The sequence below is a fragment of the Numenius arquata genome, chromosome 6 (assembly GCF_964106895.1).
Source record: "Numenius arquata chromosome 6, bNumArq3.hap1.1, whole genome shotgun sequence".
Classification (NCBI taxonomy): Eukaryota; Metazoa; Chordata; class Aves; order Charadriiformes; family Scolopacidae; genus Numenius; species Numenius arquata.
This window is the reverse complement of record NC_133581.1, coordinates 61,128,460-61,200,548: the sequence shown is the minus strand read 5'-3', so window position 1 is coordinate 61,200,548 and position 72,089 is coordinate 61,128,460.

Here is a 72,089-nt window from a genome sequence, read left to right as displayed (position 1 = left end):
CCACAGTAAGGAAGCTGTCTGACCACACTGCCTCCTTTTGTTCGTTCGCCTCCTTAAACTCCTCCCTGTAAGCTTCCTCTGACCCTGACTTCAGTGAGCCCGGAGTCTACCTTAAAGGAATGAACACTAGCAGAAAAGTCCAGAGGATTTGAACTACTCAGCATGCAAAATTGGCTTCTTAAGAAATAGTTCTCACCTGCGAGCTCTGATGAATGATTACGGCATTTAAGAACAAGTTAGGAGAGACAAAGAATATTTTTAGCATGAATGTACAAGGAGTGAGATACATGCCATTGATAAGCAAGACAGGAAGGCTGTACCAGAGCTGCGGCACTGCAGATGGAGTCTCTGCTTCACCAAGCTTCTTTTGTTCTTTTTCCCCCCACTGCCACTGATTCAATGGCGTTATCTATCCAATGCAGGCAATTCATATTAGAAGCATATGTTTTCATTCACTGCATTTTCCATATGCACACGTACAGTTTGTGATCAAAAGCAGTACAGCTCAAGTTAGCACTCAAAACCCTTAGAAAAGTAAATTAGCACTGGCTTTTGAGGCTGGAGCTGGTTAGCAACATGTTCCTATATTTACTTTGGCAAGTAGCAAATATCTTCTCCCTACTCCAGGAAAACAAGCAATCACCTCCTTCCCATGTTCAAGGCCGTTCTTGTGAGGGAAATAATGCAAAGGCAGCAATAAGCATGTGACTATCTAGATACTACATGATATTGCAGCCTGTAATACTAAACAGGTTGGATGATGCTTGCAGAACCCCTCCCAACCTTCTGCCAAGTTTACTAGTTAAGCTGACAGGCCTCTTCTTCACGTAGTCTGGGATTGCTGTGGTACTTAAAAAATACATGCAATAACGGTGTGTTCCTTCTCCTAATGGACAAGCCCAAGAAAAAAACAATATTTTTCTTTTCTTTCTAGGAACTACGTCTATTCCTTAACCCAATACAGAATTGTTTGCACTCGGTCCAGGACAAGCTAGTTTTGTATTGATTTGCTGGTGGACTTGGGAGCAAGCCCAATGTTGATAAAGGGAAGAACACAATAAAATTTCAGATTTAGGCTGGGCAAAAACAACTGAAGGTTTAGTCACTAATGTGAGCTTTCCACTTCTTAAATTTTCTACATGAGACTAGAAATGCCTCTAGAAGCCACGACTTCTCCACAACAAGTTTCTTTGCATTTCTCCATTTTTGACAACCCAGAAGTCTGAGTCATCTTTAAGGTCTGATTTTTTATTTAAAACTGAATAAAATCTTCAAAATCTTCTAATGAGTTTCCACTTTCATTTTTACATAATTCTACTTGCAATTTAGTATTATTTGCTACCAGTCTCCCCTGACAGATCTTAGCAGTGTTTAAGGCTTATTAAAGAAAGTTTGGTTATTATGCTAAACAAGGAAGTCAACAAAGGCTGAAGTATAAATCAGTGCTAAGGTGACAGTCAACTTGCACTGAACGCAGGCACTCATTAGGAATGATCAGTCATTCCTTTTTAATCTTTTACCATAGGAAAAAGAAATTTACTCTTACAGCATTGAATAAATTTTGAGAAAGTTCTCACATACTCCTCTTGGTGATATAACGACACGCTCATCCTTCACTGCTCTGGAAAAAAATGACCCTTGAAACAGGCAACCTCCTTCCTTGTCATGTATCCAAGCATCAGTAACAGAAAGGTCCCTCTCAGTAGAACACCTTGGTCATGTCAGCCTTGATCCAACAGCAGACTGTATTGCTCTCCTTGAAGCGCCCCCCAAACCATCAGTATAAATTTAATGCATCTTCAGTCACAGATTTAAGTAGTTGAAGGCTTCAGAAGCTGTTAAAACCTGTTTACAGATCTACATTTGACAGTACACCCATGCAGAGCCAAGTTGATTTTTAACAATTTCCTGACTGATGTAGAGCCAATGAAATAAGCCTGATTAGTAGCCTCTCTCACCACAAAGAAACACAAGGTTGGGAATGGCTCTGTGATTTTTCATTGCAATCAGCATTTTGTCTATAAAGAGCATAATGAGTGAAGTAGAGGTTGACCTTTTTGATTGGCATTAAGTTCTCAGCTGGGCTTTCAGCTATCATTTTTAATGGCGATTGTGATACTGATATCAGCCCACTCCTGGTTCTGACCCAAGGCACCTCTTTCAAATAGATCACTGAGAGGCTGAGATGTAGCAACATTTGGTCACAGAAGTGGATTCACAGAAACAACCTATAGTCTGAAGAACTTCATATCCCATTTCCAAACTAGTAGGCCCACTGGGGCATGATATATTTCACACATAGCAGATATGTGATATGGCAGAAAGCAAAAAAGCTCAGAAAGTGACAAATCTTAGTAAAAACACAGAAGAGTCATTTCAGATAAACTTGACTGTTTTATCAAAGCTGGAAATGGGAAAGAAACTATCCATGACAAATTTAATGAGCCTGCATTTCAGTCCTTACAACCTGGCTCAATCAGACAACTTTACAGATTAATTTATCTTTTCACCTTGGTGATTCTATGCAAATTATGGCTGGACACACGAGTGAAAAGGAATTTTGTGATCCCATTTCTAATGGAACACATTACCTGAATATATCACAATGAGTTCTCTTTAGCACTTGAAGGTGTGGGTAAACCACAGAGAATTGCTCACCTAACCCAGTGTAGCAGCAAGGAAGGGAAGAAAACTGCTCCTTACAATCAGGTTTCAAGGAAACATTAAGATACACCAATAGATTCATTAAGTGCAACAGCATGGATTGGTATATGACAACATTAAGCCTGCTTGTTCCATGTTTGTGAAACCATCAGTCTTTTTCATACATCCTAAACTAATAGATGTAAAAGATAAGCCAATATAAAACCAATGGGACAAACTTCATGTTCCTTAACCTCTGGCAAAGCTCCCATCAAATGAGAAATGTGTCCAAGGTTCTGGCTTTATAGGTCTCAGTACATTAAATTAAATATTTGGCCCTGGGACAGCTGGAGTCTATATTTTTGCATTAAAAGGCTAGTTTGATGAATTTTTCTCCCTTTTAGAAAGGCTAGGAGCTTTGAACTTGAATAAGCTTCAAGTTGGCTAAATATTAGGATCCAAATTTAGAGAAAGCCAGTACAGTAGAAGGAAGGCAATAGTATATTTTTCTTCGGCAAACTCATCTCCCCAATGTCATTCAGGTTTGCTTTTGTTTTCACACTTTTGAAGGATAGCCTTGAAAGCTCTCTCAAGTGTCTCTGAGGGAAAATGACACATTTGTCTGAAATTCCTTAGCTCAAACTTGAAGAGCTGACTGTTTGGGGCTATTGGAATCATTCTGCATTTCACTGCATGAGCTGATTATTGCTACAAATACCAGCACACACTGAAAGAAGACAGCAGAAAGAACGGCTGAGTAGAACACAATGGGAAGCAGCAGGATGCACAGAGGTGATGCAGGACTTGGTGTGTCAGCAATTGAAAAACAGAGACAACATATTATTTGAAAATAGATAAAGAAAAGGATATGTGTCAGAATTCAGGCTTCATCTTTCTCCTGTTTTCATAGCTGCTTCTCATTATCTGAGTTACCATGACTTCAATACGAAGTGATGGTAGAGTAGTCAAAATCAAGTTGAAAAATAGCAGGTGTTTCCTCAGAGCAAGGGGTACAAAGTATGAAAGAAAAACCAATAATGCTAATGCTTACAGCTATGTCCAAGCAACCCTCACAGTAATTACTGGGCTTTATCCACATAACACTCTGAAGTCTAAAGAAACATGCCTATTTTGTAAGTGGATTATTGAGCAAATTATGCAGGGAACTGCAAACTAGGTGCTGTGAGGTAAAGAGCCATCTCAAACAAATCCAATCAGCCGATGCTCAGCAAGAGTAGCAAACTTTTGCACTACCTGGCTAATTCTAAATTGGCAAATAAGAACTGTGACAGGGAATGAATAATCACCTGAACAGTTGGAGCAACTTGAAGCACAGCTCAGGAGCTAGGACAGGCCAGGAAAAGTTTCCGATTAAACGCTGGGGGTAAGGCCTTGCCCTTCTCACATGCTGGCAGTGGCGTGGCCCTGCAGCAGTTCTGTGGAGGGTCTCAGGCCTCCATACACATGCGTAACCACATCTCAACACACACAGACACATTTTCAGACAGGGTGACACTACGGAGCCTTTCACAATGGCACTGTGCACCTAAATCACACAAAAACTCAGAACTGACCATCACAACGTCCAGTCCGTCCCTCACGGTTATCTCTCCGTGCAGTCAGGCAGCTCGTTGCACTCTCAGACCCCTCAGAATTGAAGGGACAACCTGGAGGGAGCAGCAGAGCTGCTGCCAACAGCCACATCATTTAGGACCATACTGGGTATGTGGCGTCTGGCACAATGCGTGGTGGTGACATTCAAAACTCACATAGCCTGATACGCGCTGGTGGGAAGAGGATGGACCTCTGGCCCCATACACGAAAAGCAGGGTTTTTTGGACTAGTAGCATGGATGCTGTCAGTTTTGTCAACCTACACGTGTCCTGGGGAGACCACCACGGACCTCCTCTGTAGGCTTTCGCATCTTAAGAAACATAGCCAGTTTGGCCATGGGGACACAATCTGATTAATTGCCTCAAAGACTACTTATAAAAATAAAAAAAAAATTAGAAATATTTTTCATTTTTCAACTGAAATTGCAATAAACATTCAATCTTTAAGTAAAAAGTTTTGACATTACTGATTTTTTTTTTAATTTTGTTTCTTCAGTATGAAATTTCAAACTCTGGAACATGTTGATGAATCGGTATTTGCCAGACTAAATGCATCTGGTTGTGTACAACTGAGGTCAGTTTAACACAGACATAGCTCAAGATAGCCATCACATTTCCCCTTCCCAGGCTGTCACATAACAAATGTTTATTCAGGAAAAAAAAAACACTTCCTTGGCCTATGGCCCTCATCACTGAGTCAGAAGTAACAGATATTATGTTATTGCCTGGTGAGCCGATGAAAATTAGAGCAAGTGTTGTCACTGCACCCTAAATCTGAAAAAAAAGACAGTGAAGGCAGCAAACGCCCTTTCAACCAAGGACAAGTGAGACATTGCAATGTATATGGACAAAATAATGGATAACTGTACCATAATATGTTTTTTCCCTTGGATTCATTCAGTCAGGTTTTGTTTATTTTCTTTTTGTTGCTGACTGGAACAATAAAGAAGGTGGAACATATAATAGAAGCCTGAGGGGTACAGTAATAAACCCACAGTTATTAATGATCTGTCCTGGTTCTAGCAATGAGACCCTGACAGCTGTCAGGTTTCAGACACATCAGACGCCTATTGTGAAATGTAGTGAAAATATCTGAGGCCTCTTATGATTCTCAGTGCTGCATGTATCTGGCCTTGGGAAGTCTGACAAGCCATTTGGAATTATGCATCACGCATTAATATGACAGGAGTTTTATAGACAGGGAAAGATCATCTCATCATGGTATTTGTACCCTTCCCAGACATGCAGCCCTCAGCTTTACGGTGATCGTGAGTTTGCACACTCTTCCAGTGGGGACCTGGGGCTGTCTCCAGGATGCAAATTTAGGGTATTTATGAACCATTCAGTCAAAATATAAGAACATTATCTACCCATCTGGTTGGAATGCAGCATGAGAGCACAAGGAGTACGTAAATAAGTATCAAAGGACCTTATTCTGCAAGACTTTCCAAGTCTGTGGAAAGTAGCAAGTACCATAAATTTCCATTTACTTCAGAATTGCGTAAGTACCAGGCTCCTGTCTCAGGCAGGATATACCAGGTTGAACATGGTAAAAGTAAACTGGTTCTTAAGTACTACAGGAAACAATGGGGTAGACCTTGAAGCAACCACATGGATTCTTTCAAATTGTTAGAAAAGAAGCAGAACTGTGCTTCTGAATGAGGTTAACAGTAGGATCATTTCTCCTTGGAATATATTTTGGGCACATTTGGTATTGGCAAGGAGATCTGGCAATTCAAACCCCAGCCAAGCCACCACATTAATCAAGGGCCAAATTCTAAATTTCATTCTTAATATCCTGCCTCAGTGAGGGTTGAGAGAAACGGAGAGAGCAGAATTTGATGTACTGTAACTATGTAAGGAATACCTGTCCTATACCACTAGAATTGAGAGAAGCAGAATTTTTGCATACTATGGCAGAGTCAGTCAACAGTTCCCTCTCATCACTGATCTCTCCATGTTTTCATCACACCAGGCATTGCAGACTGTGCTCCCCGCTGCCAATAACCTTCGGAATTTTTCTGTTTGTCAGTTTACGTCCGATGCTGCCACAGACATTGTACAAAGGAAGCTGCTGGGAACAGATTCTTGTAACTACAGACACGCTGTTCTCTTCTAGGTCCCGTAACACAGAAAGGCAAGTCCTTCCACCATGCTAACGCGACACTGAACAGATACAGACAACAAAATCAGCAAGGACAGACCTGAAAATGAGTATCCAGTCTGGGGAAGTACTCTCCCTGAAGGACTTGCTACAAAACTGATTGTTCCACTGCTGGAACAAGCTATTAGTAGGGCAGGTTTCCTGGCACAGTCACATATTTGCTTCAGCTCATAATGAAGGCCACTTTTAATGACTGTTGCAGGCACTGCGTGCCCATATGAGCTGCCAGAAAAACGAAGATAGTTTCAGTCACAAAGTACTCAAAACACTCCTTTCTGTTGCGAATCTGTCCATGATGAAATCCATGATGAAAGACCAAACCACAAGTTTTGTCAAAAGCTCAGTACAATATTGATATTTTTAAATAATCCATTATTAAAATATCCATTTTTAAATAATTCATTGAAACAGGTATTTTTTTTTTCTCTCTGCTGTGTTTTCAACTGAAGCATTGCAGCAATAGGTTGATAACTTAAGACTTGAAGGTGACAGTGAAAAATCCAAATGCTATTTTGTCCTGTGTACATTACCTTGTATAATATAATTCTGGTCAGTGTCTCCAGCTTATCATAGGCCCTAACTTAATGCCAGCAACAAAGGTAATAAATGAATAGGAAACCCTAAGGAAAAGTGGAAGTTCTGTTTCAGCTGATCAAATGGAGCAATCTGCACAAATTAAAAAGACTGTTTCTATAGGTACAAAACAAACTAGATATTATTAAAAGCTGAAAATAATAATCAAGTGACGGTATGTAGCCTAAGGAAAGAAATTTTAAATGTATACGATTTTAACTTCATGGCTAACTTAGGCTATAGCAAATAATTTCTGTTCATGTGGGAAATACCAGAGTATGTGATAGGATTATTAATGTGTTTGTTTACAATATATATGTGATAGGCAAATTATGCATGCTTCTTTGTATGAAAAAGAATAACACAGATCTTTGTTTAAAACAAATTATGTAAGTTGCAAGATACTTTAGCAAATGTATTTACCAATGGGCCTTTAAATATAAATGGATTAACGAACACGCTTTAAAGATAAACTGAATTACAATAAAGATGTATTTTGAGGATCTTCTCAGAAAGCATTGGGAAATGGGAGTTCCAGATGTCACAGTCAGAGTGCTCCCACTGGATACATGGAAGACTAGATTCTTTGGTAGTAAAACCACAGCTAAGACTTTAGCATATAGAGCACATAATGAAACTTGTGTTCTTCTCAGACCTGTAAACAGGAAGAATGTAACCCAGTGTCAAAATATCAAGGTAAAATCTTGTCTCCAGAATTTCAATTGACTTGTAGTAGAATAAGATTTCGCCTCTCTGAGTGTCCTGCAGTCACAATGGTCAAAGACCCTTACCTCAGTGAAGCAGAGAGAGACTGGAAGAGCTTTTTTTTTTTAAAATTAAACAAGAATATAATGAAGATTGTATGGCAAATATTACAACACAAAATAAAGGTCCACCTACTAGTACCAAATCAAATATGTCTTAGTGATACGTTAAAAAACAAAGTCTAGCGTAGGAAGTGTTTTTCTCAGCCTGGGAACATCCTTGAAGAGCAGGAGAGAGGATGAGTGAGAAGTGAGGTGGGTAAGAATGTGCAAGAAAAACAGACAGATGGGACTCGGAGAGAAGAGCCTGAATATCTCCTGGAACAATGGCCCAGAACAGATTAACCCTCATCTCCTGATTTTAGAACACACCTGTAGGATACTGCTGTCACCAGAATCTGGACTAGGCCATGGAAGCTTGGTCCCTTCCACTTCGGGAGGGAAGCAGGTTAAATGGCATTGATATCTACTTGTTCTACACACAGTACAATTGCAAACAACACACCCTTGCAATCCCAGTAACTGTGGACCTGTTCCCTTTGCATCTACTTGGAAGTATCATATTCATGGCAAACTCAAGCTGACCTTCTCTGCTCATTTAATCACTTCACTTAGAGAGAAATACCTTGAAATGCATAAGAATAAGACCGTGTCCTTTCTACCACCACAGGATCCCTCACAGCTAGTGCATCATATTCTTGCCTTAAGGATAAGAAAGATAACTTCAAGTTATTCAGGCAAAAGCAAGACAAAACTAGATTTCTCTGTGCTGGGTAAGTACCTTTGCCATGGAGCTACTGGATAAGCCTTCTCCTCAAATGTCCTGTGCAGAGTCCAGTACTTGAGCTTAGACATGCTCCCAGTTCAGCAATGCAGTGAGACAGGAGAAGAACCTCCAATCTGAAGAACCCCAAAGAAGGAACAGGTATAAAGAAAACTGTAAGTTCTTGTCATGACTGGGGTGCTTCATGATATGAGGAGTTCTGTTAAAGCATAAATACTTTCAAGAAATCCACAAAGAGTTAGACACACTCAAGGTTAGGTAGAAGTTCACTGGTATTTCTGATACTTAAATTTTGCACCGTTAACCAACAAGGCTGGGCAACTCATTTCTGAACCAACTCCTCTGCAGACTAGTAATGCACCAGAGATTATAGAGGACAAGTCCCACAGACTGAAAGGGGATTGGAGAGGCTAATTCTCATAGCATTTTTGAAAATCAACCCACCGGTTTTGCAAACCCTGGCCTGAGTTTTTCTGCTGGAGATTTTTACTAGGTAATGTCAGATCACAACAATTTCTTTAACCATCAAATCAAGAGCACCAATATATGAGCATCCACTCCATTTCTGCCTCCAGATATCAAGACAAAAGCAGCAACCCTAATTAGTTAAATTAAAATAGCAAGACACATACGATCATTCCTTTTTAGACCAAACCAGCTCCTAAAATGACAACTGATGCAAAAATAATTAAAACAAGACAGATGTGGGGGAGGAAAAGGAGAAATAATGTATTTAGAATTTGAAGAGAAGTAATTAGTTTTGGCAGGTTATTTATTTATGTAAATTGAAAAATTAGCTGCAGCAGGCACAGGCAGCAGATACAAATGCCTGCTTTGCTCTCTACTCACAACAAAAGAAGAAGAAAAAGTTATGGCAAAATAGAACTCTGGATTTCAAAGTATGTATACTTCCTCAGAGAATACGTAAGAGAGTGTTTCCATAATGAAACATCCCTGGCCAGCAAGAGACAAAAGATAGTATGCCAAGAGATAATCCTAGTAATCTTAAAGTTTAGGGGTTTTTTTGGTTGGGTTTTGGTTTTGTTCTTTTCACCACAGACACTTGCCTGGATTTCATTTATTGTAGCAGATTTTCAGTTCTTGAACTGCCACTGCAGTAAACATTGTATTCTCAAAATTTCCTTCAGTTGAGAAAGTAAATTGAAGTGTGACTCCGTAACATAGCTCAGTAACTGGATTAGTCAAATGTGTCCTCTAGAGGCATCAGTGATGCCAAATTGAGAAAATTATTTAACTTCTTGGTATCAGGTGCTATTCCGCCACTCCTTGTATGTTTGCAGAGGCACAGTATCATTTTAGCTAACATCATTAACAAGCAAAACTGGAGAGGGTGTTGTTAAACCAATGCACAATCATTTTGTGGTTTGTAACATACCATTCACTGGCTTTCCTCAGCCCTTCTTCCCATCTTCCTTCCCCTGTATGTAAGTTAAGATCTGTGCACACCACCACTATCAGGAGGCATCGTGACCCTCCGTACATAGGTTAAGGCACCATCTCCTATGATTGAGACAGGGTCAAATACAAGAAAGATCCTGTCCCTTTTTCAACAGATGGTGCCTTTGTCCTCAGACTCCCCTGTTTGACTAACCACTGTGCTCCAAATTTAGTTTTGAGTAGCAGTCTTCTAGTACCCCCAGATTTACAAGATTAAAGCTGAACTATTTGAGTAGCACCTTCAGACAGGCTCGGAGACTTCAATTGTGTTTAAGCAGCGCAGCCTGGTAGGGGATACAGCCTGTCACCTCAGCACCTCCATTTCCTGATTTGCAGACTTACAAAACATGTATGCTGCAAGGCATGCTTAACATCTGCTCTCCCCAAGGAGATCAGCAGCCCAAAGGCAAAGCTCTAAGTACAAGGTAACAAAAAAGAGCTGTTATTACTGCTATTCACATTCACTGCCTTTGACCCAGAAAGCCTTCCAACCTTTGAAGCACCCTTGAGTTGCATTTTAAGTCATTGCAGTCCACTCTTTCTGCTCAGAAGCACAAAATAACAGGCAGCAGAAGGACTATAAATTGCTTTATGGATGCTATAAATACAAATAACCCTCACCCATAAAGTTGCATTGGCATTACAAAGATCTAGTCATTTATTTAATGCATGGCACAGCCACTCTGCAGCACTTGGAGGAGGCGGGATGATGATGCTGTCACAGAGGTTCCATCTTTAGCATGTGAAATGTCCCTCTGACTCAACTTAACGTGAGAGAAAAAGATGCTGCGAATGCAAGCACCTGCAGTACAGAATAGCCTTAGAATCATAAGAAGCAATAAAGAGTATTCCAACCGTCAGCTCTGAACCTGGATAGCTGCCTCCCATGATTTATATCCTATCACAAATAACTCCTGATGAGAAATAGAATCATGAAGAAAAAAAATCCTGAAATAAGTTAATTTATTAAGTCTTCCAGAGACTTCAGCTTTACAAAGCACCAAAGATCTGACAGCCCCACTTCAGGAAGAACCTGTGAAACCCTGCACTTTTTTCCTTCGTCAGCCTTCATACCAAGGTGTCAAAAAAATAGAGACAGATTATAAACTAAATCATTAAATCACTGCTATTTTGGAATAAATTTCTGGTTTGCTACTCCATAGTCAGATTAAGATAATCCAAGACTTCTTGGTGCAACACAGAATGAGATTCCTCTTCTATTTGTGAAAAGTGGCATAGCAATTCTGAGATGAGATGTATCCTGGACCTTCCTGAGAGCAACAGGGAGATATTCTCCAAGGTTCATCACCGGCATATTGTAATGGTTGCAAGGGTATATTAATTTGTTTGGTCTATTGATAAAGTAAACAATCATGAAAGACCTTGATACCTATTATGACAGAAAGAAACGCATCTAAAAGGACATGTTCATCCTGTAATATTATCTTCACAGAAAATAATATTCCTACTGAAACTCTACCACTCCTGAGCCCATACGCTCAGTAACTTACTTTTAGGGGATCATCATACATATGTCTTGTCTGGTTTTCAAATTGTTTGAGGTTATCTTTAGCCTCCAGGGAACCTTAATTAGGCAAGAATTAAAAACACTAAAAAAGATCCTTTTAAAATCACTAAAACTAAGCAATGAGAGAATTACCAAAACAATTCAGAGTGAATCATTTAACTGGGTTCCCAAAGTGAAGAACTGCCTAATTAACTACCTATTCCCACTTGTGAATGAACAAACAACTTCAGTATTTAAAGAGGCAGGACAAGGAATACAGACTGGGAGATACAGTGTGACCTAAATTCCTGTGGTTAGGATAGTCCTGTGCCTGATGACATTACTAACTAGAAGGTGACCATGGACAGTAAGTAGCATCCAGGCATCTAATGCATTTCATGGCTCTTACCTCTGATTTGCTAGAGTGCTCCTTCAGTACTCGGTGCTTACTCAATATTCAGCTGCGAATATTCTCCTAGTACAGTTTGCATAGTCCTTCCTTGCAACCTGTCATTCAACAACTCTTCTGTGAAATTACTGAGAGTCTTCAATCAAGGCATTCTGAAAGTAAAATAAACCCATTTTTTCATTAATCAGGTGTAAGCAATTTACTTCACATCATCTAGAAAGATAGGACCACTTTCTGAGGTAGAATTCAGCTGCGATAACCAAGACACCATGCTTTCTTTTCTGGCTGTCTTCTCTCCCATTTGCCTGCCACCTCCTGGTATCTTTAAGGTTTTACAAAGAAAACTCCTAGTGTACAATGTTGTGTTCTGAATGAGACAGAAACCTTACCGCAATAAAAGTGTTTAGGATCACGGCTCTGGTACAGAAACGCGCCTAACCAAAGGGAATGAATTGCACGGACAACTTTAATTGCCTCACTCCCTAGTTGCTTATTGACCCCCAGGCTTCTTCAAGTGTTTGCACCTCGAGCAGACGTTGCTTGCAGCATTTCAAAGTTATAATCATAGATGAGGTTCTGATCATCTCTCACAGGCGTGCTCTTACTGTGGGCAGAGACTTTAGCTGCAAATTTCTAGGCAGAATCTGCAGAAGATGTGTAAACACATTTCCAAAGACTTTATCATGAAGCCAAACATTAACTTCTTCCTCCAAAGCAGGATGGCATTTAAAACAACTAACCAAACTATATTTTCCCTATTCTCAAAAACACAGAGCCATTTAGGACAGCAAATTAAAAAACAGTTTCTGCATCAAGCTGACATTCAGCTTGGGAATTTTTCAGGCCACCTTGTTAAATCTGGCAATTGAAAAGCTGGATCATTTAAAGGAATTGACCTTTAAGTAATATATGGTTCTCAACCTTAACTCTTGCGGAGCTGCTGCAATTGGCAGTCTAATCAAGCCCACCTATAATAGCTAGAGTGCTAACATTCTAACATTTCATGTAAAGTGGTAACAGTTAATTCTCTCCCCTGCTTTCTCCATCACTATGCTTTAAACTGTTCTTATTTGAATATTAAAAAAAAAAAAAAAAGCAAAGTTGAACACTGAGCATCGGGAAGAAAGAGAAATAGGAATTTGAGACATGAAGCCAGTATGCCCCATGTACACTACTGCAAAAGGTGGATTTGTCTCTAGGCTACCTGTACCAGCCTTTATGTAAGAAGACTGATGATCTGATGAGCAGTAACATGCTGCCGACTACAAATTATTGCTACTCCAAAGAGTGATACCATACTTTTTATCCCGCTTTTAAACAATTACACAGAAAGAGAGAGCTTTCCTGGAGTGGTTTCCACTACTTTGGATCATTTCTGAGTTTTGAGGCAATTTTTAAAATGCTATCTGGTGTTTTCTTTCCATCTCTAGAGAACATTACCTTAATATGCCCTTCAAGAGAGATCATTTGGATAAAGTAAAAAATAGAGACAGCGAGTTGGTTAGAAAAGGCTTTTAAAAGGGCTGGAAAGTCAAGTCAGGACTTATACCCAGGCCCTGCCAGGATCCAGGTTCACACCTGAGTGTTGCTCAGTCAAACTTGCATAGAGCAGATCCATGATGACAGGCCAGCCAGCGGCAGCCATGGGAACTGCTTACCTGCTAAGGGGGGAACACAGTCACCAAGAAGCAAAATATGGCTGTTCAGTGATAACGAAAGAGGAAGAGTTGGTCAGAAGGATGTGCCACTTTCTACGGCATGGGGTCTACTGAGCATTTAGCAGGTAAGCTATGCTCTAGTCACAAGCTGAGATCCTCAGCTCTGATGATGTTAAAATGTAGCAGGGCTCAGCACAGGGTAAAGGAATCCTAGTAGCTGTGCTTCCAGTCAGAGAACGATTTCTGCAGTACAGCTGCCTGGTGTCCTATGGTGCTACAGTGTCCACTGTAGCAGACCATGTTAGGGCTAGGCTTGGAAAAAAGCTTGTTTCCTAAGCAGAAACTCTATGCTTACAAAGCCATGCTAGAAAGCCATGTTCTTCTGGAGGTATTTTTGACCTCCTCAAACCGAGAAGGAAAAAAAAAAAAAACGAGGAAGGGAATTTAAAAAATAAGTGTGAATGACCCTACAGTATTTTCCTGAGATCTAGCAGCACATGTGTCAGCTTTATTAGCAGAAATCACCAAGCTTCTTGACCCAAAAGGCAGCAGCTTTTCTACAGAGCAGCCACGGGTGCAATGCCAGGCTCTGCTGCAAGTCAGGGCAGAGCTGGGCACCCCCCCCCCGAAATGCCAGGTCAGGAATTTGTTGCCTGGATCCAGGCCTGCCGGGGAGGCAGCGCGATCCTCCTCAATTTCACAGGCACTAATCAACTCCCTCCCTCTAGCCCAGGGAGAGCCCCTTCCCATTAATATCTCTCTACCAGAACAATTCATAAAACACCATCGAGAGATGAAGCTCAGCAAACACCGAAAAGCTATTATGAGGGAATTGTAATGCATTAAACGTAGCTCAGGACTGTGAGGCTCTTAAATGATAGTAGCATTTGGTTTGGGACATTTGCCTGGAAATGTTAGAAGATCTTTTAATAAATGTACTAAATAAGATGCATAATTTAGCTTCTTCTCAGCAGAACACTGGCTGGCTGCCAGATCCAGTCTCAGGCTTGACTCAACGTCGGGGCTACCTGCTGGCCCAGTACAAATAGACTCATTAAAAAGCGGTTGCTGCTGTGTGCTCAGGCTCTATTTCTCCCACTAATGGCTCAGTTTATGCCTCCCCCTTTTAAACAAATAGAGGAGCTGTTTCCAGAGAGGACAATATTCTCCTGTACACACATTCCACACATACGAATGCAGGCAACATGCTGGGAGGCGAAGGAAAGCAGAAGAGAAATGGCTGCCCCCATGCAGGAAAGGGAAGACATTCAGGCTAGTTGTATCACATAACATGGATGCTGAGTGATCATGATATTTATTAATTGTAGTCACAGTCCAGATCAGGTCTCCATTTCCATCGTGCCAGCCATACACAGAGACAGATCCACAGGCAGAGCCTGACTCTGAGCAAGCAGCACAGACAAAGCCAGGAGAAAAAAAGGTCTCTGAAGGAGGCAGCTCCCCAGGGACACCACTCATGTGCCTCTATTTTCAAGTCCCATTAAGCCTTTTTTCTTTTCTGGATTCAAGTGGGTTTGTGACTATTGCCAGACCAAACAGAACTTCTCAGCAGTCAATTGTTTTCAGATTTGCTCTACAACGTTTCCTTTCAGATTTGCCTTCTGGTTGTTAGTGAAAACAGTGGTATAGGTAAAACGGGCTTTTTGAGTCATTTGTACTGAGAGCAAGAAAACCCCACTTTATATTCTAGCTGGACCTCTGGCAATGTCAAGTAACGCTATTGTGTTCCTTTGATTTAAAGCTTTTGTTTTGTTCCAAGGGCTGACGAAAGGATGATCCCTGCGCTGGAAAGCACAACATCAGAGAACATTAGCAACACGTATTATCAGAGGTGATACACAGCACGTAGTAGTTTAAAAGTGGATGTAAACTCAAAGGCTTAAACAGTCTCAAAACACCTCTGTCTCCTCACCCAAACTAAAAACTTGTAAGAGCCCAAATGATATTTCTGGTAAACTCTGCAAGCATTGGTAACTCCTGAAATGGCCTTAAAACAAGCAAATTAAAAGCTCAGGCTAAGAGAAATTAAAAGCACTCTCCAAGCTTATACAGTCTCAAGACTGAAGTGCTACTCTCAGTCACTGTTTATTATTTGTGGTTCAGGTACAGGATAAATGAAGGCACTGCACACCCACACAGCACAATAAAGTATTGTTCCTACATTTAACACAGTGGCTGTATTTCACAGGCCAGATCAGGTCTCTGACCCATAACCTGGACCATGCTCTGAGATGCCTAACTTCCTTCAAGACCCTGCAAAGAAAGCAGGTACCCAAACCAGGCTTCTGTCAGAGTTCACAATACTCATAGGTTCTAGGTGTTATTTAGGGAGTGATACCTAGAATCAGCGACAGAACAAAGATACTTCTTTGTACTTAAGCTCTCTCACTCTGCTCAAGCCTGCAGTGATATTCCCACACGCTGAATTTCAGAGCTGGAGTCTTTGAATATATCTTACAAAATTTGCATATAGCTTTGAAAAGCGCTACAGTTTAAATCTAGCATACCTGAATCACCACCCTATTAATTCTGCTTTGAGAGCATTTCAACCCTGCTGAACTAAGTTAACACCAGACTGAAAAAGCCCCTAGAGTTTTAGGTTATTTCTTCTACAACTATACACCTCCCAAGCATGCACTGTTTATTTCCAATCAAACCTCAGGTCTCTAGGTAGCCTATTAGCAATCATTTTTCATTTCTTTTCCCAGGCCTCCAATTCCTCTCTCATAGAGCTTAACCTATGCTGAAAACCTACTCCTTAATACTACTTCTGGATTTTCTTAGCACAAAAAAGAGGCCCTATTTTAGCTTTTAATAGAACCTGAACTGACACACCTGCTAATCATTAGTATCTTTCAATTACACCTGACCTTCTCCTCCTCCTAAAAGGCTCCTCTTAGCCCTAGGTAGTCTATTTAAAAAAACCCACAAGATGTTATTAGGGTAGCTATAGGCAATGGTTATGCAGAAGACGTTAAGGCAGTTATGTAGTTTTTCTAGGTGTGTTTTTGATTTAGAACATGTAATGGCAGCAAGTACAGTTATGAAGACTTATAAATGCATATTGGATGACAGACAGGTGAATATATAGCAGGGAGTACATGTTCTGCAACTTGTTCACTATATATTGAAACAGCTTTTTCAGTTCTATACATCTGAAAAAGTTCAAAAATAAAAACTTAAAAACTGCAATAGTGTTTTATTAGAACTGTTCAGCTATCAACTGGTTAGCTCGGTGAATCAAAGAAATCTAGACAAAGTATGGTTTAAGGATGCTGTCTCTCACATACACTGTTATCAACACTTCAGATAGTCCATTTCAGCCCTATAGCACAGGCCTGCTCAGATCCTAGTCTTGGTATAATCGTGTAAACTAATTACCATTCTACATATGTGAAAATGTTCAATCCTGTGCAAAGAGGGTGTTTGGTTCCTGCATAGCACAAGTAAGACTTTAAATTATGCGCTGACTAGAGTTCTGCCACCACAAAAGTTTGCCTGTGCACTGTCAGGTACGAGTTCTTCATTTTAAGAATATATTGTACATTGTTTTCCAATTAGATGCTACACCAAAATCAATGGAGACCTCCTTTGCAGCAAGATAGCAAAGCAATGTTCCAAAGCCTTATTGATTTTAAGAGGGCTTTGCTAGGACAGAAAGACCTATTTGTGTGAAATACTTTGTTGGTGTAGAGGCTGGAGTTTTGAAAAAGTCTAAAAGGAAATGGCTTTCCTCTAAGAGTTATATGCATTTGTGAGGACAACGAAGGATGCTTTGTAGTTCAAGTATTACTGCTGCAGCTATCTTATCCCGTTTGTCACTGAGAATTACAAGCCTTATCAACACAAATGTATGGTGTTTCATAACTGGGATTTCAAAGCTGAGCATACAGAAGAAAGTCAAGCTTATCTGATGTGTGCCCAAATGTTCCCAACTCTCAATATGCTAAACTTGCTTCCTGCACTCTCTCTTCCAAGGGATGTAATTTTTGAGTCAAGTTGTAGAAAATTCCCTCTCGTCCAAGTCACATCAAATTATCCACAGTGATTCTGGGGGGGAAAAATGATACTTTTGCTGTGCCAGCATCTGGAAAGCAGCCTGATTGACAACACTAAAGAGCAGTCTTTCTAATTGCATGTTCAAACATTTTAGCTCTGCCTTTCCATATGGTGTAATCTCTTGTTTAAGAGCAAACAGCAAAAATTCCCTGTGACAGAGGTATTGGAAAGATCACCCTTTACCAATGTTAGGATGTCCAGGGCAAAAACTGCACAGGTTTGAAAGCCTGTAGTGTTAAAAAGCTTTCAGATTCAGAGAGGCTGAGTTCAAACAAGAAGAGACGGATATATTGCAAAGCTGAACAAATTATTTAATAAGCTATATGTGCTTGCACTGATTAGCTGAATAGGCTGAGCAGTTCCAGTGAACATAATGTTATATGCTCAAGTATTCACAGAAATAATTCACAGCTACAAAACCTATTAAGTCTTTTTCGCTACAAGGGCATCCTGGGATAAGTCCAAAGAGAAGAAAGCAACAGCAAGGCACTTTATTTTGCCGAATGCTATAGCATAGTCATAGGAAATCCGGAGCTGTGTAGCATAAATATCCCTCAGCATACCCTGGTCTCTGATTAGTAGGAAATGAATGACAGCAGTAGAGCTACTCAGTCTAATTATCAGTTTTGTCGCATTTCTAATAAGGTCTTAAAATCTAATTTTGGAAGCAGGAGTTTTGTCTCCTGCAGGGAATGGCTGATAGAAATGAGCAAGATTCCAGTTTGTCAAGCCTGGTCACTTCTGTGGCAGTTAAGTTCTCAGGGAATCAATAGGTGAGGGGCAGAGGAGGATTTGTGTAAACACTAATCCACTTTACAACTATTATTCTACACTTTTCTAGGGATGCAAACCATTTCCACATTTAGACATGGCCCTGCCAATTCCAAGCTCCCCTGCTAAGATTGGGGTATTAATGAGAATGACTCCATGATTTCATACATGCCTGTCTATTAGGAGATAGACTGACCATCAATTAATCTCAGACAGCCACTGTGCGGTAACAGTTTTCAACCAATGACTGTGTTGTGAGGATCAGAGCTTGTGACTCAGATACCAAATCAATGTTTTATTAAGCTGCAGGAACCATTCAGTCACTATTTTAAGTACGCATTCATAACTACACTTGCTGTAGCGACAGGAATTAGGCTTTTGGCTGCTCCCTTCCCTCTCCCTTTATCATTATGATAGCAAGAAAAAGCATCAAGCCCTCTCCTCCGGCCAGCTAGGGGACTTGGAAAGTTATATCTGGGGACATAAACCAGTTAATGACTCCTGATGCAGACTAATTTCAGAAGGGTCTTTGCATAAGTCATTCACTATTAGAAGCGGTAACTTATTACAAGGAAGGCTGGGATTCCACGACCAAAGAGGAGGTCAGGTGGCTGGCTTGTTCCAGCACATACATACCTTCTTTGGCTTATTAGATCACAGGAGATCAGTGAAAGAGCTGTTGGATTGAAGCTCTGCGACTGTTATTCAAATCCAAAATCAAGAAATTTGTGGGAAGGAAGGGAAAGGAGCAAGGAAGCCTTCAAAATCTCTCTTTTTCCCTGCTTTCTTTCTCATGTTTTGTAAAGCTGTCCAGCCCCCAAGGCAGGGTTCTGAGTCCTGGGGTTAAGGGCAATGGGAAAAGAGGATGAAGAACCTACAGGTCAGTGCAGGCCATTTATCAGTCTAAATTAGCAACTCATGGGAAGCTCTGAATTGTTAAGTATCAATGGACAGAGAGTTAAAAAAAGTCCTATATGCACTAGGTACCATTTACATTGCTAAAGGCACTTCTCAAAAGGATTGACATTAGAGTGAAATGAGATTAACCTGACTAGAAGAGGTAGGACCGATGCATCTCAGTCACTGAGGAACATTTTCATCAGCACTTGCTCATATTGTCTCCTTTCAGGGAAGGACCTTAGTCATAGCTTCACTGTGAGTGAGAGACAAGCCGTGCCTGGCTGTCCTCAATGACTGACGGTAAATGGCAGTTTTGGATGGACATAGCCAGTCTGCAGAACTCTGATGAAAAATTATATTATGTGTAAATTAGGCCAAATACATTTTCCCCACTGATGAGAGTAATTACCTCCTAGATATAATTAGAAGTGAGTAGGGAGAGGGATTGCAACTCAGAAAAAAATGCTGAGATTACAAAATATTTTCTCTTCCAAAATATTTCAGTTTGGTAATTGCAAGTTATCCTTTTTTGGTAGTTTACTATAATTATTGTTGAGATTTACAAGTGGAATTAGGACTTAAAAAGTAAAATGGAAACCTTTTCATCTGAAAATACTGAATGAGGTATTTAAAGTTTTTAATATATATTTTTAGAAACAAAGGAAGCAGAAAAGACAATGTCCTCCTTTTCAGTCCCAACGAACTGCAGTACCTTACAGGAATAAGGCAGAAGCATGGATAGACAGCTGAAGACTTCAAACCATCTCAAGAAAACATTTTCAAAACCCATCTCAAAGATATGAGTGCCTTCGTATGAGGAGACAGAGAGCATATATAGGAGCTTCTTTCCCTCCTTTAGCACGCTGCCATTTTGAGGTCAATGATGTCAGATACTGGGTGTTGCTTTGGGGTCAGTCTATACCCTGTGGGTCTCAAGAGCTAATTACCTTTTTTATCCTCTTTCTATGTTTTTGCAGCCCTGAGAAGCTGTGTGATTACTTCCTCTTTGTTCCACTGTTCCATGTGGAGCAATCTATGGGGATGTATCTGACTCTCTCTCTCCTGGTGAGATTAAAGAGTCTGATGTCTCCAGTCCACAGACACTAGCTAAAGGGAAGCTGTAGCAAACTCTCTTGGTGAGGAGGACCTGTTGGACTAGTGAAAACTATTTTTTTCCTTTCATATGGGGCTTTCTTCCCCTGGCCAGTACATCTGGAAGCAGAGGTGTGTCAGTTCCTAAGCCATGTTGCTCTGATAACTTCTAATACAGCCTTGTTGTCTCATTATCCTGTCTCTAAAGAATTCAGACTTTTAGGTGCTTCCTTGGACCAAAGTTCCAAACCATTCAGGCTTCACCTTTGTCTAATTTCATCCTTTCACAGCAGTGAAAGCACATTGGTATTATTTTATTTAGTCTTCTAAAGTTGCAGAAAGCTAAAGCACTGTGATGCTTTGATGATACTAAAAGCTTTGAAGTTGTTTTTTGCCATTACTGCTGTCTTCCCTTCCCTTCCCTGCTCCGTCCTCTCAGCCCAACTCGCTGTTGCACATCTCACTTTGAAATACAGCAATCACTGAGGAGCACAAGCACCAGCTGATGACTTCTCTTAAAAGGAACTGAAAGGGATACAATACCAGGGCATAGGAGAAAGTGATAATTAGCTATTTTTCATACTGTTCTAGACTTGCAGCATATGTAAAAATAAAGTTGTGTGGTTACACAGAAAAGCTCCCTACATCTCTTCTCCTCTTTTTTAATCATATAGCTTTTACCAGAACTTGGAAATATTATTGATGAAACACTTAAAAATCTAAACTAAGCTGGGAAATAACAATTGTGAGCAGCACTAGAGAAAAACCAAAGTGGCTGAATAACTTGAGAATCAAAAATTAAAGGGAAGTCTGATGAAACATGAGGATGAAACTCCTATATGTACCCTGTACCTTTTTGTTCTAGAAGATATTGGCTAGTAGCTCAGGTATTTATCTTTGCTTTTCTGAATACCTGCGTTTGATCATTCTTCTGACAGATCAAAAAGGGGGACAGTGGTGTTAAAGTCATTCCAGTTATTCCTTTTTTAGAAGTCTGGTTCCCACTGGGAATCCAGAACTTCATTTTAAGTACCTGCCTCTCTCTAAACATTACATCTGAGGCCCTGGGTGCTGAGCGTGGTCAAACACACACCAAACAGAGCAACCATTCGAAAACCAGCTCTTCTTCCATTTTGACATGAAAACTGTCACTCTGGGGATTCCTCTTCTCTCTTTTTACATTAACCATGCCTGAGAATGCCCACCGAAGTCAAACACTAAAGTGATGCCGACCTCCTGAAGCCTGATTAGACTTGGTTTCAATCTGTTCATTTCACTCATGACCAACGCACTTTTATGCATGAAGAGAAGAACATCAGATGCCTCGGGAATTGAGAAGCAGTTCAGAGACTTCTGAAATTAATGGCAGTTTAAGGGAGTTTTCAGGATTGTAAGCTTCAGTGTAAGATCTTAAATTTCACTTTGATGCCTAAATCCTATTCTGGACATTGATATCTGAAAATATAAACTTCTATCCACAAAACAGTGGGTAGCAAACAGATGCTCTAAGGATGACAGCACTAAATCTAGTAAATGGGAGGAGGAATAGAAGTAGCTATGATATCTTTGTTTAAAACCACTTCTGTCTGTACAGTCAAATTGATTAATGTGTTTCTCAGGTGAGCTGGAAGCAAGAAATGTATGCACCTAAAATACAAATTAATCAGCACTGCACCATGCTTCTCTATGCTGTATTGATTAATTATACTACATAACTGATGCAGATTTAATCACTCTCTATGATGGATTTTGGTAGGGATGGCAGTATTGAAAAGCTGCATTTTACAAAATTTATGAATTTTCTACAGTCACTTAAGTTGTTAAAAGATTCCATGGGATGTTTCTTCTGACAGATCTTGGGAAAAGTCTTCACCAATAATTAGCAAGTTTGTGTTTGTCCTCATTGACTTATTTCAATGCAGCATTTTCAGTGGGTTTAGTTATGAGTTGCTAGTATTAAAACTGGTAAGTTAAAAAATAGTGATATGCCTCCTAAGAGAGAAAGAGGTCTTTGCCTAGATCTGTCAAAATATTGACCCTAATTTGCTATAAAATTGATTTTATTCCAGACTGTTCCAGGGAAAATAAAACTTTTCAACAAAAGCTGCTTGAAAATCCTAAGGTTTTCTTGTGCCTTTTATGAAGATCCAGGCTTCTTTACAGAGTCTCATCTTCAGAGCTCCATACAGTGGTCCATAAAATGAACTGTCACTTGAAAGTGAATTTCAGTTTCACTTGCCATGCAATTAGTGCCTTTTCAGACAGTAAATCAAAATTAATGCTTTGTTATTTTACAAGGAACTCCCCACCTGGCCAGTCAGCAGTCTATAGGCTGACTTAGTGAATTAAATAAAGGGATAAGATGAAAAGGAGGTAATGCAAGTTGTATCAGGATCTTTGTTTAAATAAGATTTGTAACAACGATTTTCTGATTAACATAAACAAGAAACAAAAAAGACCATGGACAGTTCAATCAGCAAAATAATGAGAGGAATCTGAATTCCGCACTATTCCAAGCATCTCCACCTGTGAAAAATGCTACACACTGAAAGGACTACAGCAAAATCCTCTTCTAGATCTGTATGGTAGCTCTCACTTCTTTTACCTTGTCCTCCTTCCAGTCTTAGTCACTGCTCTGTACCTAGCTTTTTGGTAGAAGAGCAGAAGTTATAGTCAGTATAGAAGCAACAGTCATAATTTTTACAGATTTCTCCATTTTTTCCTCTTACATGTAACAAAACCATGACTATCTAGTTGGTTCTGAGTAGCACAGTAATCATTTTCACGAGAACAAGTTTAGTTCAGTTTCTACTGTTCAGCAAATCAATTCCATATCACTTGAACTCAAATTTTGCTTCCTGTCTAACAGAGATTTAGGAAACACACAGCTTTTTTGATCAAATAATACCAACGATGGTGATGGACTTGCATTTAAATGTACACATTCTCTCCAGTTGTGCCTTTAGAAAATACCCTAAACAAAGGGGGTTTAGAATATCAGATACATTCAAGAGCAATGAAAATTCCTAGCCTGACTGTTCGAACCTTTTTTCTGGTCTCTGACTGGCTGAGAAAGCTTCTCATTATACTACTGAGTAATGAGAGAGTCTTCAAAACAGTTCCTAAACTACATTCTGAAGGTGGCAAGCTGCAATAAATTTCACTGAATAGCTGAAAATGAGCCCCTAATGATTTGGAAATATATTTTCTCATAGTAGAGTCTATCTTTATTTGCTGCCACTGAGTACAATCTGCAGTTGTGGCAGCTGAAATGAAAAACAGCAATGTAGGAAAGGAAAGGATACATATGCAGAAGTTTTGTATTATAGAGCAAGGAGTTAATAGCTTCTTTCTCTGCTGTTTCAGTGAAATTACACTGAGGATACAGTGTTTAGTCCTGGACTGCTTACTAACACAAGAGAACTGAAAGAACAAAGGCAACCTAGGAAAAGATGAAAACTAAACATATGGAGAGACTGATTTAAAGACAATGGTATGATGAATGGACTAGTATCGGGGTGTTACAATTCTTAGAACTTCTTAATTACATATCACTCACAGGCAAAAATGCTCCAAAGAATATGCTGACAAGTCCTCCTTTTTTCCCCATTTCTGACTTGACAAGCAGATCCTGATTTTGTTGAATTAATTTGCTATTCAAACTTATTTCCCAGATAAATTTAGTGGCTCATCCACAAGTACTTAGCTGTAAGGATTTGCTATTTGAAATTCCAGCTGTGCTGTTCAGATTCGATAGGCTACAGCAAACACATGGTGTCTGCTTGTTCCCAGGAGGATGCCTGTAACATCTCTACTGGCAAGCTTGGCTACTACGATATTTTTGGAAAGCAGTCACAAAAGGGGCAATAACAGTGACAGACCATTGTGTTCAGACACGCAGAGCACGTTTTCAGGGGATGGTTCTATTTCAGGACCACATCTTCAAGAAAAAAACATCTCTTAGGTCAGGGGGGTATCAGCCAGCCAGCACACTGAAAGCATAAGGATCTGAATGTTAACCTGTTCACAGCAGAAAGGCCCATATGGCCACGATGTAAAGTGTAACAGGTACCGGTCACAGAGTTGTCAGCCATATGGCAACTGAAGTTGATGAGAGACAGTACATGAGAATCAATAATAAACACTAAATGAACTGGGATAAGGACTCATTTGCAGAATAGATATAAAAAGTGAAATTAAGCAAAGGAAAACTAAATGAGATAGCAGGAAGAGTGTACAAACCTGCTGTGTATTGGGCAATGGAATTAGCTTTGTGAGGAAAAAAGGTGGAAGTGCCATCACTTCAGAAAATAAGAGTGGACACACATACTGCAAGGAAATACCCGTTTTCATTACTGTGAGAGAGACAGGCAAGAGATACTGAAATATCTTTGCACCAGATTTGTATACAAATATACAAGTATACAGAGGAATCAATATTCACAGGTTTTGTTTTCAGGCTCTTCTCCTCCCTTGTTACAGAGAGTGGAATCTGCATGCAGCGAGTACATCTAAACGACTTGCACCTCATTTCCATTTAGAATGTCTGTTTAAATACTGATTTGACCTCTGGCTGTCTTTGGTGCCGGGTAATACATGTAAAATGGTCACCAAGAATTGTGTATGAAGCACAAGTGGAAAGGAACATACTGTTACCTTCTTGGCTTTTTTTGCCTGCTTGTTTTATTTCCCTTCAGGATGCCAAAGGGAGAGAGGATATGGGCAACAAATCAGTAAGGAAAAGAAAAATCAGGATATTTACAGCAGAACATCAGGAAAAGGAAAGCTGGGTGCCTCTCATTTTATCATGTAAAAAATGTGCTTTATGATTCTCCTCCTGGAATGTAGAGTGTAATGGTGCTCAGCTACTGTGCTGATGAGTTTCAAATACTTGGCTTGATAAAGTAAATAGATTCTTAAGTAGCTCAGATCTATACTGTTTTGTTGAAAAACTGAAGATTTACTACAAGCAAATTTGATGTGCTGTTTCTTTTATCATTATTTATAACATAGCTTTGGGAAAGGTCTTTTTCCTTTAATTCCTTTAATATTTAATTCCTTTAATAAACTCCCCCATCATACTGTAAACCAAAACATCACAGGAGGGAATGAAAAGTGATTATGCCCACGTGTAATAAGTGACATTCTGTAAGCCATGTACCTCATGCAAAGTAAATAGTATTTTTTCGATTTGGGGGGGGGGGGGTGTACATTTTTTAAAACTCTCCTAACTTTAAATTCTTCCAGTTAATTTTTTGTGTGAGCCATATATCAAAGTAAGATGTGTTCATAACTATCATGTATGAGCCATATATCAAGGTAACTATCATACTATCAAAGTAACTATCAACTATTCATAACTATCTTGCAGTATCATGGTAAATATGTAGTGCTGTCTCTGTGCTGCCCAGTGCTAAATGCAGCATTGTGTAACATAGAAAAAAGGAGATTCTCACTTGCGTTTAGGTTCAAAATATTCCAAATGCAGTGCAGATCTCTCAGTCTTTACAATATTCCATTTAAAGTTTAGCTGAGCCATAAAGGTTTTTTTGCCCACAGGAATCAACACCTTCATTTAAAAGTAGAACTAAATTGCAAATTTTCCTATATGAGGCAAGTCATTAACCTTTTGCCAAATCATTACCTCCAGAGATAATTAACAGTGATCTCGCAGAAAACCTAACTAATAAAGTAAGCTCTTGAAAAATAGTATGAAGAACAAATGTGGTCTGCCCCCCAGCTAAGGGACTCATGTCCCTGGACAAAGCCAGTTTCTATGGTCTTAAAAGAAAGGCAGGTGAAGCAAAAGAGGATTATTTTAATCTAACAAACCCCCAAGCACTGATGATCTTAAAATCAGCTTTGATGCTAGAGTAGACAATTTGTCTTGATATCAGGTAAACTCCAGTTTACATTAATTAGACCACAATTCAATTAAACACTAATAAAACTTTTCACCGATCACACAGTAACTAACCTGTCCTGAACCTGCTGAAATATGAAATTGCTTGGTTATATGAGAAAGTTAAAGACTTAACGTGGGGAGCCAATGCCCCTGTCTTGTCTATTCACTTCAGTGCTCACTTCACCTGATCTTCTCTTTTGCTCATCTCTAAAATACGTACAAAAATACAGGAGGATTGTGAAGATAAATACATAAGAGTAGAGTCTACCAGGTATAGCCTACCTTATGTTCTCTCACCTCCTGGGAGCTGCATGATCTTTATGTAATTGCAGGAAATAAATCACATTTTTATCACTCCATGTAATCCTTCTATACGTTATTTATAAGAATCTAATAATATGTCACATTGATTCATGCTATAACCCTATAAATAATCAAATAAAATATTAAACTATATATGCATCAGAATGAAGCAAATTAAAATGAATATTTACTACTGTCACAAAGGCTTAGGCAACTAATTTTTACAATATATTAGGAGACCTGGTTTCAGAACAGTGTCACAATAGCCTTTTCCTCCTAATGAATTAACTCAAAGAATAGGGACTATGGTATCAAGAAAGACCAACAGCCCATCTCATTTATTGTGGCATCATGTGTTACTGCATCTGTCAGTTCCTGAGGGGAAAAATAAGTGGAAATTGGGCCATTCATACAAGATAGGTCAATACTTCTCGTTAATTCCTCATTCTGTTATTGGATCCTTTGGGGAGCAGTATGAAACTTCTCACAGAGTCCATCCACATGACGAATGGCTATCCTGCCTGTGTTTGGAGTCAGTCACAGTTTGAGTGTAAGGCTGACTGCAGCCAAGGGATCAGCTGGGCACCTACAGCACCCCTTCTCCCTACAGAGTGTGCACCACAATGCTCCAAGCAGCGTTAACGAGGCCAGGGAAGCAACAGCCACCCTCTGCATGGGCTCATGCTTTAATGAACCCACGCCAATAGAGAGCAGCAACAGCCAGTAATATGTTGCACATGTATAGGAAACCAGGAATGTATTTTAACATAAAGATAAGTGCTGGGGCCTCTGCCATTTCTGTTTAAAGCAATCACCTTCAGTGGGTATTAGCAAGACCATCTCTTGCACAATCAGAAACAGCAAACCTCATTTATAAAACCTGCACAATACAAAATAATGCTCTGCTAATGACCCAAGCCTAAGAAACGTGTTCTCCATCTTTTTTTGCCATTGGCTCTTCCATCTTGAGTAAAACCCTGGCATATTTTTTTCTCATTTTGTGTATGGCTGCCTCAGTGAAACCCTTTCTAGATTTGGGCTTCTTTCCTCCATTTATTACAATAATAGTGAAATATATTTCTTTATACCACCTTTTATATTGTTGGGCAGTTGAGTTTGTCTACAGATAAGTCCAAAAATATACACAGAAATGAGTTCTTTACTACCATAATCTCTCTTGCTAACAGAACAGCAGTGACCATGAAGTCACAGCTCTATTGAATATGTTAAAAAAAAAAAATTGTGTAATCAATAACTGCAGAACTTTCAAGCTCTTTAAACTGGGCTGAGTAGTTTCCTTGGGTGTTTCAGTATTTGGTATAGTTGCAAATCAGAGAAGTACCAAAGTAGTTTGATAGATTTTTGTATTTGGGGTTATTCATATGTGCAAGGTCTTTAAGCTGGGGCTTACTGAACTGCTGATTAGCTAATTGTTCTGATAAGCTACATGAGATCTTTATTCCCAGACTGGATAAATGTTTACATACTTCTGGATCAAAGACTTGCTTTAACAAATTTAACGTTCATTTTCTTCTAAAGCTTTTGCATGTAATACCACAGTACCTTCATGCCAGTCAGCTGAATCTCTAGGATATTCCCAGAAAGCTATGCAAGAGGTCTGAGTGCATTTGAAATGGGAGTGAATATTGCCAGGAAATATCCCATGCTATTTTGCTCTTATGCATATGATAGAAAAGGATGTAGTTGGGAAGAGAGTGGGGTGGCACAAGGAAAAAAAAATACCAAATGCTGGAGAGTCACATTCATGGACAGAAACAGAATGTCCTGATCCTAACAAATAAACCTAATGGTCAGGTGGGAGATGCACATGTACACTGAACTCGTAAAGCCAGAGCAGGGCAAGTAAAGCAAATTTAAAAATTCAGGAGACTACTTGTGAAAAATTTTAGCTGATGGTAACCTGTAGGCGTGGCCTCAAAACACACTGAATTTGCAACTGTTATAAATGAATTCCATGTCTAGCCTTTCCCAATTTTAAGTGGCCCTCCCCTATTTATCTGACAAATTATTTTATTTTACTCTCAGAATTTGATTCAATGTTGCATCAACAGTAATACATAATTAAGAGTGCAATCAATGTCAATATTGAGATATATAAACTCATTAATGATAAAGAGCAGCTAATGGTATCAATATGGGATTAGGAAGGAAATTAATACTTTCAGTAGGATTTAAGAAATAATTATAGAAAAACAAGGCTGAAAGGAAGCTCCAGGAGACAGCTATTCCACTCATGATAACAAGAAGAATCCTGTCATGGTCACTGTTCGGCCTCCAATGAAAAGAAACTGTTTTGCCCATTCACAAACTTTCATAAGAGTTTTTCAAGTAAAATTCTAAGTCCATATTGTGATGTCATGAGGCTCTTCCAAATTCTGTCCAAAAATAAAAGTTAAGATTTGCTGAACTGAGAAAGATAATTTCAGCCATTTGTTCACATTCTTATTAATTATTCATTTGGAACAGACCTCCCTCGAGTTGTCCTATTTAGCTCTAGTTAATTCCCCCATTACTAAGCTGTAATATTGAAGATGTTCATCTCTCCTTTTTATAATTTTTTCCACAGTGTAAAACAGCTCCCACACAATAACGTGTTTGAGTCTCAGCATAAAATAAACTGATGTTTCAGGAAGTCACTGAGTATTGGAATGAATAAAATTATTGGCCTGAAACCAGTAGAGATGAAGCTTGAACATGATTTCCTTTTTATTGTTTCCCACAAAAATTCACCATAGAATCATAGAATTGTCTAGGTTGGAAGGGACCTTTAAGATCATATAGTCCAACCATCAACCAACTCTGATAAAACCATCACTAAACCATGTCACTAAGCACTATGTCAACCTGTCTTTTAAATACCTCCAGGGACGGTGCCTCAACCACTTCCCTGGGCAGCCTGTTCCAATGCTTAATAACCCTTTCAGTGTAAAAATTTTTTCCTAATATCCAATCTGAACCTGCCATGTACCAAGGAACACTTTTCCTAATCTAACTTTTATCCAGTCATCTAAGTTACTAAGTGAAAATGCATGTTTTTACCAAAGAACATTTCTCTGATTATAGTGTTGCATCAAAAGCATCTTGGACTCCATTGCATCTATGTGTTATGAGTAGTTATCAAACTTGAAATATGTCTTCCCCAAACCGTCAAAACCACTATCATCCAATACAAAGAACCTCCCTGAGTTTTTTAATGCAGCCAACTTTGGTGGTACTTTTCTATGTCATCTGCATGGGTATATATTTTACTTTTTGTACTGTATCTTTCTATTTCCAAAAATTTGACAGGTTTTAAAGTTTTGAGGGATACAGAACTGTCTATCTGTTCTAACTAACCAGACCAGCTCTGGACTGATATTCTCAGGATTACACAAAGTAACACGAAAGTTATTCTCTCTATAGCAAAAAAGATAGTGTGATCTTCTTCAAAACAACTGTGAAATTACAATAAAAGAGGTTTAAGAATCAAGAACAAATAATACCACAGACAGGGGGCTGTGTTGGAAGTAAATCACTTCAGTTTAGGAGAAACATCTGTAAAAATCTTATCTGCCTTCCAAAGCAGCCTCTAAAAGAATCCTGCAGCATGATTAGCATCTCTGCTCCCGCCTTCTTGCTCAATGCTCATACTAGGGACAAGGGAAACTCAGTCCCCAGTCATGTTCTCCTTTCTGTGCCTGGCTCCACTGCTGAGGTGTCGTGGGGAGAGTGAGCACACCACCACATGGACGTGGCAACAGAAACAGAGACCTAAGGTTTACTCTTTAGGTTACAGAAGGACTTAAAGAAATTTAAAGTTTATGTGGTGACAACTTCTTTCCTGGAGACATTAATTCAGACCACACACTCATATGGAATACAGTAGTTTCTGAGTCTTCCAGGAACCACCCCTGTAATGAGTACAGAGTAGCTGAACTACCAGATACTCACTACATCATCAACAGAAAATCCCATTTACTTCAAATACCATCAGGGATGTAGAGATATTTAGCAGCTTCTGAGAACTATTGCATTCTGTCATGGGCTTCCAAGTAGTTTAGTTTCAAGCAGATAACTAACTAAGCCTTGAAGAGTCTTTTTTCACTTCCAAGGCATCTCACAGTTTTGGACATCATTGAGATTTCTTTGAAACTGAGAAGTACTGATAATACTTCTTTGATAATTATAGAAGGTGAAGACCAGTGAAATAATAATAGAAGCAAAACAAACAAGACAAGGAAAGAAACACGGTCTTCCGTCCTACATGCCAGACTGTAGGACACAGGCTTTTTCTTTTTTTTAGAGCTAAAATGCACTGGGATACCTGGTAACAATGGAAAAGAATGTGACAAGACAAGCAATAAACACTGGAAATCAGAAATTAGTTAGACTGAAGAAATGGATCAGATCCACCAACACCCAAACTTTGCATATGTTTAATTCATCTCTTAAATTTTTGTAATCTGGACCCAGATACTTAAAAATGTGGTACAGATCCAGAGAAAATTTAATTAGATATTCAATCTGACTTGATGAAATTAAATAAGTGAAGTTTTTCCAGTCCCTGAAGATTCAAGAGGAAAAACTTGGGAGACTTACAGGGGATTTTGTATTTATTGCTTGCACTGTCAGCTGACCACAGGATAAAACCATCTTCCCCAGCTCTTGCTGGGATAAGAAAAGGTAAAATACATGTGTTAATTCACCAATATCAGTGTTCCAGAGTTAGTGGTCAACAGAAAAATGATTTTGTACAAAATACACAAAGCAGCGCCTCCAGAGAAGAACTAATTCATCCTAAACATTGCAGACAGGAGGGCACTTGTTGGGAGAAGTGCACAATGCACACGGCCAACCTGAAGATAACTTCTACCCACCAAAACCATGCCTCTATCAATTAGATTACTTCTTTGAAGAATCTTCTTTTTAGGCAAGTATAATCGTATTATGAGCCATGTACTGTCCTATCCTGGAACATATATAGAAAGTCAATCCTTAAACTATCCTGGAAGAAGGTCATAACTTGAATCCTTCTTTCAAATTCCCTTTTCTCCGCTTCAAATAAAGCTCTTCCTTCCACAATGCTCAGTAACAAATTTCTGTACACCCACTTACACCAAATAGAGTCAGACTGTGCCTAAGCAACAAAGGCAACATCTTCCAATGCATTTCTCACACCCACAACAAAGTATGTTCACCTCGCCCCCATCTCAAAGCTCTCCCAGAAAGTAACCCACTTCTTTCAGTGCCATCATAGAAACTCTGTGGATGAAATCAAACAATGTCTTATACAGTGAGTAAACTTTCTCAGAGCAATGAGTAGGTCAGAAATACCCATTCACAAGGCGGGTAATACTCTTCGCAAAGCAGTCATCTCATCGGACCTGTCAGTCTCTGACTTTTTAGCCCAGAATCGTGGTTTTACACCTTCTGTCTGGGTCCACTTCCAGATGCAGGGGATACTATAAATAATGATGTGGGAAACTGAGCTAGTTCCACCCTGATATTAGAGTGACAGGATACCACATTTATCATCTACAACAAAGGCATCAGTGGCTCAAACAAAACATTCCAAAATTGACTGACCTGGACAGCTTTCGGTACCCAACAGTTTTCAGAGAGCAGCAAGGGCTGCAAGGAAGAGTGAGCCAGCAGCCAAGCGTCAAAATAAAGTATGGGGGAGCAGCGTCCTAACCAGCAAGGGGGCAGGATGCAGAGCATGGGTTTCAGGTCAGAAAAGCCAGCAATTGAGAGGGTGATCGGGGTCAGACACAGTGACCACCCAGCAGGTCTGCAGCGGTGTGGCAGGTCCCAGCCCAAGCCAGGAAGCCAAACCAGTGGGTCCAGGTCAGGCTCAGGGAGGTGGGAGACTGGGCACAGACAGAGGTGCTACACAGTTGTAGTATGGCACGGGAAGGGGCAGCGCTAAAGTCTCAGCTAAAAGCAGCTCCCAAGGGAAAGGAGGGGCAGACCCTCACTTCTAGATCTATTCACAACAGCTCTTATCAGCAAAGGAGCTGATCTTGGGCTCAGCCAGCTGAACCTCATACCTTCACCAACTAACTACTACAAGGGGGATGTTCTCCAGGACCTGACAACAGTCTTACCAGAATCAGTGTGAAGTGCCAATAGGTAACTATTTCTGAGAGTTGGAGACATGTCAGAGGATGGAGAACTGCAACTAAAATTTCAGTAATCATAAAGGGAAATCTTGACCAGGAAGCCTCAGACATGGTCGGCGAAACACTGGAACACTATGATGTAAAAATTTCTGAACAGAAATGTGGAGTGTTTCAGGAAAGACAGACAGAATTTGTTAGATAAAACTTCTACTTCCTGTAAGTTTTTCTAGGTTGGTTGTTTAAAGGCAAATGAATTGATATAGTATATTTGGATTTTTCCACAGCACTTGATTTAGCATTGTAAAAAATTTTGATTTAATGGTTTCTTTTCTGAACTTCCCTTCCAGAAGCAAACTTAACACTGTAAACTCTTGCATGTGCACTTAAATAATCTTAAAGATACAAATATAAGCAAAAACTCTTACCACAGGACAGCTGGATTTGCCTTTGATACCTATAAGAGAAAGAAATGCAAAAATGCCCTCAGTGGAGAAGACAGACATACATGAAGCACCTCAACTAAAGCTCTTTGATTAAAAAAAAAAAAAAAAAGAAAGCATTTTTTTCCCTTCTTTTTGAAAGAAGATGCATTTTCCTTTTTCACTTTCATTTATGTCACAGTTTTTCAGATGGACATATGATATAGTTACCTCGCTGTCACTTTCTTATTCTAACACAAACTGCAGCCTGGCAGGTGCTCATCACAGGCACAGAATGAGACATTGGTTTTCAGAACACTCCTGTGAGACATTCAGACTGCAGCCATATACAGCACAATATCCTAATATATCCTGTGCATATCCTACCACTGAGGGAGGCTAGAATTCACATTAATAAGAGCAGTTGCAGTAAATATTTTGCAGTAAACACATTTCCAGAGTAGGAGATGGATAGCACTGTTGAGTGAGAAAGAGGTAAATAAAAAACCATGCTCATTCAATCAATAAATGAGGTCATGGTGGGGAGTTAAGCTGTGTCTCACCGGTGGTCTACCTAGTTCAATATCCTGCTTCTGGAAAGAGCCCACACTTAGTGCTTCAAGAGAATGAAAAGCTATTGACAGAGCCCATCATTATATGACAGGAGATTCTTGTCTGACCTGTATAAACAACATACTTACAGATGCATGCTGATCTCAGCACGAGGGAAGGGCAAGGTTCAAAATGCTTCAGGAGTTACTTGTTCCAACTGAATGACATTGTTGTACTGTCTGCTTTCTCTTCTTACCATTTTTCAAATACTTATGAGCTCATTATATGAGGCATTGCAGCAAATAACTGCAGCTCCTACTGAAAAAACAAGCAGAATGTAAGCAATCAGAAACTCTTAAAGGCTAGTGCCTCTTCTCTGCTTTCAGCCATACTGCTCTTGGCATGCAAGTTCAAACGCTCTAAAAAGCAAGCTTGGTCTTGTCAACATATCAAACTAGAGTGCTAATCATTAATAACTCATTCTGAAGTAATATTGACAGCTGCTTTGCTTTATTACCAGTGCCATCTGTGCCCAGCTCCCCATCCTCTTTCTACAACTCCTAAGCTTGCACTCTAAATGTTTTTCAGGCTGCAACAAGCAGAATGGAAATAACAGCTTGAGCTTCTTGAGAAATATCACCAGCCAACTCGGGGAGCCCACAAGAGAAGGAATAATATGATTGTAGAGTCCCACCAAGTTTTCAGCATAAGTCAGCTTTATGAATAACATGCTGCCAGATGCCATTTCCTAGTAACAATCACCTCCACTGTTTCCAAAGGCCAATGTTACAGGTGTAAGATGGTCATCTGGTCTTATTCTATTTTGAGCAGCACTAAAGCCTCAATAAGATTGATTAGCAGATAACAGAATCTGTAGCATTTCTAAGTCTCTTTATTATAGAAATAATGCTTTGATCACAAACTTCTCACACTCACCCAAGCCTGAAGTGAACAAATATTATAGAAAGGCAGCTCCCAGTCTTCTGCTGTGACACTTGAAGATTTTTCAGTTGTGACTTTCCAAAGTGTTTGCACTTCAGTACAGAATTGATAATGAGAAAAACACTTGTCCTTGCTAACTAAACTGCATTCCTGTGAACAAATGAAAAACTTCAGTCTTAAGAGGTAAATTTAGCATAACTCATTAAAGACAAGTCCATTTTAAACAGACACCTGACTAGTAATGTATTTAAAAAATTTAAAGAAAAAGGACTGAGAGTGTTCATTCAAGCCTCTTTTATGCATCAGCTCAATTGTGATGAAATTGCTGAGATTAAATTTATAAATAGATATTTGACTGCTCTGTGCTAACATTTTTGGAAGAAGAAGGAAAAACAAAGATTTTCAAAAGAGCCATAGAAAAACTTTTAAGTTTGGGTGGCTTTTTAAAGTACTTGCATTTTTGATGCTATTTTGGGCAGAGGTGGAACAAGCCCAGAGGTCGACAGTTTCCCTTGGAAAAAGAAAACTGTCTTGTTTCTAAGTGAATTTGATCACTTGTAATTTTTAATGCAGAGGAAAGAAAATGATAAATTGTGCTTTCTTCATATGAGCCCATTCTGAATGCAAAAATTCAAATGCAAATTCAGTCCAAAGCAGAAAGGTCTGGAACAGATGGCAGAAAGTCTTCTGAATGTCAGTTGAAAAGAGACTGTTAGTGGCAGACAATGCTACCTTCAGCAAATAATAAAGGAAAAGCTCGACAATGAAGGAGGAGTTTAGATAGCTTGTTAAGAGCACTTGTCAGGAAAAGAAGGGAGTGAGTGCTTCCTGGCTGAAGAAGATACACCTCTAACGATCCAAGGAAGGGACTGGGAGCTTAGAAAGCTTGTTTGCGTTTGCCAACCTCATCACTGATCTAATAAAATACACTATCTCTGGAGAACTTGCCTTTATTATATATTTAGAAGTTGCAGGTTCAGCAACCTTACTACTACCATGCAAGAGACACAATTCAGCATGAGGAGAGGGGCTTCAGAAAGATGATTAGAAGCTGTCGCTTCAAGGTAAGGGTTTGGCAGGCTTGTGGTGACCAGGCTGAAAAAAGTGATGAAGGAGAGGAATTACTTCAAGCTCAGTGTATGCAATTATCTCCCACAGATGACTGGCCAGGCTGGTAATGTGCTGGCAAATCCAACATGGAATTTTTTTTAGCTTGAGTAGTGGAGGTTGGCATCTGTGGTCCTCAGTTCTCAATGAATGACCACAATTTCCGTTGAGTTAATGTACTATTCGTTGTGCCTCCTCAGCACACTTGGCCCTTGACTGTACATTAATAGTCAGCAGAAAGAAAACCAATCACAGTAACTTTTCCTCCTGTGGAATCACCCAACCTCACTAGAAAAAGGACCTGCTAGAGGGATATAATGCTTTGGAAACTGGATTTTGTGTCTCCAACCATCTGTAACAAGACTGAATCCTGCAAAATCAGTGTCTGTTTCATGTTACCGAGGCTCTCTGGACCACAATAGGAGACACAATGAAGAGAGGACACACAAGGAGAAGCCAGGCTGATGGGAGCTAACAGCGTATCAGGGCACAAAGTGTGCCCAGGAGCTAGTCCCCTCTGCCCCTGATTTGGGATTCTGCAGGAGACTGCAGCTGCTTGCGAACAGCATGAGACCTGACAGGTCTCCTTTGAAAAAGGAGTAGAAGAAAGGCTCTTTTTCGTTTGGTCATTACTCTATCTGTCGAGCTGTAAAGCACCGCTCCCTTAGATCATGTTTTCAATACCACACACAAAGTCATCGATAGTTCCTGGTACTTTTTATAGGTTAAGCACAGGGAACATTCGATCTTATCTCTCAGTTCTCCATCCCTTTTTGCCATTCACAGCATTAAAAAATTTAAAAGCCAGCTCAGTCTTTCTCCAGCAACTAAAAGCATGAAAACAAATCTAATGGATGATTTCAGTCATACTGAAAACACTTAGGAATAAGGACTGAAAAATCTTTCATTAAATAGAATTCTAATTAAGATAGTGATTTACATGTGGTCTCTTTTTTTTTTGTTGTTGTTGTTGTTGTTATCATTGCTTCGGTCTATTTTAAATAAAAGGACTGTTATTTATAAATTATAGTAGCCTCTGATATGCACACATTTAGTTACATTTCCACTAAGCTATCCCTTTATTTCATGACATTTGCAGTCTCAGAATTATTATCCTCTCCCTTCAGACATGCTTTATTGTCAAAATAAAAGGCTTTAGCAATAGTCTTTAGAACTTTAAACATGGATCTCAGCGTTTGAAATCATACTGGATGCCATGTACAGAAAAGACAGTGTTGACTATGTCTGTGTCTAGTCTAGCCCAAATGGTGTGTTAAGGATGTGTTTATTGAACTTGAAATTTGCCAAAGCACAGACTGACATAAGGTCCAACACCAGGTGTCAAATGGAACAACAAGCTGAACTGCAAAGATGGAGAAGGGATTTTCTTTTTCTTCTCATTTTAGTAAAAACCCCAAAGCTCTTTGACTTGGTTCACTGTTTACCTGAGAAACAGCAACTAAAAGAATCGCCAGTTTTTGCTGGAGGATGCCTGAGGAGGTCAGTGAAAGTCAGTCTGTCTTGGTTAACAAAATACAGAGCAAATGTTGACTGAATGATCTCCAAGTCACTGTGAGGAATCTCTTCCCTGTATAGAGGAGGGTTCTTTAATGTAAAGAAAAGCTGAATGTAGGCAAATTGACCTTGTACCAATACATGATAGACCTGACATGCATTAGACCTGTCTTGTCCCAGAGAACTCCCCAGACCTGACATTTTGCCTGACCTCCCCATTTCCCCTCTACTGTCTTAGAGGCTAATTAAACCTGGCCTGTGCTCAGAGTGCTTAGAAACTCCTCCTATCCCTGTAGCAGCTGATGCTTGGGACTCTTCTAGGAAAGCACTCAATGCCATCTGGCCTGCTGGCCATCAGCCACATAATACCTCTACGAGAGCAGATGGATGGAAGCTGCTCATGGAGGCAGAGTCCTGGAGCTTACATGTATAACAGCCAAGTGCACCCTGGAGTGGTGTGCCCTGGAGTTTGTTCTGGCTTACTCAAGAGGCAGCCCTGACAGCACACCCAGCAACAAACTCAGCAACAAATTATACGGGTGGTTGGTCGATATGACTGTGTGCTTGGCCTCAGGGCCAGAAAAGTGTAAACGGAATGACTCAGGTTGCGGAGAAGGCAGGCCAAATTCTCTCATTCTCCCAGCAGTTTTGGACTTGATGAGATCTCCTGGGCTGTGTCACGTAGGTGGATGAAATGATCATAATGGTAGAAAATAGGCCTGGAAGGGACCCCAAAAAAGGATCCAATCCAAGGCAGGACCAACTCATGTTTCCAATTATAAAGATTTCACAGTCATTTTTCCAGTGTTTCGCTTTCCATTACTCTTACAAATAGGAAGGTTATCCCACTGCCTGAATTCTTTGCCCCTTCTCACCATAAATCCAGCTACTCATCAGCTGATTGGTTTTTTTTAGATCAAAAAGTATTTTTAATTTTCCCAAGTGGACTTTCTCTCTGACTAGAACCTTTTAGTTAAGTGACTGACCAGGACAGGAAAAGGTAAATCCACTCCACATTTAAGAACACTAAATGGATTTCATGAAGAGGGACAAGGTAAATAACCAAAGGTCAGCTATCACATTGTTTTGTGCCCATACTGCAATAAAGATTTCTGTGGAATCCTACTGATTACAGCTATGGCATAGAAGTTTTCCCTACAGTGTACCCAGCTCTGTTGTGTGCAAGAATGCTAATGGCTTCTTGTTTGTCTCCATTAGCCAGTGCACCTCTGATTTGTAACTCATCTTGCAAAGGCTTTGAAAGTCCTTAACTAGAAAAGGTTTTATGACCATCTTTACCCTAGTCTATGCGATTAATACGTCTATCACAGAACTGCCATCTAAAAATAAGCCTAATGCAAATGCTCAAATTTTGCATTATATTGTGAGATACTGCATAGACGAAGAAGAGGCTATAAATGACAAGACGCCTGATAAGTTATTAGCTTATAGGTTTTAGTATTTAAATCTTGTATATCAACGTATTTTCACTACATACATATATATGCATCTAAAAACCCATATCTTTATCCCTCAGTCCAACTTCTTAAGCTGTTTCAATAAGAAGACTCATTGTTACCAATATCCACAACACTAAGCCCACTGAAATCTAAGAAGCAGTGAAGAGGAAGCTTCGATTCCTGTTCATGCTTAGGAAAAGGCAAAAGCCAGTATCAGGATTTATTTATTGGGATTTATTTATTTAAACTTGCAAGTCACTAAAATATTTGTGAAAGTACAACTATTAGCACAGGGTAGAGCAGTCAGGTAAACAAATTTCACTTACATTTACTCTAACTGACACCTCTGCCAGTGTATTCAAATTAATTATATCAGAACCACCTGATGTTTTGGTGGCGAATCCTCTACATAGTTTCTTGATCCTGACCTATTTCACCCACTGCTTGTGATTCCTGATGACTCCCTTCCACTCCTTCAGTTGAAAATCAGTCTCACCTGCCTTGTCAATGTATTGACTGCCAATGCAATTCCACCCTGTAACTGTTGTATTTTCAAGTTCAAAAGCATTAAGTGCTGTCCACCACACATGCCTCTCCCAAGTCTGGTATCAGTTACTGATCATTTTGAAGTCTACCAAAACGTGTGGTAAATATTCTAGTCCAATGTTACGTCTTTCAGCTTTCCCTTTTGTTCATGTTAAGGGCTCTAACTGCTGAAATTTGATAAATCATAATATGTTGCCACTGAATACCCACCTCTCCCATGTGCTGGAGGAAAGCACTCTGCAGAAGACTTAGAGGCTTAGAACTGAGAGCCTTCGAAGAAAAGTAGGTTCTACCTATAACCAGACAAAATGATGAGGGGACACCACTATGTTACTAGGTCCTTCTAACTCCATTGAACTTTGCTACCATTGATCCCTGCTCAGTGGTGAGCCACTGGGCACTGCTGAGGCTGGATACATTTAAGCAGGAAACTTAGGAATATGTAACTACAGATACCAAGCAGTTGGGCTGTTCCCAAATGTATATCCACCTACAGAAGTTGATCAATTCTCTGTATTAAGACTTCAATAAATAAATAAAAAATAATTATGCCTGTCATGAAAGTAAATCAGTCTCAAGAAAAACTTAATCACTATTGTGGATCTACTGTTGAGTCAAACGAAGCATTAACCATTTTTCATTTAGGAACAGAAACTGTACACAGAAAGCTGGAAAAATGACTACACGGAACCGGTTCTATGCCAAGATCTTCCGCTTATTTCCACTGGCATAATGGCCTTTCTGGTCAGGATGCCAAGTCTGTTATAATCAGCAGAGTTAAGGGCTCTCAGCACTTCAAAAGATTGGGCCCTAATTGCTGCAAATTTAGTTAATGCCAAGGGGAAAACACAGGCATCAGGATTTGGGCCTTTGCCCCAAAAGAGCATTACAAATAACATCCATATTCATTAGACAGTTGACAGGAGAGTGCTGAGAACCGGGCTCTACAGCAGCCTGCCTGCAAATTTGATGAACAAAAAAAAAATTAATGAGCTTCGGGTTCAAAAGGTTTCTTTTAATGTGCATCAAGCATTTTCATGAAACACAAGTAACTACACAAATTTGCTATTTAGCAATAATGGGTCATGTCAGAGCTGAATATCTCTTGATCTCCTGTTGAGATGACAGCATGCACCACACACCGGTCTTCTGCCAACATGAAATGAGGGTTAGCAGATTTACCCTTAATGAGCTCATCACACTGAAGTACCAGTTAAAGAGAACAGGTCACAGATTATATTTGTTTAGTTGCCCTGAATGTGTCTTACTTGTAAACTCAACAGGCGAACGTGGTGTTCCAGACAGGAAGCACCCCCAAACTGCTGTGCCTGACCAACCTCTGCACTGACATTTATAAGCTTTCTCTCTGCCTGAACCTGGGGTAAATCGGCAAAACTCCAGGGTCTACAGTCAAACCAATTTGATCTGTGCCAGCTTTGGATCTGGCCCTGCACATGTGCACTCTCTCCTCTCACCATCTTTTCTGACCTCTTTTGCTACCGAAAAAAATGTTAAGCAAAGTTTGGGGTAGGAGGACATTCCGCAGCCCTTTTATACTGGTACTTTCAGATCATGTTTCTGTTGACGCACTTACCCTTCTCTTGCATGTTTGTATGTGATGGAAGCCTCAGACATGCAACCCCTTTGGATTCAAAGATGATTAGAGCATGAGATGAAGATTAGGAATGAGAGGGGACAGCCCTAGCATGCAGGGATACCACAAAATCTGCTGAGAGACCCACACTACGTTCATTTCAAGATACATAAGAAATCTGGGATCACCCAGTGGGTATTACTACAGCACATAACAGGACACACAGCCACATTAGCAGATATTAATGTACAGAGAACACCCAAACCCTTAATTTCCTCCCCCTCACGATGAACCCATGCCTACCTTTTGCTGTAATGCCTTTCTGCACTACAGAACATCCTTTATGTGAAAGTAGGGTTCTTCCTACTTCCTACCGCGCATGTGTGCGGTGTGATCAAATAAACCACCTACTCAGGCAGGTGGTTGAACTGAAGGAAGAGGTGGATAGACTTAGAAGTATTAGAGACAGTGAAAGCGAAATAGATTGGTGGAGCCGTACACTGAGGCGTAGGAGTGGGGCAGAGGCTCTGCAGGATGTGGATGATCTCCCTTCTGCTTGTCACCAGGCAGAAGAAAGGAACCTAAGGGACAATGAGGAATGGAGGCAGGTCCCTCCTCGGAAGGGCAAGCAAAACTCCTGCCAGCCCCTGTCACCTTCCCAGTTGCACCTACAAAATAGGTACGGTGCTTTGGAAGTCGAGGGCCAGGCATACGAGGATAGGGACAAGGATTTAGACAGTGAACTACCCAGAGTCAGCCAGCCACCCCCACGCCTTCGGACTTCAGCAACAAAAAAAAAGAGGAAGGTAATTGTGATGGGTGACTCTCTTTTGCGGGGAACAGAAGGCCCCATTTGCAGACCGGATCCTTCCCACAGAGAAGTCTGCTGCCTCCCTGGGGCCAGGATTAAGGATATAAAGAAAAATCTCCCTGCCCTGGTCCGCCCCTCGGATTACTATCCATTATTGGTATTTCAAGTAGGCAGGGATCAGGTAGCTAACAGTAGTCCAAGGGCCCTGAAGAAAGACTTTAGGGCCCTTGGACAGCTGGTTAAGGGATCAGGAGCACAAATTGTGTTCTCCTCCATCCCATTACTTGCAGGGATTGATGAGGGTATAAATAGGAAGAGCCAGCAGATTAACTCTTGGCTCCAAGGCTGGTGTCACCGTCAGAACTTTGGTTTCTTTCATCATGGGATGTTCTATAGGACATTAGACCTGGTGGCAACTGGTAGGGCAAGCCTTACCCAAAGGGAAAGAGGAATATTAGGACAAGAATTAGCAGGGCTCATTGAAAGGGCTTTAAACTAGGGTTGAAGGGGGATGGGGATGAAAGCAGGATTACTAAGGAGGAGCCTGGGAGCAGATTACCAGTGCCGATGGGTAAAAGTGCTAGCAAGGTCTTGTGGCCTGTTGCCTCAGCAGAGGTGGAGGATGGTAACCCATGTGGTAATGACATGAGGGACAGTGATAGGCTGGATACCACAGAAGGGTCTGAGCATGGTCAGGGAGGTGTTGGGCCTCACCCCCCCATAAAAATGGCAAGAAAACTAGCCCAGCTAAAGTGCATTTACACAAATGCACGTAGTATGGGCAACAAACAGGAGGAGCTGGAAGCCATTGTACGGCATGAAAGCTATGATGTAGTTGCCATCACGGAAACGTGGTGGGATGAATCGAATGACTGGAGTGCTGCAATGGATGGCTACAAGCTCTTCAGAAGGGACAGGCAAGGAAGGAGAGGAGGAGGAGTGGCCCTGTATGTTAGGGAGGAATATGAATGTGTGGAGATAAATGAGGGTAATAGTAGAGTTGAGTGCCTGTGGGTACGAATCAAGGGGAGGACCAGCAAGGCTGATATTGTGGTGGGAGTCTATTACAGACCACCCAACCAGGATGCAGAGGTTGATGAAATGTTCTATAAGCAGCTAGCAGGTGTCTCGAGATCACTTGCACTTGTCCTGGTGGGTGACTTCAACCTACCAGATATCAGCTGGGCACTCCATACAGCTGAGAGGGAACAGTCTAGGAGATTCCTGGAGTGTGTTGGGGATAACTTCCTGACACAGCTGGTGAGTGAGCCAACTAGGGAAGGAGCGCTACTTGATCTGCTGTTTGCAAACAGAGAGGAACTTGTGGGGGATGTAACAGTTGGAGGCCGTCTGGGGTACAGTGATCATGAAATGATAGAGTTTCTGATTCTCAGGGAAGCAAGAAGGGGAACCAGCAGGACTGCCATCATGGACTTCCGGAGGGCAGACTTTGGTCTTTTCAAAAGTCTGCTTGACAGAGTCCCTTGGGAGGCAGCCCTGAAGGGCAAAGGAGTCCAGGAAGGCTGGACACTTTTCAAGGAAGAAGTCCTAAAAGCACAGGAGCAGGCTGTCCCTGTGCGCAGGAAAGCGAGCTGTCGAGGGAAGAGACCGGCCTGGCTGAACAAAGAGTTAAGGTCACAGCTCAGGGAAAAAAGGAAAGTTTATGTCCTTTGGAAAAAAGGACAGGCGACTCAGGAAGATTACAAACGTGTAGTAAAGTTATGCAGGGAAAAGATTAGAAAGGCCAAAGCTCAGCTAGAACTGAACCTGGCCCTGGATGTTAAAAACAATAAAAAGAATTTCTATAAATATATTAATAGCAAGAGGAGGACTCGGGAGAACCTCCACTCTCTCCTGGATATGGAAGGTAACATAGTGACAAAGGATGAGGAGAAGGCTGAGGTACTGAATGCCTTCTTTGCCTCGGTCTTTAGCAGTGGAGTAGGGTGTCCCCCGAGTACCCAGACCCCTGAGCTAGCAGTTAGGGGCGGGGAGCAGGACGAAGCCCCCGTAATTCTAAGGGAGATGGTGAGGGACTTGCTCCATAACCTCGACATAAACAAGTCTATGGGCCCAGATGGGATTCACCCGAGGGTTCTGAGGGAGCTGGCAGAAGTGCTTGCAGAGCCACTTTCCATCATCTACCAACAGTCGTGGCAAACTGGGGAGGTCCCAGCCGACTGGCGCCTAGCAAATGTGACGCCCATCCACAAGAAGGGTCGGAAGGATGATCCAGGGAACTACAGGCCTGTCAGTCTGACCTCGGTGCCTGGGAAGGTGATGGAACAGATCATCCTGAGTGCCATTATGCAACACATGAAGGATGCCCAGGTGATCAGGCCCAGCCAGCATGGGTTCACAAGGGGCAGGTCCTGCTTGACAAACCTGATCTCCTTCTATGACAAAGTGACTCGCTTGGTGGATGAAGGAAAGGCTGTGGATGTTATCTACCTAGACTTTAGCAAGGCCTTTGATACAGTGTCCCACAGTATCCTGCTGGAGAAACTGGATGCTCATGGCTTAGATGGGTATACTCTCCGCTGGGTTAAAAACTGGCTGGAGGGCCGGGCCCAGAGAGTGGTGGTGAATGGAATGAAGTCCAGTTGGCGACCGGTCACGAGTGGTGTCCCACAGGGCTCGGTACTGGGGCCGGTTCTCTTCAACATCTTTATCAATGATCTGGACGAGGGGATCGAAAGCACCCTCAGCAAATTTGCAGACGACACCAAGCTGGGTGGCAGTGTTGATCTGCTGGAGGGTAGAGAGGCTTTGCAGAGGGATCTAGACAGGCTGGATCGATGGGCTGAGACCAACGGGATGAGGTTCAATAAGGCCAAGTGCCGGGTCCTGCACTTGGGTCACAGCAACCCCAGGCAGCGCTACAGGCTTGGGGAAGAATGGCTGGAGAGCTGCCTGGCAGAAAAGGACCTGGGGGTGTTGGTCGACAGCAGGCTGAACATGAGCCAGCAGTGTGCCCAGGTGGCCAAAAAGGCCAACAGCATCCTGGCCTGTATCAAGAACAGTGTAGTGAGTAGGACCCGAGAGGTGATCGTCCCCCTGTACTCGGCACTGGTGAGACCCCGCCTCGAGTACTGCGTCCAGCTTTGGGCCCCCTACCACAGGAAAGACATTGAGGTGCTGGAGCAGGTCCAGAGAAGGGCAACGAAGCTGGTGAGGGGTCTGGAGCACAAGTCTTACGAAGAGAGGCTGAGGGAGCTGGGGTTGTTCAGTCTGGGGAAGAGGAGACTGAGGGGAGACCTTATTGCTCTCTACAAGTACCTGAAAGGAGGCTGTAGAGAGGCGGGGGTCGGTCTCTTCTCCCAAGTTACAGATGATAGGACAAGAGGCAATGGCCTCAAGTTGCGCCAGGGGAAGTTCAGGTTAGATATTAGGAAATATTTCTTTACTGAAAGGGTTGTCAGGCATTGGAATGGGCTGCCCAGGGAGGTGGTTGAGGCACCATCCCTGGAGGTATTCAAGAGAGGAGTTGACATAGTGCTTGGGAATATGGATTAGTGTTGGGTGGTGTGGTGGTGTGTGTGTGGGTTGCGTGTGTGGTGGTTTTTGTTTTTGTTTTTTTGTGTTGTGTTTGTTTGTTTTGTTTTGTTTTGTTTTGGTTTTTTTTTTTTTTTTTCATTGGTTGGACTAGATGATCTTAAAAGGTCCCTTCCAACCTCTGTGATTCTGTGATTCTGTGATTCTGTGATTCCTAGAGGAAGAATATTTTCAAGCCCCAGAAGCTCCACTGCATCTTTGTATTTTGTTGTGTGTGGGAACTAGGTTGACTTTTTGCTCCATGACTCCATTTATCTGTTGGAAAATGCTTAATCCCTTTCTCCTGAATGGGAAGAGAGTATCCAGTGTCATATTAGGAAGAAAAGACACGTTAAGATAAAATAACCTTATATAACCATATAGATATCAGTGTATTAATTTTCTTGCAGCTGTGTCATCCCTCCTGCTACTAGTCACTGACAGGACTAGCGTAGAAATGGAAATGTGGGTAAGTGTAGAAATGAAAATGGCTTAAGGAGCTCTTGCTCTCTGATGCTTATTAGTGCTCTCATGCACCACTGTTTTGTCCCTTTTTGTGCCAGTACAACTGGTAGTGGGGTTACACTATTGTGTTCTGGATTCAGCCCCTCTTCAGCAAAATAGAGAAAGGCTTATCCTTAACCTGAATTATTTCAAATAAGTTTGTAATGTGGTTCACAAATAGCTCTATGAACAAAACTGAGGAGAAGGGAGGAATAGGAGCCCTTTTAGCTATCATCATCATCAAAGTCACAGTTTAAGCATATCCTGACAAGGAGAAGATTCTACTGTGTAATCTACATGCCGTACTAAATCTTTTGCAGTTTCAAATGTTGCATTGCCTTGAAGTACCGAATGGGCTATGACGCAAAATTGATTTCAGTGAAAATAGCATTTGCTGTTAAATGTTCACACGGCATTATCACATACTGCTTCTTCTACGAAATCCAAGACAGAATATTTAAAGCGAGACTGATGTTGGAAGAAAACCATACTGGCAATACCACTTACCAAGCGTTGCTGCTGCTTCAAACAAGATGGCTGGATCCAAAGTGTCTGTATGCAGTCTTCACTTTAGACACAGCATGAGATTTCATTATCCACTTCCATAGTCTTCATCATGGCTATCCCTCCAATTATTTTCTTCTTTTCCTTCCCCAGGGTTGATTGGCTTGGCTATCAGAAGGCATCTCTTTGGCAGCTATCAGTTTGCTCTCACCAAAAATCCTCTGCACTGCTGCTTCAGACACCACGGCACGTGCCCTGTTGTTACCTCAGCTCTTTGCAGATGTCTTAGCTCTTCTGTGTTTATATTTTGTTTAATTGCAGGGACTGAATTAAAACAAAAGCATCCACTACTTTCTTCCCCTCTATACTTAAGAGAAATAAAAGCATCACCGCAGTACAAGCATGGAGGTTAAGTCTGTATTTAACAAATAACTCTGTCAAAACTTGAGGTGTTTGTTCTGTCCTTACTCAACCACAAATGAAATGGAATTTGGCTAGTGTAGGAGTAAAATCTGAGGATTAAATTCTGCTTCATTCACTCAACACAGCACTTGACTCTGCCAATTGTTCCATGTATTTCAAGCTATTACTCAAGGGTACAAGAATACAGGACTCTGGATGCAGAAAAAAATGGCAGATTTGGTTCACAACATATGAAGTTCCACTGAGATCCATAAGAAACAAAAATCATTGAGAAATACTGGGTATTAGCTTGTCATTCATTTCATGTTTTAGCATCCCCAAATCGCCTCATATTATATAGTTTTCGATGTATCTCTTTAAGGCAGAAATCCTTAGAAGTATTTTTGCAAACATGCATCCTCCTTAACTTTTGCATACTTGTTACCTAAATCAATATCCAAGTAATTAATCCTACAATCAAAGTCTTGGGCCTCCTTAGTCTCTTTTATCTGTAAACACATCTCCTGATCCTCTCCCTTCTCTAATTGCTCTAAAGGTCTCAGGGGAGACATCATCCAGCTCCTTTCAATGCCCTTAATTTCTACTCAAATTGTGTCAGAAGTTATGCTGCTGCTCTTTACAGACTCAGTAATCAGCCCTCTCCAGGACACACCATCCTTTCTTCTGCTTTATTTTGTTTCTTGCTCTTGGCAGCTTTTGTATTCTGTTAAGTCCCTTGATGTTTTCCAGGCTTGTCTGTGATGCTATATGAATACTGTATATCCCTTGGAAACAAGTAACCCCTTAATTTTGTAGTTTTGTGCTATATGCTTCAAGATTTTGCCTGGAATATATTTACCTTGTACTTTGAAATCCCTCAGGTTTATAAGATACAAACTTGAACGCAGAGTACAAGAACCTAAACACAAGAAAAATTTCCTCGATGTGAAAAGACCAGGATTTAGAAGATCTGGGATTACCTCTTGAGTCACAAATTCTGCACGTGATAGTCAGTTACAGCTATATCATTATAAAACAGAAGTCTCTAAAGGGGTAATGAAGTTCCATCTCCTCCCATCCCCTCTTCAAATCATCGCCTTGGAGATGGAGAGACTCTGATGGAGATGCCCTAGGGTGTAAATGTATTGGCAAGATATTTGAACACCCAGATGTTTAAACACATTAGTCCCAGTGCGCTTCAGAAAGTATAGTCTAGATCTATATATAGTCTGCGTTTGCAATCTGTTAGAACTTCCTTAACCCAGTGGTGTAGATATAACATTATTGTCTTTTTATCTCTGTTCCTTGCCTTCAACATCTCTTTTTCTTCTGCTCTTCATCTTAACTACTGAGATTATAGCTTACTTTGGGCACAAAATGTTTAATGAGACAACAGTTAGGGTACACATGCAAGTAACAGTAATTAGGACTGTGCAAAATGTTCAAACAAACGTCTTATACTCCGCACAAATTCAGTGACTAATTTCAGTACAAAAAAAATCCAGATGACTTTTACCTCTTAATATTTTCAGTACAAATGTGCAGCCTTTTATGCTAAGCAGCCTTCTTGTTATGAAGATTCCACACCTTTGTTTAAACAGAAGTATCAGGCAAACTTTTGGTTTTTAAATTTCTCCAGTGCTGCAACAACGTGCTCCCAAAATGCTTTCAATTCACCTTACAAGTAAAACGAATCTATAAAATTATGACCCTGTTTTCGTTACACTTGTACAGCGTACTACTCAAATTCACTAAATATCCTTCGAGCTGTGCTGATACCAGAAGGGTCACTAGGATCAGTCTAAACAGAAACTCACTAACAAAGGCAGACCCCTCCGTCCAGACCCTGTGACAGCAACATGGCAGGAGACACTCAAACAGTAAACACACCTGCACTGGTGATCTCTCGGTGGCGCATATTAGTATTCAAAACAATGTAAAACCAGGGCCTCTTTAACCGTTCCGTGGTATGTGGGGAATAGGGTTGAGGAACAGATACTAAATAAGCCACCGGAGGCACATCACAGGCCCTCGAGGCCCCTGGTGATTAACTCATTGCACCTGAGGCTCGGGGGACTTCCTCGGGGTGCCCATCAGACAGCCCACCACGGCGCGCTCCGGTGCCGAGGTCACAGAATTAAAGCAGGCAGCAGGATCTGAGTTACTGGAATTCATTTCACTAATCGACTTAATTAATTTGAATTGATTAATTTAATTAATTGATTGTTTTAATTAATTTAAATGTCATTAATCACTTTACTTCATTTCTCCAATAACAGAATTACAGCGGGAGCCAAAACAGCACAAAGCAAACGGAGGCAATCTGGAGATTCGAGTGAAATGTGAGGCGGTTAAAGCTAAATCAATGGTGTAAACACAGCACATTACTGTCCTGGAAGGTCACGGCGGCCCAGTCAGACCAGGACTGCAGCCACCTTAGCTGCTTCCAACATTTCGTGAGGGGAAGTATTCTGAGGGGGTACGAACCCAGCTATTCCTGGCTGCCCTGCAGACAAATATTATGACTGAATTTAACCAATAAATTCAAACCAAGAAATGCACATTCCAGCGCTGAGTACAGCTTTGTCCTGGAAGGGAAAAAGTGACATTTCCACAGGACAGTTTAGTCCACCATGGTCCTTACTGCCCCGGCCTGGCCTCCCTTGCCCATCCCCATGGCCCTGCCATCCCAGGGCTGTGTCTGCCCCCAGTTCTCCCTGCTGGGCCTGATCCAGATTTGCTAGTTTGCATTCCCAGCTCAACCATGGACCTGTCTCCTGACCATGGGCTTCCCTGGTGGCCTGGACTCTGGGCTGACACTGGCTGCCATAGAATCAGAGAATCATAGAATCGTCCAGGTTGGAAGGGACCTTTCAGATCATCGAGTCCAACCATCAACCTAACACTGACAAAACCACCACTAAACCATGTTGCTAAGCACCACATCTACCCATCTTTTAAATACCTCCAGGGATGGCGATTCCACCAGTTCTCTGGGCCCCAGGCCTGCTGCCTACCAGCTACAGTGGTGCCAAAGCTGAACCAGTGGAACAAAGGAGGTTACTTCAGAGCTACAGCCTCTTCCAGAGGCTGATCAGGACAGTCCCAGCTTGGCCAGGATGGAGCCCCACTATCCTGGAGGGATTGGGGATGACAGTTTCTCCACAAAGGATTCAAGAGCCTGTGGTGGGTCCAGCCCGTGTCCTGTCACAGTGGGGTGCAGAGTTGCAGCCCCAGAAACCTGCCAGGATCCAGCTCCAACGGTCTTGCAATGTGTCACACCAGGGATGTGCAGGTGGCAAAGAGCCAGTGATGTCTGGACATAGTCAAATTCAGGGGCACTGGGGATACGCTGGGACTTCATAATCCACTTTTGTAACATTTAAGAGTGTTTCTCCTGTAACCGAGTCTACATAGGTTTTCCCATTCCTAGCCTTCCAGTGACTAAGTGACACTTACTTGCTGACACGTGGACTTTTGGGATCCCTGCAAATCCAGGCCAGGACAGGAGATTTTGTATCTGTGAGGAAGCCAAGGAATGGATCTTGTTATTTCAGAGATTCAACACTAAGGAAAGCACAGCTTTCAACAGTGATCACACACAGACACCACCCCAAATGAGGCACAATCAACCATTGACAAAGAAATTGGAATTTTTCAGCACAGATAGCCACCCAGCCCCACAATAAAGGGTACAGTAGTGTTCTGGCAATGCAGATATGAAAGAACAGAGACCAAGTGAGAAGCCAAGGAAGCACAGCACAACGAGCTACACACGTTACTTGCAAAGACCAAGGGTTTTTTTTCCATCAGAGAAAAGAACATCCCTTTTGGGACTAAATGACTGTTAAACTGTCCATCTCACTGGAAAGCAGAAATCCAAAGCGATTAAGAAAAAGTCTCAGGATGTTTCTATGAAACATAAGTAGTCTTACCAAATCCAGCCTTTGTTAAAGAATTAGTATTTTTTCATGTGCTTAAAAAATCAAGCTCTTGTTAAAAATCCCCACAAAAATTCTCTAAGGCTTTAAAGGAATGATATCTGGGAGGCACGTACAGGTGCATAATAAAAAAAAAAAATCTTGATTATTATATCTTGAAACATTATATCAAAAATTTATTTTGATTATAGTATCTTAAAACATTACATCCAATCCATCATAATGAATAACATAAACTCTATGTTAACGGAATACCAGTAGCAGCTTTAAGGAACCAGGTGAAGAATCTACCAACACAGCTGAAAAATTGTGTGGCATGTTTCATCAGGGTTGCTCATGAATATTTATGTCACATATTTAGACTAACGTAAAAGGCCACTGTCAAGCAGAAATCATGAGTCAGATCCCAAGAGCCCATTCAAAGTTCCAGGCTGCTTTTTCATCTTTGATACTGTTTACTTTGCACCTTTCAGTCATCTTGAAATACAAAACTGGGCTCATCTTGCTCTACCCACAGTACAGATGGCCAGAATCAGCACCTAAAATTCAAATTACACTTGGCAGACATGGGATGGATTAGAGGTGATTAGGGCCTCCTTTTGCTGCAGTAATTATAATTCTGACATCCTAGAAAAGTCCATGGCTTTTAAAGTCATTTTTATTCCTAGGGGGAAATAAAATAAGCCCCACCCAATGATTCACTGATTTCTCCAACACTTCCACCTTGACTTAGCATTCATTAAAAAAAAAAGAAGCCTATTTCTGTACATTCAGTATGGTGTTGCTCTTAAGTACTGAAGCATGCAAGGTGTTAAAAAAGAGTTCAGGACTTGTGTCATTGCCCCAGAGATACCTGGCAGGAAAGATACTTGTGCAGCGATGCGCAGCTGCAGGGAATCAAGCTGGGTAGATTGCAAGTCGGGAGAGAACCCCACTGACTTCATTAAAAAAACAAAATCCTTTCCCCCTACCTGGGCAAGGATAATTCTGGAGCAGAGAAGATGAAAAGTTTAGAGACAGATCAATAGGACAAAGCCCAGTCCTTACTGCTCTGGAAGGAGCAGCTTAAAGGCACTCCTGTACTGGTACAGGGAATCATTGGCAGAACTTCTATTACTACCTCCTTCAAAACCCTGCATCTGACAAAAGATTGCCAGCTGGTCCTCTTTATCTGATGAATAATGCAGTGGCAAGCAGCAGGAATATCCAATCAGATGATCATATGGAAACTGTTTTGATCAGGACAGCAAACACACACCAGCCGGTCTCCATAGAGGGACCCCCTGACATTGTTGTTTCATAAGTTGATGGCTGCTGGCTGCCTTTCCATCCTCTGCTATACCTTCTACCGTTATCTTTACGAAAAAAAGATTTTGTAATTCTCCTTTTTGTTACAATAATAGAGGTTAAGTACAGATAAGAAAGACAATTAAAATGGATCTGTCACGCATTTGTTATTCTGATGTGTCATGCTGTATCCCCTCTCTGCAGTGAGCTGACACTCTACCTCAGTAATTGAAATTCTTCACTATAGACAGCTCGTAACTAATACGGTGATTTTCATTACACGTTCCTCTGAATATAGCAAAGATGAATGCATATTAAACGTGAAAAACTGGCAGCTGCTTGGGTTTGGAGTAAACCACTGCTTGCTTAATTCAGCACTATCATGGCCACATGGCAGTAAGGGTGTCACTAGCATTATAAAAAATAATAATTAATCAAGGCACAAATCCAATCAAAGTGACTGCTTTGTCTCCCAGGCACCCTCTAGCCAAACTACCACTGAGAAATCTCTCTTTAAATCACAGCACATGATTTTACCTCTCCCTAACAAAAGACACTTTGTGCCATTCAGTTTCCCTGTGGGATCAGCCACTAAACAAGTTCAAATGAAACCTAAATCTCCTCCCATTATTCCACACAATTTGGAAAGCCATGGAGTACCCTTCAGGTGGACACCAAAACTTGTGAGGTAAAGGAGTTGCTCCACCATGATTCAGGCCTTGTGGTACAGAGGACAGAACTCCAGCAGGCCTTCAGAAAAGAAATCAGAGTGAATAAAAAGGTAAGGGAGCAACGAAGGGGCAGGAGCCTCTTCTTGGACGTTGTACCCCATATAAGCATTTCCCGTAAGTGTTGATATAGGTTGGTCACGCTGTATTTGTGTTTCCCTGCAGAAGCACAAAGAGAAGCAGAAAGGGTAGTGTTTAGGATAGTAGTCGTTCCAATGTGAGAGACTATGCAAAAATGCCATGTCCCAGTCAATTTGCAGCTCCTGGCTCTTCAGAATCACAGTGAAAGTGTCTCTACCGTCTCCATGTGCCAAAAATGATCACTCATTTGGCTTTCCTGAAAACCTGTAATATACATTATGGTGGCTGAGCCCCAAGAGAACCAGGGAAGGACCAAAAGGTAAAAAAATGTACAGTTATGTGTTTAGGATTCAGTGTTGCTGTAAATCTTCCTAACTTATGTTGCTTTTCTGAGCAAACTTTGAAAATCCAACATCCGAAATTCAAATGCTGAAGTTCTACTTCATTTCTCACATTTCTTTTTTCCTAATAATGACATCGAAGGAAAGCAGCACCCTATAAATCAGCAGCAGTGCCAAAAAAATATAGAACAACTGTTGGCATTTTCACATTTCATTGATGTATAATTATGTGAAATGAAATGACAAATGCTTTCATGCAAAGCTCCACAAGGGAGAGACTGCATATAGATATATCCAAGACCGTCTTCTAAGTTACTGCACGGCCTCATCGGTTCAAGGAACAGACTTCTTTATGATCTGATTTTGGTTCACAAACAGAAATGCAAAGAGATTGGTTTTGTTTGTATTTTTGTTGAGTGTTTTTTACTGTATATGAACTTGATGCAATTTCTTTGCCAAAACCCAGTTAGGAAGAAAGGCAGCTGCTGAACAAGCAGAGTAGAACAGCTAGAACTTACAGAGAGCTACAAACCTGAGCCAGATTTGTTATCTAAACTATTTTGCATGGTTCTGTAAAAATACACTGGACAACAGTGAGTTCCATTCTCTGAGCCACTGTAAAGATGATGCCAAAAATAGCATTTTCAATCTTCTTATCTATGAATTATTTAGTTCTGTGGATTAACAACCCGAGAAAGCAACAGCTTCTGTAGACTGCAGAACAAGCATCACCAGCCAAATGCAATGTAGGGGCATCTCTTCCCTGGCCTGTGAGCATGCACAGATTCCTACTTGGAGATACCATTACATGCCAACAAACAGAATAATCTCTTGGGGTTAATCTAAACGTTTCTTTTGTAATAACCAAGTGGAAATAATCCATTTGATCCCTCCTAGCAGTTATATTGATCCAAACAGATAACCCAAAGGGAAAAGGCTGCATAATCTCAGACACAGACCTGTCTGTTTTTCAGTCAAAAGCCCTCTGACATACTAGCGTGGAGTGTTTTTCTGTATTTCACGATGAAACATGCTGTGCTTCTCTTGGCAAATGATGGCTTGTACCCATCTGGCAAAGCATGAATCACAGTCAGAAGCACAGCCTAACTCTTGTTATGAATTAGGACAAGTCAAAGCTACAGAATTAAACGAAGCTTTAGTATTTCCCCTGGTTGATCTGGTCCCCTCAGCTTCAGGGTAAAATGAGTTCAAGCCCACATTTACTACAGGTTGGCTTAAACGTGACTAGTAAACTTTGTGGTACTCTTGAGTTTTAAGCAGTTGGTAGGGATGAGTGACTACAGGAAGCAGAATGGAAAAATCATTGCCTCTGAGTGGAAGCCCCAGCTTGTTTCTTTAAAGCCAAAACTGGCCGTAGAATAATAGAATAATGTTTCCATGTTATCTATGGGGTTTATGGCCTGCAATTACATCCAAATGTGAAAATCAATTAGTTTAAATGGAGAGAAACTGTGCAGGTTCCCACTGGCTTTTTGATAAGGGTTTAACCAGAAGGAGTTACTGCCGTAACACATATCTGAGACAAGTAACAGCTGACCGGTATCTTCTTCAGCTATTCAAGCATGTAATGGGCTCATGATATGTTTTTAAAGACTTAAATCCCGTAAAAAGAGAGGTCTTTTTTCCCTCTATGCTACCTCCCTGGTAATTTCCATAAACGATGATATAGCAAAACCTGCTTTTATTTGCCACTAGAGGTGGCAGGCTGATTTATACCAGAGAAAGATCTGGCTTTATCCACTAAATTTATCCCCCGAGTAACATCACAGATTTTGTAAACATTGTATTAAGGAAAAAATTGGCCTGTCACCATACTTTATCATTTGCTTGGTGTCTTGAATATAAACTTAATGTCAGTCCAGTTGGAAAAATATTATATTGATGCAAAAGCTAATAGATTATTATTGGCCTGTATATCCACTTTGGCATATATATTTAAATTTTAAAAAGTATTTCTCATTCAAGAAGTGCAAGGAAATATAAATGGTAAAAATACTTTTTGTTTGGGTTATATGTATTGGCACCACTCAGCAATGACATATAGTCAAAAAGCGTTTACTACAGAGAAATTACACATCCATAGATGTTTTCAGAGTGTTTTGGAGAGGATGTCTATTTAGAGTAGAAATGAATACTTTGGACAAAAGCAGGAGGTGCAAAAACAAAGGGAACTGGAGCATGCTAGTCAAGTTCTGAACTTCCTCGACTGGAAGACTTGGGCTGAAACTATATTCTGCCCTTATCCCTATACAAATGGAACTACTACTGAACACAGTTTCACGGCCAATAATCTTTTAAAGAAATAAGACTCAAGCCTAAAATGAAAGAAATACAGAGGCAGTTTACCTTTGCATATCTAATAGGATATTTCCTCCAACTTAAAGTAAGCCATAAATGATACCCGTATTAAGCCAATTTAAAAAGGATTAGGACTGAGTCTTCAAAGTCTAAAATCAATAACTTGGAAGCCCAAAATAATTCTGTGTATCACAACAGGAAGAGAAAGTTTGGTGCAGCCAGGAGTCAGAGACTGGTGATCATAGAATCATAGAGTCATAGAATGATAAAATTGTCCAGGTTGGAAAGAACCTTCAAGATCAAGTCCAACCATTAACCTAACACTGACAAAACCACCACTAAACCATGTGCCTAAATACCACATTACACATCTTTTAAATACCTCCAGAGATGGTGACTCAACCACTTCCCTGGGCAGCCTGTTCCAATGTTTGATAACTCTTTCAGTGAAGAAATTTTTTTTAATATCCAATTTAAACCTCCCCTGGTGCAACTTGAGACCATTTCCTCTTGTCATATCACTTGTTACCTGGGAGACTGCTCCCCGCCTCGCTACAGCCTCCTTTCCGGTAGCTGCAGAGAGCAAGAAGGTCTCCCCTCAGCCTCCTTTTCTCCAGGCTGAACAATCCCAGTTCCCTCAGTCACTCCTCATAAGACTTGTGCTCTAGACCCTTCACCAGCTTCGTTGCCCTTCTCTGGACCTCAGCACCTCAATGTCTTTCTTGTAGTGAGGGGCCCAAAACTATACATAGCACTTGAGGTGTGTCCTCACCAGTGCCTAGTACGGGCGGACAATCACTTCCCTCGTCCTGCTGGCCACACTATTCCTGATACAGGCCAGGATGCTGTTGACCTTCTTGGCCAGCTGGGCACACTGCTGCCTCATATTCAGCCGGCTGTTGACCAACACTCCCTGGTCCTTTTCTGCCAGGCAGCTTTCCAGCCACTCTGCCCCAAGCCTGTAGTGCTGCATGGGGTTGTTGTGACCCAAGTGCAGGACATGGTGATGTTCAGAAGCTAACCAGTGAGAAATAAACATGGATCATTATTTATATAGGTTGAACTAAATTTCCAAAGCTAAAATTCAGCTTTGAGACCTCAAAGAGAAAAAGAGGTTTGACTCCCCAGGACTTCACCATTGAGACTTTTACATCCAGATGGACTGCAATCCCTAGGTCTGGAGAAGTTAACCTTATTCTTTACTTACTCAACTGGCTCTTTGAGGTAGAAAGGGTTAAACGAGAAGGTTCCTGCTTTCTTGTTAAGGATGGACTCGCTTTTTTTTCCACAACAGGAAAAAGCTCGTAGCTTAATCATGCTGTCCATACAGAAGTCTGAAAAGAGGTGAACTTATATGTGGATAATCAATAATTAATGCTTCAATTTCACCTTTTTTCAATTAAATGGCTTATGCTTCGCTTGAATATATTATTGCCATTGTTCTTACCCATATGTTATTTGCACTGTGATCGGTTTAATTCTAAATTCAGGCATTTTCTAGGATTTTTTAGCAATCTTATTCTCCATGCTCATGGGGTGTATTTCTGAGAATTTTTAAAGTCTATTAAAACCAAAATAATTGGTAACTTTTAATATTAGAGTGTGCCTGTAGGTATAATCTAGTACAAGGTCCAAACCCCTAGGAATCATACAAAGAACAAAATTTACAGACTGCTAAAATCCTCTGATCCCCTCCAAACGTTAGGAAAAAAAGCTTTACAACAGCATCTTAGTGTGTGCAACAACTAGCTGAACTTTCTTAATGTTTTGCCTGGAGTTAAAAAAAAAAAAAAAAAAAAGTGAGGGGCAGCAAAGCTATCCAGGGGAGCAAGGAGAGGCTCACTGAGTAGAGTCATTGCAAAATTACAACCTTTTAAAGGACTTGTCTTCAGCAAAAGAAGCCGAAAAGACAGATAGGAGCAAACAAAGCTGTTTCAACGTAAAGAGCTCCATTAAATGCTTGAATGGCCCTTACTAATGAATAAAGCTCTCTGGGATGGAGCGGTGAGTCAGTAAAGCAGGTGCTAGGCTGAGGGGCAGACAGTGGAATGCAATTGCCAGTCGGGTTGCCTGTTTTCTGCCGGTTCAAGATAATCACTTCAGGGCCTATAATGCATCTTTGTGGGAGTTATTGCCACAAATCAAGAGTTTTAAACCCTGTAGCAACAGCTAAAATTGTTCAGTTTGGAGACAGGATGGAGAACACAGAGGAAATACAAATAGCAGAAAAGAGGCAATTCGGTCCTGTTACAGCCTTTGTGAGAAACAAATGGGCTGACCCGAATTAACGAAGCTAATAATATCACACAGTGCTTCGTCCTTCTCCAGTAGTTTCCATCTGAGCCGCTCAGCGGCTTTAGGGAGGGAGCATTTACTTCCCTTTTGTGTTTGGGGAGCTAAAGAACAAGAAATGAAGGTGATTTGTCCAAATCTGCACAAGTTTCAAAATGAACTGAATATATAACCCCCAAACCCGGGTTCCCTTTCTCTAAGCTCACCAGCACTTGCAGAAAGGTAGCACTAGATACCGAAGTTTTATCCTACCATATGGACTGTTCAAACAACAAAAAAAAATGGTTGATTGTTCTAAGAAAAAAAAAAAAAACAAACCCAAAAAACAAAACTCACAATAATTTGTAAGTAAGGAAGTGTCAAATAATTTGTACACACTCAATAAAACTAAATGAAACATTTAACTTCGTATTGACATTTATATGTAGAAGATGGATTTATTTGGGCACTTTTATTGTTGTTTTGTGGGTTTTTTTAATTGTTAAAATCAAAGAAATGAATCTGTTTCTTTCTACTGAATTAAAATGACAAGTACTTCTTAATTAAAATCATACCTGGTGCATAAAATTCATCATTTTTACATTTCCTGCCACAAAAAAAAAAAAGCCTCAGTATCTCTCAGAAACTGATGTTTTTGTATAAAAAACTTGATTCAATTACAAACTTTTTTTTTCAACAGGAAAATTTGCAGCATGAAAACTAACAGTGACTTGTACCATTTCCTCTTTTGTTTAGATCCCATGCAATTAGTAGCCTAGCTACTTACTAAAAGCACTGTGATGATCCAGTCCAGCAAACAATCTCATCCTGGCTTTGAATAGGAGAGAGCTACAGAGTGAGATTGAGACTGGGAACCCTTGCCATATACCTAGTAATTTCAAGAATTAAATCACCTATTAAAACACTCTCCAGAACATGGCTCCCACTGGAACAAAGCATCCCTCATTCTGTCCTGATGTCAATCCTGTTCACAAAGCCAGAGGAGCAATAATGGTGAACTCAAAGCCACAGGACTTGTCTGACTCAAATACAGAATGTTTTTCTGCTGGGTTTGCTAAGGTTCTTAAAATCTTTGCCCCGACATGCAGTTTCTTTTGAAATCAGCTTAAAATTAGCTGTTCATAATTTCGTATTTTGCTTTCTTAGTCTAAATTGATTTGAATCTGCACAGATTAAAATGAAAGGTACAAGTGTCTGGTAACTCCTGGTACCAATATCAAGCAAGATTTAAATTCTGGTAGCAGGTTAATCCACTGAGAATCAATTCATACTTTCTTTTTTTGTTTTGTTTATATTAAGAATGGTTCAATTGCTGCTTCTTGGGGAGTGGAAACAATTCCACTGCCCTAATATACATTAGGAGAAGAAGTGTAGGATAAGAATTTAGGTTCTATCCCAGATCTTCTCTTACAATTTCCATTTCTTTGTCTCCAAAATGCTAATAATAAATGTGACTATGTACCTTGCATGGATTTATCAGCATATGGGATGCTTTGGGGAATGCTACTGTAAGAATCTATTATTAAAATACACTTCACTCTCCTAAAGCCTGTTGAGCATTTATTTTATTACTGCAGAAGAGTTTGCATACATTGGTATAAATTCTCTGTGACGTGCACATCCCTGCCGTGCCAGATCCGATCACTGTACCTATATTGATACCTATCATTGTATCAACAATTCAGTTGATCTGGACAGTTTCTTAAACCACTGTTTTCTCATCAGTCGCTATTCCTCTCTTGTTTGGCACCCTGCTGTGTGCATAAACGCTAATTACTGGTCTTCTGACTTGGCACCTCAGTACCTTTCAGACGCGATGGAACATCAGCTGTCCCACGTTTTCTTTCAAAGCGCAAGGTGGCTATTTCATCACTGAAATCTTTGAGTGTTCTTAAAAGTAAATAATATCCTTCACCCTTGGAAACGGAGAAAGGATGGCAATGATTCACAGTGTGGGATTTTTAAACACTTCATTTTCATCTTACTTGAAGTATTTTATGCCTTTGAAATAAAGAAGCTAACATGAGATGAATTGCCTTTCTGCCTAACAGCAGTGTGTCTTGCATTAATGATCAATTACACCTACATCCAAGAACAAACTTGTGCTAAGGAAAGTAATAGGATTTAAACTTGAAATTATGCTGAATAGAATAGAACTGTAGCACTTTTGCACCTCTTTTCACTTACATGAGAAGATCTCACAATTGGTATGATAATTCTGTATTTAACACAAAGCAACATTTGTTAGATTTATGGTTGGACTTGATGATCTTAAAGATCTTTGCCAAACTAAATGATTCTATGATTCTATGATATTTCCAAGAAAAAACGTCATGTGGTATTTTTCAAACCCATGACCAGTTATTCTTTTTGGGCATCAACCAGGGAACCCAAGAAACTGAGCTTTGGTGCTTCTGGGTTCAGTTTTTCCTTAGACTCATGTCAACTTCCTCATGTCACATAGTCTTTGCCTCTTTTCTCCTCTGCAGAAAGAGGACACCACTTTATCTTTGTCAACACAGTGCTGCGAAGCCTACTCGAGAGTATCGGTAAATCACTCCTGGTATCTTCAAGAGCAAGGCACTCAAATTACTTTGGCCAGTAGTTTGCTATTACACAGGAGGAACGTACACTGCACTTCCAGCTGTCCTTTAAGATGTACAGACTGCAGCGACTTTTTTCCCCCACAGAATCCCTAAATTTAATCCAGGCTTAAACATTTTTGGAATAGTGTGTCTTTCTTTCTCTAAACAAAATTGAGTCTTTATTTCCTTTCTAATGCAATAATACTCATCCCTTGTTCCATAATATTTTGAAAAAAAGCTGAAGATAGGTTTCCCTGAGAAGGACAGAGAGGAAAATGATAAAAACTAGTAAAGAACCAAAGGGAAAAAAAAAAGTTTTCAGTGTAATCTTAAATGAAACTAAACATATTAACCACTTTTATCAGTAAAATAATGAGAGTAATTTGATTGTTTCACACAGGTTCCTATAGGAAGATGTACTTTCCTGGAATTCCTGCAATTCCTGGAATTTCCTGGAAATTAAAATCGAACTAAAATTAACATAATGAGTATTTTTAAACAGTGTGGATGAAAAAAACACTTCAAACAAACTACCCAAAGAAGCGGCAGATTGCCAATTTCTTGATTAACATCTTTTGAGTTGAAAAACTTCAGTCCAGCACGAGGTGCTAGATTCAATACAAGAAAAACTGCATGAGTCTAATTGGTCCGTGACATACACAAGGCGAGACTGAACGATCCTTCCTGGCAAAAGAAAACTATGTGTACTCCGTACCTCCAGCATTATGCACGGAATCAGTGGCAACATCCTTCCTAAAAACTCACCTAAGAAGACATGGCTCCTTTGTCTTTTAATGAAATTCTTAACTCAAAAAGGATTTCACACAGATTTTCACAATGACAGACCACTGAAATGACTGGATTGTGATTCCACAGCTTCTGGACCATCCCTTGAGAAAGGCCACCTCCGATTTCCACACTGTCAACTTCATAATGCAGTCCTTACTCAGGCAAAACTCGGACTAAGGCCTGAGCAGTGGAAAAGACACATGGCCCTTCTGTGAACAAATGAACATCTACATTTCTTTATATATATATATACATTTCTTTATTTCTGAATTAGCAGGGTGCACTGTATAAACTCAATTCATTATCAGCCAAGTTGACAGTGCTGCCGATCGTTATAATGAAAATTCTCTGCTATCCTTAGAGGTTACGATGTCACGCCGCTCACACAGTTTGAATTCAAGTTTGCATGTGACTTGCGGAAACACTAACGACCTTTAACCATTCATTCTCCGAATCACATGCCAGGCTGCTCAGCGTTACTACTGTTCAACAAACGAAAAGTTAACCAAAGGCTGTTTCTGAGAATATATCCGCAGGAAAATATTTAGTTGTGTTAAGATATTATTGAGACTTTCTTTCCTTTGAAATGCGTGATTGCCTTCCTGCTTTGGATCAGGCACTGAGGTCTGGCAGGGAAGCCGGTGGATTTCTTTTGCAACCAGAGAGGTGGCCTTTATGGACCTGATGAAAACTTCCCATTTAACCAATAAGTCCTTGAAAAACTGCAGCTCTCACGCTCAGCTGGGACATATTGCAGCAACCTGAAAGTTCCAAAGGCCCCTTCCTTTCTCCAATTAAGCAGGCACACCAAGAGTATTATCTCCATTAAGATTAAAAGGTCTAGTTTGATCAGGAAACTAGATTTTTGAAATAGAACTTTTCTAAAACCAAAACATTCGTATGCATGTTTGTGTGAGCAGATGGAAAGCACATCTGTTTTAGTTCCATCGGTGACCTTATTTTAAAGCAATTAAACACTCCTCCATAGTACGTGTGATACAAGCAGTGGAGCTACGTGCAAGTGCACCGAAACTGGGAACTAAACCCAGTGATTAATCAACTGACTGGCTGCTTCCATTGCTGTAACCAAGAGATATAAAAGAAGGAAATAATTACTACAGAAAATGAACTTTTAAATGCGTTTCCATCACAAAAAGAGGCATTATAACTTCATCATAAATATTTCTATATAAGCTTGAATAAATCAATATAAACTTACAGAAATACTTCTTATAGCCTAAGTGTTCCAGCTTCACATGTAAAAACCTAAGCCTCAGCGGCACAAGCCAGAGTACCATAAAATTCCAGTCTTCAGGGAAGAGCCAGACTGCCACAATTCTCATTCATTTTTTCTAAGAGCATTAATTATTCTCAACTTACATGAAGTGCTCAGGATCTGGTCCTGATAGAGCGCAATATTTGTGATTATATACTCTTTATAGAACAGAAGTGCTGTCACATCGCCAATAAACATACTACGCAAAGTTTGAGGGTGGGAGGTAAAATTTTATTCTCTGTGACAGTGAGGGTTTAGAAAGCAGCTACTGATACTGCCCAAGAGGCAGACAGGCTAGAAACAGAGAATCATGCAAGCAAGTAAAATCTGAGACTCAGTTTTTCATTCAGTCTTGCTTTCCTGGGCCATTTTCCCACAATTAACACTATGCACCATCAGGGATTAGCAGTTCTTATTCTCTTGTTCTTATTACAACCTTTATCTTTAAGACTAAAGAGGAATTTAGACAAGATTTCAATATATTTAGTGGAGCACAATGCACCTCTTGAGATAATTAACAGTGCCACAAGAAATCCTTGTGAAAACACATGCCTGCTTCTCATGCTGGATATACTTTCCCCTCAGTATACTTCTGCAATGAGTACGCTGAGCATTAAATGAGTTTCTGATCACCCAGGGCAAGGTCAGTGAGACCATCACTGCTGTCCCAAGCAGAATAATGGAGCTATCAATAACAGTTAGATCAGGGTTAATAAGTGGAAGATAATGAGAGGGAATGGGAGGTCACATTGAAACACACTGCAAGCTCCTTGGCTTACAAAGATGTTCTGCAGCAGGGCTGGCTCTTATTTCCACCTTGTCCATAGAAAGAATCTATTTTTTACTATGCATTTAAATTGATTCAGTCTTCATCAGATGTTCATTTTCCTGTCAGCTTCAGGCAAATAAGGGCCAAATCCTGCTGCGTAATTGCGTTCCTGCAGTTCACAAAAAAACCCAAAATGAGGCCAGAACTGAGTGAAGACTATTGTAGTGCAGAGATAGATAGCTGTGTCCCGAGTTCCATTGGTTAAGAACAATGAGGTAAAAATATCTAGATTTATTTTTTCAGTGCATTGCACAAACACACATAGCTCATCCTCACAGCTCTGCCAAGACTGAGATTCAGGTCTCAAGGGTCTAGTTTGTCTTGCAGAGTATGTGAGACAAGGTCATGGCAGAGGTATCACCCTATGGTCCATCCATTTGGATAGCCCAACACCTATCACTTTTTTTCTCCCTGAATACACGGTTGAATAAAACATTAGATTGTGCTTAACCTCTATATGTTCTCCAAAAAGCTATCTCCTCTGTGCAAGAAATAAGTAAATTCCTGAGTCTAACGTACAAGAGCCTGGAGCATTTTCACCATTTCAGAGCCCAGCGGCCCAATCCAGCTCAAAAGCCACAAGACAGTACCACTACCTTGCAATTACTGGCACTCGGGGAAGACACGTGCAAAAGCACAGAAAAGGACCGTGTGAGAGCCAAATGTTCCAAATGTCCGATGCAGTCCTTAGGCTTTGCCTGCAAGACCACTAGCTGCAACCCGAGCTGCAACTACAATTCTTAGATGGACTGAAATACTACAATACACTGCAAAGCCATTTTGTGATATGACGCGTGGTTTACACTCCACCAGTATGTGGTAATTAAGGCTGGCTGCTGACCGAACAGCAGCTCCACCTAATGAGTGTGAAAACCAGTGCAATGGGTTGCATTAACACCAACCCCTGTCAACGCCTGCAACCCACTGTAGAGACCCCAAGCTCCCGAGTTCCTGCTCAGACCCAGGCTGATGTGACAACTGCCTTTCCTGCATGACCGGCTGGTGAGGGAGTCCAAAAGCATTGTAGGGCTGTAAGACAGGGCACAGTATGGAAAAGACTGAGAACCGTTAAGATGGGCCTTCCAATCTCTAGCTGTAGAGACTGACTCCGCAAACCCTACACATCTTGTCATCAAGGTTTGAACCTAAAATAAAAAAAATAAAAAAAAGGCATCCTTTAAGCCTATGAGCACTTGATAATAGTGTGCTTTAGTATTGGCACAGCATAAATGGATGGTATTCAAAAGCATATCCACATGCTGTTCCCTGGGCTGTTTTTATTTTGCTGTCTGGTGGAGCTAACTGCACCTCTTCGTTCTGAACAATGTGGTTATGCTGAGGTCTGGCACTATCGCCGAAGCTGTATCCGAAATATACATTTGAAATGGCTTCAGTAAAAAGAGATGCATGCTGTAAAGATGCTGAGTGAAACAAATTGTTATAAGGCTATTTTTCACCTAGAGAATAAAAGAGGCTTGTGAAAAATGGTCAATCACGTCTCCTCTCACGGGGTACTTTAAGTCTCACGTGAGTGAATATCTTACCACACTTGAACGCCACCGAGCAATTCTAATTTCTTACATGTCACCACGCACTGCGGCTTCAGCTAAACACGCTGGGACAAGGGCTTCTTCCCCCAGCACCCCACCACCATCACCTTTTTATTCTACCAGTGTCACTGTTGGCATCAGGGTTATCTAAGAACTGCTCTTTGGATCCATGTCCATCCAACCCCAGTTTATTCAAAGAAACATCACTTTTTTTGAGAAAAAAGAAGTTCCCTTTTTTAGCCTCCCCAATGCTCTGCACACACATAAACAATAGTGAGAGCTTCACCAAAAAGTTGTTATTTAGGTACGTCAGTCTCGGGGCTGCGCTGTTGTTTATACTCCTCATTATTGCATTAGCAGTGAGCTCCCACAGGCATGTATCCCCTGCATGCCAGTCAATACAGAGGCAACAGGGGCCCAGAAATAAAAAACAGGACTGGCAGTGGATTTCTTGGTGTAAAGGAAGGAATAAGACCCGAGAAGGTGGGGAATGCAAAGAAAACAGCACTCCCTTCTCCTTAGATGTATATATTCACACGCAACTCCACAGTTAACACACTGCTGCTCTTTGCATAAGCGCAAATCAGCAGCACCTTTGAGGAAGCGTTTCAATCAATGTGGGTATAATTTGGCTCTTTGTAGAACTGCTTGTAGTTTAGATAAACGTGTATTTCCACATACATATTCAACTCAACCTAAATCTATTTGGCGAAGAGATTCTACTCACTGATATTTTCCTGAGTCTCCTCCATCCTGATAATAGTTCATGCAACGTACCACGTGCCCTCCAGCTAAACCCCTGCTCTCTCCTGCTCTTATATTCTGTGACATCCATGCTGCTTTCTGGGGGGGAGGAGATGAGGGCACAAGGTTAGAAACACTAAGAAAGAAAGAAACACTAGAAACACTAGCTGCATTTTTCAGGATCTATCATGTAAAATTTCCATTTGCAGGAAAGATGTAGCTGGATTACTAACTCTCAATAGCTTTCAAATTAAAATAACAAGTATTTCACAACTAAACAAACCAGGGAGAGAATTCTGGGATTACCAAACTGGGAGGGGTGGCTGACACCATGGAGGGCCGTGCTGCCATCCAGAGAGACCTGGACAGGCTGGAGAGCTGGGCAAGGAAGAACCTCATGAGGTTCAACAGGGAAAAGTGTAGGGTCCTGCACCTGGGGAAGAAGAATGTCAGGCACCAATACAGGTTAGGCGTGGACCTGCTGGAGTCAAGTTCTGAAGAGAAAGATCTGGGAGTCCTGGTAGACAGCAAAATGACAATGAGCAAGCAATGTGCTCTTGGGCAGCCTGTTCTGGAATCCTGGGCTGCATAGGGAAGAGTGTGGCTAGTAGGTCGAGGGAAGTCATTCTCCCCCTCTACTCTGCACTGGTGAGGCCACAACTGGAATACTGCATCCAGTTCTGGGCTCCCCAATTCAAGAGGGATAGGGAACTACTGGAAAGAGTCCAGCGAAGGGCAACGAGGATGATTCAAGGATTGGAGCATCTCCCTTATGAAGAAAGGCTGAGAGAGCTGGGACTCTTTAGCCTGGAGAAGAGAAGGCTGAGGGGAGACCTTATCAATGCTTATAAGTATCTCAAGGGTGGGTTGAAGGAGGAGGGAGCCAGACTCTTTTCAGTGGTTGCCAGTGAGAGGACGAGGGGCAACAGGCACAAGTTGGAACATAGGAGGTTCCACTTGAATATGAGAAGAGACTTCTTTACAGTGAGGGTGACAGAGCACTGGAACAGGCTGCCCAAGGAGGTTGTGGAGTCCCCTTCTTTGGAGATTTTCAAGACCCGCCTGGATGCAGTCCTGAGTAACATGCTCTGACATGCTCTGGGCAATCCTGCTTCGGCAGCGGAGTTGGACTAGATGATCTTTATGGTCCCTTCCAACTCTAAAAAATTCAGTGAAATTCAGTGAAAATTCAGTGAAATTCTACATTATAAGAAGACCAGTGTGGCAATGCAACTGCCAACAAAAATTCATGTCTAAATCCGCATAGAGCTGGCAGCTAGTTGGTACACTTATGAGCAGGCTCTTCGGAAAAGAAACTCTAAAGCTGCTTCAGACCTGGCTGTCTTCTTCTTGATGATACAACGCAATGGAACACAGCAGAGGAGGCTTCATGTATCCGTTTCCAGAAGATCTGCAGTCTAGATACTGATGTGGAAGGCACATTGGAGAGTCCACATTAAACAGGTAACTGGATAGACTTCATTTGTTGTCAGCATGGTATGTTTTATACAAGGATTGCTGTTTCTTTTTTTTAAGGTAATTGAAGTTTTGAAGTTTTAAAAAATTAAAAATTTACTTATTATTAAACTTCCTTAAACTTATTATTAGACTTCCTTAATGTCTAAAGGAATTTCTCATAAAAGCAAAATGGCACATGTGGTCACATTGCATCTCCTCCTTTCTTGAAAATATACGCTGACTACATTGCATCACCTTTTTTTTTTTTTATAACACGCTTGCATTTTAAAAGTCACAAGACTACTAATGGAGCACGTATAAGCAGATGCTCGCACATATAGTCAAACACGCAGTCACCAAAAGGTACTCCTACACTCAATATCATATGTTTGTTCGCATACTCTCTTTCTTTTTTTCTTTTTTTTTTAACAGGCTGGTATTTTAGCATTGCCAGAGGATTATAGCATCCCCACCCTGACGCCACCCAGCTCTGGGATTCTCTCCCACTCCAAGGAAAGGTCACACTGCAATACGCTGCTCTCTTCCATTCCACTCTGAAAGTGGTTTTCCCTCAAAAGAGATTTCCCAAACACGTGCCCCCTTGCCTCAGTTTGCATGGTCCTTGCACTGCATCATCTTTGGCCTTACACCAGGCTCATCCAGATAATCAATGGACCTTTCAAACAGTCATCTCCTTCCTCTTTCCCACACTACTCTGGCTGTGTTAGAATGACAGCTCGCCTGCCCCCAGGGAAATTAAACTGTCCATCCTAATCCCGTAGAGCTGTAAGAGGGCACTTCTCCACCAGCTCTCTCCCTGATGCTGTCTACACAGTTGGAATCTCTTCTCAGAAGAGAATGAAGAGCAATCAATAGCGTCTCTTGAAGAAGATGCCATCACCAGCACGGTAGCACTTAACCACTGCAGTGAACCACACGCTTCTGATTAAGATGCCCGGGCAGGGGCCGATTGATTTGCCTGTCTGCACAGCATACTAACCACGAGACTTCAACTCATCAGCTTCCCTGCCCTGTCGCCCTCCTCCTTCCTCACACTCCTCCTCCTCCTCCTCAGAAAGGAGGGAGCATATTGGTGAACACGGCGCTTAAATCCACAGGCTGGCAGAAGAAATGCTGATAGCTGATCGCACTCGGTGAACTCAGCCACCGAAGTAATGAAGTGCTTAGCTACAATTCCTGGAGACACATAAGGAAGAGATAAAAACAGCCTGTTAGATTACACTTAGCCCGTCTCCCTGGAGACTCGTACAAAACAGTGTATTCTTTAGGGCTTTGTTCAGTCCACTTTCAAGTGACTACAGTAATTCCTCAGGAGACTACTGCAGAGCCTAGCAGGCTCCACTGTTGGTAACAACAAGAAGTTTTTTTTCCTCTCAGTGCTATTCAATTTAATCTTTTCTGAGTTTTCATGGTATCATTATTCCCCTAAGATCCACTTCATTGGACCACTCAAAGTCATTCCTTTCTTGCACTCCTTGCTGGTGTTTGCAGTCTCAGACATCTGCCACAGTAATGATTCTTATTGCCATTAGCTATTTTCCAAACACTACCACTGTATCATGAGCACTACACAAATATAATCTCTAAGGATGCTCCCTAACCCAGCAATTTCAAGAAGAAACAGAAATGGGAAGAAAGGGGAGGTTAGGAAAAGCAGTAAGATAGAAGAGCTGGAGAGACAGCACTGAAGAGCAGAGCCTGTTGAGAGATCTGATGGGGCAAAGATGCTGTTTAGTTCTGGGAAGATATTTCTACGCTGGAAAAAAGTGCAGAAGGGCTTTATTCTTTTATTATACTGAATCAGTTTCTGTCACAGCCTTACATCAAGACTCTAATCCCTCTTAAAAAGTCAGCGCATACAACTAAGTTACGGCCCTGCTTAAGAACTGAGCAAAGTTAACTATTGCCCAGAGTAGCCAGGAGGCAGCCAAAGGATCAAACAGACACTCTGCTTATTTTGCCCAGTCTGGCTGCTGCTGCTGCTGCTGCTGCCACTATCAATTAGGAAAACTTAAGGATATAGGAACAGTAGTTTTGGAGCAGCAGTCAATACAAGATTGATTCCCGCCATCAATCACTCATAGGAACAGCAAACCCGACTCTTCACAGCTGTCTTCCCAGCACAGCAGTTTTGGTTTTTTCTTCCTCTCCCTCTTTTTCTCATGAGAGCAGCAGTTCAGCCACAACTTTGTGCCAACGCTTCATCCTTCTGGGAGGCACAACTTAGTTTTCCTGGCATGCTGAAAGTCCCAAAGCATCCTTGCCTTCAAACATTCCTCTTTCCTTCTAAACTTCTTCAAATTTGATCACATCTTCCTGATAACAAAAAGGAAACAGTACTTCTATGCCACAGAGTTGGGGTTCCTGTGCAAACAGCCACTGCACCACTTAAAACCAACCAAAGTTCTCAGAAAACTGCTTAAAGAAAACCTAGGTTACAGGTGTCAAGTCTGTTGTCCCCTCTGGTCCTTGACAAGATGGCTCAGCATGTGCGGTTCCAAATCTTTCTGTAATATCACACTCAGATGCAATTTCAGATGCAGCTTACTACCAGCCGTATTCTTTGGCATTACACCTTTGCGTGGATTTGTATCTCTCGGAGAATGTGTCTGATTCCTTCCTACCATACATGGCATATTCTTTTCCGTCTTTGCTGGGCAGGTAGGATGACCAAGCACAAAGGCATCTACTGATCATGAGACAGCAGGTCGATTTAAAAGGAGCCTTCAGAGAGGCCATTGCCTCCATAGGTGCCTGTGTCACTGCCATGCAAGTGGAAACATGCACAGAGTTATCCTGCAAAGCTTGTTCCTCTGGTTCAAGAGAACTGAGTGCGATGAACATGGTCCGTATGCCACCCCTCTCTCCTTTTTCTTTCAACTTGAATTTTTTCCTTCCTTGCCTTAGTAGTCTCTCAAAAAATACACGGCTTTCTGGCTGTCAATATCTGGATTTATGTTAATTCTCTGTGTTGGCAGCACTTGCAGATTCCAATGGAAAGCTGTTTTATTCCACTTAGATCAGCAACGTACGTCTCGTGTAAAACCAAGTTAGTGCAGCACTTCACTTGACACTAGCTCTTTCCAAATTAACACATTACCACTATTACCCTTTCTGTCCTCTGCTCCTTCAACCACACTTCAATCCAGAGTTCCATAGCCCTCAGCGCATAATAGTTAATTCATATTTGAAATAGACTTTTTCAGCAATTAGGGAAAACACAAAGGAAAATAATGCCACTGATTTCTGCAAGCCATAATATGAACTAAATCCACAGACAGGGATACATCTCCATACTCAGTACCATTGGAATATTAAAAAACAGCCTATATAATTATACCCTTGGGAGCCGTCCCGTATCTCAACTACCAGGTGGCAATTTCATCCCATTATATGTTCCATTAAGTAGGCAATGGCCTAAATGGTGTGGAAAGATGAATGTGTTTTCAGTTGATGTAGTCTGCAGAAGGACTGAGAGATTTCCATGGTAGGCAGGAAAAATGGCTTTTCAGCAGAGAGGAGAGCTGATGTCTTAAGCTGATGTCCCACACAAGTGGGATAGTTTTCCATCTTTTATTTGCGGCTGTTCTAGTGTTCACCCACAAACAGAGAAAATCCCTAGCTTCTCATCTGAGAACTAGCATTTACGTAAAACTTGGAAATCATAAGGGAAGTCCTGACCTCACTAAGTTAAAAGGAACTTATCTTCCGTTCAGTCAGGGGGGTTGATCAAGAAGGGGACACAAAGAGAAAACAATTCTCAAGAAACTAAACAAAGTCCCTTACCAGCCCTTTCTCAAATGGAACCAAACCTGACTTTTATTGTTTTGAAATGATTACATAAAACTTCCCTGACCCTCAGCATTTTCTTTGCAAACACCATATTCCCTGACATCTCTCACAACTCTCTTCAATCCCAGTGATGTTTGTCTTCATCTCCTCTCCTTGGTAGATCTCTTACATCTGGGGCTGAGTAAGAAAGCGAATATATCCCCTTTGCAAGCCACATCAAGGAACAACCCTTTCTTCCTCTGAATCATTCGTTCTTGATCTTTCCACATAACATAACAAAACAACTAATGACATACTTAAGCAAGCCCACATAGCAGCAGTCAGCTGTTCTGTATCGCAAGGTCCCACATCCAGACCTGCTTTGAGCCCATTTCCAAAAACAAAGGGACATAACAAACCCAGAGACAAATTTGACTTTGTTCCTAATTCACTAGTGTCAGCGAGTTAAGATGCTTAATATTACTAATGAGCTATATCTCCTATTTTGTTTGTAAAGTGTACTGACTATCAATCTACTTCTGAATTTTGAGTGTTTCATATTCAAAACTACACGGGTTTGATATCAAAAAGATGGAGCAGTCACATTTTATATATGCCTATGTACAAAGCTCTGCTCTTCATATAAAATATACAAATATTTTAAATCATTAATACTTAAGTTAAAGCATTTATGTGATCTGACTCTGTTCAACTTCCAGCTTTCAATTCTCCAACTTCCTGGAAGGGAATAATTAATGTACCTATTTCACATCAGTGTGGAAGTTTTGATAGAAATATCCCCCACCTACAGATAAAAGCATATAAATTAACTCACTTCTTTTCAAATCTCATTTTCACAAAGGAGAAAGGATATATTTGTATGATGAGGTTATTTTCAAACCTTCAGCAATTACAGATGATTCATTCTGCATTTCCTGAAGTGCTCCTGATCAAGTTTGTCAAGCAGAAAAGTTGTCCGGAAAGCTGTGCTCTGGTAGTGATTAGGCATTTTCCACTGATGTTGAAATAGTCAGTATTTTAGAGGTAGTAAGTTGTGAGGTTTATGTATTTCCCTTCACTGCAGATATGGCTTGAGGATTCAGTTCTTCCAATGCATAAACCAACACTGTAGAAAGCCAGCCTGGGAGGAAATCTCTTATCCCCTTATTATATTGCTCCCATATCTGAAGTCTGAACCCATTGTATATGACAAACACCTGGGAGCATAAAGGGAATTACTCTTCCAACTCCATTATCACAGGAATACTGTTACACCAGGACAGACTAGTATCATTTTGCTTTAGTAAGGTGATCAACAAGCTTAACCTTTGTGTAAAACCTCCAGGGCTTTAACAAAACAAGCGCTGTGCTGACAGCATAAAGACCCTGTCAACGCATCCCTCCAGTGGGGCTATTACCCAAGCACAGACTGAGCATGCCC